This window comes from Nicotiana tomentosiformis, chromosome 4, assembly GCF_000390325.3.
Source record: "Nicotiana tomentosiformis chromosome 4, ASM39032v3, whole genome shotgun sequence".
NCBI lineage: Eukaryota > Viridiplantae > Streptophyta > Magnoliopsida > Solanales > Solanaceae > Nicotiana > Nicotiana tomentosiformis.
Window position 1 is genome coordinate 112390136 of NC_090815.1, and position 72089 is coordinate 112462224.

The 72089-nt window shown below is 38.3% G+C and overlaps 2 protein-coding genes and 1 long non-coding RNA gene across 3 annotated transcripts; all 3 read left to right on the forward strand.

Moving 5' to 3' along the window:
• The first annotated feature begins 2729 nt into the window (after window positions 1-2729).
• On the forward strand, window positions 2730-4762 carry LOC104084946 (uncharacterized). The gene is made up of 2 exons (XR_683722.4): window positions 2730-3165; window positions 4128-4762. It is a non-coding gene; the product is annotated as an uncharacterized lncRNA (long non-coding RNA).
• A 5467-nt stretch (window positions 4763-10229) lies between these two features.
• Window positions 10230-10751, forward strand: LOC138910360 (uncharacterized). Its single transcript, XM_070201592.1, has one exon. The coding sequence runs from the start codon at window positions 10230-10232 to the stop codon at window positions 10749-10751; it is 522 nt and encodes a 173-aa protein (XP_070057693.1).
• A 12727-nt stretch (window positions 10752-23478) lies between these two features.
• On the forward strand, window positions 23479-27098 carry LOC104084952 (transcription factor RAX3-like). The gene is made up of 3 exons (XM_070200161.1): window positions 23479-23831; window positions 23906-24035; window positions 26228-27098. Exons 1-3 carry the CDS (start codon window positions 23696-23698, stop codon window positions 26913-26915), a joined length of 954 nt encoding a protein of 317 aa, XP_070056262.1. The 5' UTR covers window positions 23479-23695; the 3' UTR covers window positions 26916-27098.
• Window positions 27099-72089: the final 44991 nt, after the last annotated feature.

Sequence of the window (72089 nt, forward strand, 5' to 3'; positions counted from 1 at the left end):
CTTAGAACTTTAAATTAAACTACAATCTTCATATTAGCAAATAGATTTTCTTACAACAAAATCTAAGGTAATATATTACAAACACATGGCAAATATTTTATCAACATGAATTAATCCTTGATAATATAAATCTATATTATATTAAAAGCACGAAGGCGATTAACGAAATGTCGTTCGCCTTTTTTACCCTTTTAAAGTAGAGTTTATATTGTACAAAATAGTCATTTGATTATTTCTTTAAATATTTAAGAATAGTCATTTAATTAACTCCCTACTATTTAGGAATAGCCATTAATTATTTTTCTAAAATTTTAAAATTCGATTTTAATTTCCCTTTAGTTCTAGAATTTCAAACTAGGAAAGTCTCGTAGGAGTTTTTTTGGGTCATATGGTAGGACTACTAATCGTCACCTTCTACTCCAATATAGTTAGGAGTATTAAATTTATCTTTTTATGTTTACGAAGAGTATTAAATTTTATACCATGAACAATTTACACTAGAAAAGTTTCTATTTAAACTTTCCTTCTTTGACATATAAATTAATTACTAATATATTTGATTTTAGAATTAATATATTGGATTTTTTGTTATTTGAACTATGTAACATGATTATTATTCTTTTTATGTTACTAAACTTCCTAAATCTTTTAAGTCTTATTAGGTAAAAAAATACATAGGGCATCTTTGAAAAACTCATGAGGCATCCTGCTACAATAATATGAATTTACGTGGATTTCATATTTAAAAACTCTTTAGTAAAAATGTCGTCCGTTCTATCCTTTAAAAATAGATTTCATATTAGACAAAATTATCATTTGATTTACTTTTCTAATATTTAGAACATGAAATAAATTAGAATTTTTACTCATTAAATATTTTTCTTGTTTGAACTAAGTAGAAATCCTTATATTTAGAACTTTAAACAAAAAAAATTATACCTTCTATAAATATTAAACTTAAATTATGACTAAATATACCAAAATTTTATGCCGTGAGTTGTCTCTAATTGCACAATTTTTAATCTCAAAATAAATCGTTTCATTGTGCTAATTTTTAGGTGAACAATAATATTAAATTAAAAAGGTATTAAATATATTAGAGAAACAGGGAACATTTTACTTTGTTCTTTATCCCGATTCAACAACTCCCTTTTAAATTCTATGAGTAGTCATGTGAGATTGCACTGGCTATTCGTTTTATTCTTTGATCATTATTTTGCTTAAATATAAATATTACTATAGATTTAAAAATATAATTAAAAAAATAGTTACAAAATTATCTAATAATAAAGAGAGAGAGAGAGAGAAAGAGAGACACAAAAAGAGAGAGAGAGAGAGAGAGAGAGAGAGAGAGAGAGAGAGAGAGAGAATAATTGGAATAATTCAATAACACAAACGCTTCGGCAAACATAAAGTGCAAAATTTTAATATTTTACCGCTTGAAAACAGAATTTGTTGTGGATAAAAGTATAATTATTATTAAATATCTAAATTTTGATTTGAGCTAATATTAAGAATTTGCATCCTCAAAAAATAAGTATTTTTTAATGCTGAGAATAAATGATTAAGTGTTTGGATTAACTAATTAAAAAAATATTTGAATGAATTAATTAGCAAAATAATCCAATTTCATTCTTTTTCCAAATTTGTCTTATAAGTAAAATAATTTTTCAAGTTGACATAAATATTAAAATACATAAATTTGTTTTCATAAAATACTATCAGCGATGAAAGAAACCAAAAGATAGAGCAAAATCCGCTATAATATAATACTAAAAACTAAATTAGCTAAAATGTAAACTTAAATAAATAAGAATGAAATAATATAAAATCAAATGTATCATAAAGAGATGTCAGGCGAGATACAACTTAACATACTTATATTTAATATTATAAATATATGTATAATTACAAATATTGTACATATAATTTAATTAATTCATCATCTTGCATATTCAGAAGATATTGAATTCAGTTATTGTGTAAATGTAACAATATTATTTTCATAATTTAAACAAACGTTACATTTATTTTAACGTCAATATATATATATATATATATATATATATATATATATGAGACACTATACACACGTGCAACGCACGTACACTTAAAGCTAGTAATAATATTACTTGTGAGCACGTAATTTTTGCCCTATGTTAATACTCCTAAAATAGTCCAAAATAATTTTAATTATTTTTATGGAATTTTGGGAGTCTCTTCTCTATTTTATTTTGGGTTTTTTTGGCATTTAGTTGCAACTCTCTTAATTAGAAATATATTTAAATGATGAAAAAGACAAAAAATATTTTATCTTTCATCTTTTACATTTTTAGACTTTACTTGCATTTTTAGCATCTAATTGCATAAAATTGCACCCCTAAAACACAAAATCACAAAAATGCTTTAATTATTTTTACCTTTATGTTTTTAGGTTTAATTGATTAGTTAAATGGTTAATTTTTGGCCAAGTAATTTAAAAGGGCTGATTGTGTAAAATAGGAGCAATTAGAGTAATATATATGTAAAAGTGGCCATTTGAACAAATACAAAAGCAAAGGAGAAGAGGTCCGCCCATGCTATGGCTGAACTTTAGACGGCCCGGTTACTTTAATCCACGCCCGCCCCAGTCCACTGCTTTACCCGGTCCAGTTTCCCTTTGAGGCTAGAGTATTGAAACGACGTTGTATGTAGTTAAAACTACGTCGTTCCCCCCCGGTTAAACGACCCCCATCCCCTTCTCTCTCTATCCGCCACCCAACTCCGCCGTCCGGGAATCGCCTTCCGGTGGCAGAACACCTCCAAACAGACTCAAAATATCACCCCACACACGCTCATTTCTCACCTCACTCTGATTTGGAGAACCCACTCACTCTCACGCTCAGAGGGAGGCTGAAATTAACTCTCTCACACTCATTCAAAAGGAAACGTTTCAGATCGAGATCAGAAGAGGAGAGCCTCAGATGCACGAAATTTGTTTGAAAAAAAAAAGAGACTTCGAAGAGTTTTTTTTTTGAGTTCAGTTGATTTAGTTATACAATAGCTGGGTTTTCAAAGTTGAATCAAGCTTTCGAAGGGCTATTTTATTGCTGATTACTTGATGGGATTGCAGCTGTACTTCTTCCTCTTTCATCATTGTATTTCTCTCTGTTTTTGTTCCCTAAGGTACGGTTCGATTCTCTTAGAGTTATCCAGATTTGAATCAATGAAATAAATGACATGATTATAATTGTTCGTTGTTTTATGCGAAGTTGAAAATGCTGTCGTGATGTTCTGAATTATGTCCTATAAGCATGTGGAATTTGTCCCTCAAATCTCAATTCATGAAACATGAAGTAGCTTTCGATTATGTGTTTGATTGAAATAAGTGTATTGGATTTGAAGTTGATTTGCAGCTTTTGAAATTCAAACGAGAGCTCTTCAGCAAAATAGCTTCAAACAGATGTATTTGGGTTGTAGATTAGCTAAACTAATGCTCTAACCCTCCTTAGAGGAAGGACTCGTTAATGTTTCCTTCAAATCAGTGATTTAATGGTTCATATCCTGTTACATGAATTTATTTTCCATTTGAAGAACCTGTGTAACGACCCGACCGGTCGTTTTGCTTTCTAGATTCTCGTTCCCCTAAATAAGACCCCGTATATGCTTTTACTGTTTCATGACTTGCGGGAATGGTTAGTTCGGGTTTGGAAGGGTTCGGGTTGAAATCAGAACACTTAGTTCCTTAATATTGGCTTTAAAGGGTAATTTTGACTTGGGTCAGCATTTCTAGTAAATGACCTCGGAATCGGGATTCGACGGTCCCAATAGGTTAGTGTGATGATTTTGGACTTGAGCGTATATTCGAATCGGTTTTTGGATGACCTGGGTTTTAAAGTTCTTTAAATTTGGTTTGAAGTAGGTTTTGGTGTCATCGACGTATGTTTGGGATTCCGAGCCCGAGAATAGTTCCATATAATGATTCAACATTTGCACGCAAAATTTGGTGTCATTCCGAGTAGTTTAAGTATGATTCGGCGCCTTCGTAGCGAATTAGAAGAACTTGAAGTTCATAAGTTGATTCGATTTGGTTTGGAGTATGATTCTTAGTTTTGGTGTTGTTTTTCGTATTTCGTGAGATCGAGCAGGTCCGTTTTATGATTTCAAACTCGTTGGTATGTTTGAACGAGGCCTCGGGAGCCCCGGATGCCATTCAGACGATGCGCATAACTCGTTTGGACTTGGAGAGATGGCTGAAACAGCAGAGCTTCTGGTGCAATTGCAATTGCGAGGAGCGAGCTCGCAGGTGCGAGCGTGTGGCCGCAAAAGCGGTTTTGGGCGAGTTGGCTGTGGCTCGCAGAAGCGGCCTCGCTTCTGCGAGGGAAGGGCCGCAAGTGCGAAGAGGGCCGGCCAGGCCTGGTCCGCGATATATTCTGATTGTATGGCAGCAATAAAGCGGTATCAAATACAAGGAAGATGGATATCTATATTCTGGAAACATCTCTTCAGATTGAATATATCTTCCTTGTCATTTTAATCTCACTAATTGATGTGATTATATTTTTCAAATAATCGAGTCTGTGTATCTTAATCTTCACCTTACACTTTAAGCTGAAAAAGTACTAACTTTATTAAGCTGCCATGTGCTGATGTTTGAACTTTGAAAGAACCACTTTATCTTTCCTTTGTAGGTAGACAAGGAAACCGAAAGAGTCCTACTCTTGTACTGTAGCCAGCTATTGTCTATCCAGAAAGATTAATTCTCCATAATGTTCTACTGGAACAAGAGGGTGGTAATTGAATAAGTTCTCGTAGTTGTGACCATCATGTAGCTATGAACTTTTGCAACAAACTTTACATTTGTGAGAGACAGTTTAAGAACAAGAATTGAAGCAGTTAATTTAGCGTCTCTCCAGTTACAGAAGTAAAGATTTGCTATCACTGCTACTTAACATTGATGCTTGACAGAAAAATAGTATAGTAGAAAGTTTTCAAGTAACTGTACGGGGATGCTATTCTTGGTCCCCTAGTGAAAGCTATTAGATGATCTATACAAAAGTGATGTTTTATACTTCAATGCTAAGAGGGGGTGATTTGTGTGGTGTCCAATTTTCGCGTGCACTGTTTATAGAAGGACCTGATTCTTCTATGTGTTCCTTATACTACTGTTGCGGAAATAGTAAATGCGAAAAGTAAAGAACACAAGTATTTTTACATGGAAAACACCGGACTCAAAAGGTGAAAAACCAAGACCTACTACTCAGTAGGATTTTTTCCAACACTTCATTAAATCACTGAGCTAAAATAATATTTATAAAACTCTTTGTAAACATAAGGATTACTTCTAATCCCATTGTAGCAACCAGCCTCTAATTGTTGCGACAACTTCAAGTTAACTTTAACTTGAATACTCAGAGTACCTAATATAATTGCCTCTAGATAAAGCTGAAAGGTACAATTTGAAAACACCTACTACAATGAAACTAGAATAAAAGACAGACACTTGGAACTAATTCTTCTATCTGGTTCATGTAACTTCATGTTTGCACACTTGAATCACACAAGAATTGTTTGCAAAATGCCTTGCTATTTTTCTCTCAACTCAAGTTTAACTTTAGCGTTTGTACGTACCTGTAGAATGAGAACATCCTGCAATTTATAGAGTTAGTAGAATAAGAAAAAACTAGAGTTCTAATGCTATACTCTTCCATGGTGGAAGAGTTCTAGTTATCTTCAACTTCTAACTCCTCTATTATCTTGAATAAAGTTCTATTCGAGTAAGGAGTCCTCCTTATCATTTATGCAAACTTTTCGATCAGAAGATATAAGATATAACAACTTAAACTTATCTCCTTCACGTGCATCCCTTATGCTTGAATCTATCCGTGTCTGTGTACACTGTGTATGCATCTGGTTCATGTTTGAGTTCCTTTGTCATTACTAAACTGCTCGAGAAACTCACGAAACGAGTCGAAGCCAACGACAAGAGGGTGGTACCATCGAGTGATAAAAGGGCTTGATTCAAAAAAATTCATACAAAAGCCTTTTCCATCGAGTGCGGCACCGAAGCCAATCCCCAAAAAGTTCCGTATGCCCGAAATTCTCAAATACAACGGTACGACCGATCCTAACGAACATGTCACCTCTTACATGTATGCCATAAAAGGCAACGATTTGGAAGATGACGAGATTGAATCCGTTCTATTGAAAAAGTTCGGGGAGACCCTCTCGAAAGGAGCTATGATTTGGTACCACAATCTACCACCAAATTCCATAGATTCTTTTGCCATGTTGGCAGATTCGTTCGTAAAAGCACATGCTGGTGCCATAAAGGTCGCAACGAGAAAATCAGACCTCTTCAAAGTAAAGCAAAGGCAGGGAGAAATGCTGAGGGAATTCGTATCCCGATTTCAAATGGAACGCATGGAATTACCCCCGGTCATCGACGACTGGGCCGTACAAGCTTTCACCCAAGGATTGAACGAGCTAAGTTCGACAGCATCACATCGGCTGAAGCAAAATTTGATTGAGTACCCGGCGGTAACTTGGGCAGATGTACATAACCGATATCAATCGAAAATTAGGGTCGAGGACGATCAGTCGGGGACCCCGTACGGACCTGTTCATCAGAACAGGACAGTTATTAATCAAAAGCAGATCGACAGAGAACAAAGGTCAAATAGAGACCGATATCGACCATACATCACCGATCGGGTAAACAATGGTTCAACACGCAACGCAGTTCAGAACAGTCAAAGAATTGATCAGGGACAAAATTCTCGGGGCCTTATGAGTAAGAGCGGCTTCGACAAACATGCCGAACCTATAGAAGCACCTCGATTATCAGAGTATAACTTCAGCGTTGGCGCATCCGCTCTCGTATCGGCCATCGGACGCATCGAAGACACTAAATGGCCCCGACCAATGCAAACCAATCCTGTCCGGAGAAATCCCAATCAAACGTGTGAATACCATGGAACCCATGGCCACAGAACGGAAGATTGCAAGCAACTAAGAGAGGAAATAGGTCGCCTATTTAACAAAGGGCACCTTCGGGAGTTTCTGATTGATAGAGCAAAGAGCCATTTTAGAAGTAGGGATGTCAGCAAGTAGAACGAGCAAGAAGAACCACAACACATTATCCACATAATCATCGGCGGCACCGATACCCCCCGGGGACCGATGCTTAAGCGCACTAAAACATCGATGGTGAGGGAAAAACGATCTCGGACTCAAGAGTACGCACCCATGGGGACTTTGTCCTTTGGTGATAAAGATGCAGAAGGGGTCATCCAACCTCACAATGACGCCCTGGTAATATCCGTACTCGTAAATAAAACTAAGATTAAGCGTCTGTTGATCGATCCAGGTAGCTCGGCCAATATCATCCGATTAAAGGTAGTAGAGCAGCTCGGCCTGCAGGATCGAATCGTGCTTGCAACTCTGGTCCTAAACGGGTTCAATATGGCATGTGAAACCACCAAAGGGGAGATAGCCTTGCCAATAAATGTGGCCGGAACTGTCCAGGAAACAAAGTTTCACGTGATCGAAGGCGATATGAGGTATAACGCCCTTTTCGGAAGGCCATGGATCCAAACATGAGAGCCGTGCCTTCGACCCTACACCAGGTCCTCAAATTTCCGGCGTCGGGAGAAGTCAAAACGGTATACGGAGAGCAGCCAGCCGCAAAAGAAATATTCGCCGTCGATGAGCCAAACCAATGTCCTCACTTTCGCCGATAAAGGGCCCGGGCCCGGAAGGAGAACGGGACACCAAATAGCAATCACAGACAGTGACTGCAACCCAGCCTGACAACCAGAAAGTCGAAGAGAATGAAGACCAAAGGGTCCCTCGATCTTTCGTAACTCCTGATGACTCCGATGCCACAAAATCAACAATCGAGGAGCTAGAACAAGTTGTATTAATCGAGCGCCGACCCGAGCAAAATGTATACTTGGGAACGGGGCTGAGCCCTGAACTCAGGAAGAAACTCGTTCAATTTCTTATCAATATCATCGATTATTTCGCCTGGTCCCATTTAGATATAACAGGGATCCCGCCGGACATAACGACGCATCAGCTAAGTTTGGACCATCGGTTCAGACCGGTGAAGCAAAAAAGAAGACCCCAGTCCGATAGAAAGAACACCTTCATAAAGGACGAGGTAACCAAACTTCTCAAAATAGGGTCCATTCGAGAGGTAAAATACCCCGAATGGTTAGCCAACGTAGTCGTAGTCCCTAAAAAAGGGGATAAACTTAGGATGTGCGTGAACTATAAGGATTTGAACAAAGTATGCCCCAAGGATTCTTTTCCATTGCCCAACATCGATCGCATGATCGATGCCATGGCCGGCCACGAGATCCTCACTTTTCTCGATGCCTATTCCGGGTATAATCAAATACAGATGAACCCGGAGGACCAGGAGAAAACCTCGTTTGTCACCAAATACGGGACGTATTGTTATAATGTGATGCCCTTCGGGCTAAAAAATGCAGGGGCCACTTACCAACGCCTAGTGAATAAAATGTTCGAAGAACAAATAGGAAAATCAATGGAGGTTTATATTGATGACATGTTAGTCAAATCCCTACGCGCAGAGGACCATTTAATTCATTTGCAGGAAACGTTCAAGATTCTGAGGAAATACAAAATGAAGCTCAACCCCGAAAAATGTGCCTTCGGTGTCGGTTCGGGCAAGTTCCTCGGCTTCATAGTATCACATCGGGGAATAGAGATTAACCCCGATAAAATCAAGGCTGTTGAAGACATCACCATCGTAGACAGCATAAAAGTCGTGCAAAGACTAACGGGTCGGATCTCCGCCCTAAGCCGATTCATATCGAGGTCATCCGATCGAAGTCATAAATTTTTTTCTCTACTCAAAAAGAAGAACGATTTTTCGTGGACCCCGGAGTGCCAACAAGCTTTAGAAGGACTAAAATGATATATGTCAAGCGCATCACTGCTTCACACTCCAAAAACCGATGAGAAACTTTGCTTGTACCTAGCAGTGTCGGAAGTCGCCATAAGCGATGTCCTGGTTCGAGAAGAGCAAGGTACGCAATTCCTAGTTTATTATACAAGTCGAATCTTAGGAGAGGCGGAAACTAGATATCCGCTCCTTGAAAAGTTGGCGCTTGCACTAATAAGCGCCTCGAGGAAGTTAAGGCTGTATTTCCAATGTCATCCCATATGCGTATTGTCTACTTACCCGCTTCGTAATATTTTGCACAAACCCGAGTTATCAGGCCGGCTGGCCAAATAGGCCGTCGAACTTAGTGGGTACGATATCGAATATCGACCCCGTACGGCCATCAAGTCTCAAGTCCTAGCAGACTTCGTGGCCGATTTCACACCAGCCCTCATACCCGAAGCCGAAAAAGAACTGTTGAACTCAGGTACATCATCGGGGGTATGGGTCCTTTTTACAGATGGGGCTTCAAACGTAAAAGGGTCCGAGCTGGGCATAGTTTTGAAACCACCCATGGGTGGCATTATTAGACAATCTATTACGAAGCCGTGATTGCATGTCTCGAGCTAGCTAGAAATTTAGGAGCAGAAATCATTGAAGCCGACTGCGATTCCTTGCTGGTGGTGAGTCAAGTAAACAAAACTAACAAAAAAGGGAAAAACAATTGCATCTAGAGAGTCTCGATCCCAGGTGTTGTGCATGGAATTTCAGCACTTCAACCATCGCACCTTTAGTCATTTTGTGACTTGGGGTGCCACTTGTTCCTTATGTAGGTGTTTTTGTGGGAAATACTAGTATGTATATAAAACTTTATCCGAGCGACCGGGTGGCGTACCACCCCCAACTCAATACATAGATCCGCCCCTGGCCACCAGTACCACCAGCTAAGGCCATAAGAGGCTAAGGTCGAGGTATAGGTCGTGGTAGGGGTAGAGGTGCAACTCGTACAACAGCTAGGGCAGCACCTGCAGACCCAGCAGTTGCCCCACCCCCAGAGCAGGTACCAATTGCGGATGAGCCAGTGGGGCCAGCTCAGGCACCAACTGTGCCTATTGTGATTCTAGGACTTTAGGAGGCCTTAGCTCAAATTCTGACCGTGTGCACCAGTCTTGCTCAGGAGGTCTCTGTTCCGGCTGCAGCAGCCACTTCTCAGGCCAGGGGAGGTACACAGACTCCCGCCACCCTTACACCAGAGCAGGTGATATAGGGACTCCAAACACCGGGGGCACTACCAGCCTAGCCGGTGGCAGTTGCTCAGTCCCATGAGGTTCCTGCTATGACTGATGATGAGCAGCGGAGACTAGAGAGGTTTGGGAGGCTCCATCTTCCATCTTTCAGTAGGAAAGAGGCGGAGGATGCCCAGGGTTTCTTGGACAAGTGTCAGAGGACTTTCCGTACAGCAGGAATTCTAGAGACCAGTGGGGTCTCGTTAACTACTTTTCAGTTTTCTAGGGCTGCCTTCAGATGGTGGGAGGCTTATGAGAGGCGCAGGGCGATTGGTGCAGCACCACTTACTTGGCAGGAGTTCGGAGTTATCTTCTTAGAGAAGTTCGTGTCGCACTCTCACAGAGAGGAGCTGTGCCGACAGTTTGAGCAGCTTCATCGGGATGGCATGTCTGTGACGCGGTACGAGATGAGGTTCTCTGAGTTGGCTCATCATGCAGTGTGGCTGGATCCCACTGATAGGGAGAGGATTCAGAGGTTCATCGATGGCCTCACATATCAGTTGCGGTTGCTTATGACTAGGGAGAGGGTATCTGGTGATACTTTTGATGAGGTTGTCGACATTGCTCGATAGATAGAGATGGTCCGCAGTCAGGAGCGGGGTGAGAGGGAGGCTAAGAGGCCTCGTGGATCAGGTGGTTTTAGTGGTGTTCCTTCTAGAGGTCAGCTCTACCACTACAGGGGTCGTCCTTATAGGCATGCTCAGATGGCTCGTCCAGTTCATCGTGGTGCATCATCTGGCTATGGTTCATACAGTACACATCAGGGTCAGTCATCTCTCAGTGCCCTTCCAGCTCAGAGATTGTCCCATGCACCATCAGCTCAGAGTCATTTATGTCGGGTCTTTCTAGCAGTTATCTCGATGCTCGGGGCTCCCTTCAGTCCCCACCGCCATGCACAGGGAGAGGTTGTTTTGAGTGTGGAGACTTGGGTCATATCAAGAGGCATTGTCCCTGCCTTTTGGGAGGTTCAGCTCAGTAGAGGATTCAGCTTACGACTTTAGCACCCGTTACTTCACCACCCGCCCAGCCAGCTCGTGGTAGAGCTCAGTCAGCTAGGGGTTGCCCTAGAGGGGGAGGCCGATTAGGTGGCAGCTAGGCCCGATTCTATGCACTCCCTGGCAGGCCAGATGCTATTGCTTCAGACATAGTGATCACAGGTATTGTCTCAGTATGTCACCGAGATGCTTCTGTATTATTTGACCCTAGTTCCACCTATTCATATGTATCATTGTATTTTGCTCATTATCTGGTTATGCCCCATGAGTCTTTAGCTTCATCTGTTCATATATCTATGTCGGTGGGCGATACTATTATTCTGGACCGTGTGTACATTCGTGTGTGGTGACTATTGGGGGATTGGAGACTAGAGTTGATCTCTTGTTGCTTAGTATGGTCGATTTTGACGTGATATTGGGTATGGATTGGTTGTCTCCATGTCATGCTATTTTGGATTGTCATGCTAAGACCGTGATGTTGGCGATTCCGGGGTTGCCACAGATTGAGTGGAGAGGTTCTCTAGACTATGTTCCCAGTAGAGTGATTTCATATTTGAAGGCCCAACAGATGGTTGGGAAGGGTTGTTTATCTTATTTGGCTTTTGTGAGGAATATTAGTGCTGATACTCCTACTATAGATTCTATTCTGGTGGTGCGGGAGTTTCCGAACGTATTTCCTGTAGACCTGCCGGGCATGCCGCCCGACAGGGATATTGACTTTGGTATTGACTTGGTGCCGGGCACTCAGCTTATTTCTATTCCACCATATCGCATGGCACCAGCTGAGTCGAAGGGATTGAAGGAGCAACTTCAGGAACTCCTTGATAAGGGGTTTATTAGGCCTAGTATGTCGCCTTGGGGTGCACCGGTTCTGTTTGTAAAGAAGAAGGATGGCACTATGAGAATGTGCATTGATTATAGGTAGTTGAACAAAGTCACAATCAAGAACAAATATCCTTTGCCGTGTATTGATGATCTGTTTGACCAGCTTCAGGGAGCGAGGGTGTACTCCAAGATTGATTTGAGGTTTGGGTATCACTAGATGAAGATTCGGGACTTGGATATTCTAAAGACAACATTCAGGACCCGTTATGGTCATTATGAGTTCCTTGTTATGTCTTTTGGGCTGACCAACGCCCCAACAATGTTTATGCATATGATGAATAGTGTGTTTCAGCCTTATCTCGACTAGTTTGTTATAGTGTTCATTGATGATATCCTGGTGTACTATCATAGCCAGGAAGAGCATACCCAGTATTTGAGGATTGTGTTGCAGCGGTTGAGGGAGGAGAAGCTTTATGCCAAGTTCTCCAAGTGTGAGTTTTGGCTCAGCTCAGTGGCATTCTTGGGGCACGTGGTGTCCAGTGAGGGTATTCAGGTTGATCCGAAGAAGATAGAGGCGGTCCAGAGTTGGCCTAGAGCATCCTCATCTACGGAGATTCAGATCTTTCTTGTCTTGGCTGGTTATTATCGTCGCTTTGTGGAGGGTTTGTCGTCTATTGCATCTCCCTTGACCTAATTGACCCAAAAGGGTGCTCCTTTCAGGTGGTCGGATGAGTGTGAGGAGAGCTTTCAGAAGTTCAAGACTGCCTTGACCACAATTCCAGTTCTAGTTTTGCCATCAGCTTCAAGCTCTTATACAATGTATTGTGATGCTTATCGGATCGGCATTCGGTGTGTTGATGCAGGAGGGGTTGAGTGATTGCTTATGCTTCATGCCAGTTGAAACCTCATGAGAAGAACTACCCTGTTCATGATTTGGAGTCAGCCGCCATCGTTCATGCATTGAAGATTTGGAGGCATTACCTCAACGGTGTGTCTTGTGAGGTGTTTACGGATCATCAGAGCCTCCAGCACTTGTTCAAACAGATAGATCTAAATTTGAGGCAGCGGAGATGGTTGGAGCTGCTAAAGGACTATGATATCACCATTCTGTATCATCACGGGAAGGCCAATGTAGCGGACGATGCCTTGAGAAGAAAGGCAGTGAGTATGGGTAGCGTTGCATTTATTCTCATTGGTGAGAGACCTCTTGCAGTTGCTGTTCAGGCCTTGGCCAACCGGTTTGTGAGATTGGATATTTCGCAGCCCAGTTGCATCCTAGCTTGTGTGGTTTCTCGGTCTTCCTTATTTGATCGCATCAGAGAGCATCAAATGTGGATGGGCTACGTGAGTTGATTCTTGAGGAGGCCCACAGTTCACGGTATTCCATCCAGCTAGGTGCCGCGAAGATGTATCAGGACTTAAGGCAGCACTATTGGTGGAGAAGAATGAAGAAGGATATAGTAGAATTTGTAGCTCAGTGCCTTAATTGTCAGCAAGTGAAGTATGAGCATCAGAGACCGAGTGGATTGCTTCAGAGGTTAGAGATTCCAGAGTGGAACTGGGAGCGGATCACCATGTATTTCGTAGTTGGGTTCCCACGGACTTCGAGGAAGTTCGATGCTATTTGGGTGATTGTGGATCGGTTGACCAAGTTTGCACACTCCATTCCAGTTGGTACTACCTATTCCTCGGAGCGGTTGGCTGAGATTTACATCCGAGAGATTGTCCGCCTTCACGGTGTGCCAGTGTCCATCATTTCAGATCGAGACACGCAGTTTACATCACAGTTTTGGAGAGCAGTATAGCGAGAGTTGGGCATTCAGGTTGAGTTGAGCACATCATTTCACCCTCAGATGGACGGACAGTCCGAGCGCACTATTTAGATATTGGAGGACATGCTACGCGCTTATGTCATTGATTTTGGGGGTTCTTGTGACCAGTTTCTGCCACTTGCGGAGTTTGCCTACAACAACAGTTACCAGTCGAGCATTCATATGGCTCCGTATGAGGCTTTGTATGGGAGGCGGTGTAGATCTCTGGTGGGTTGGTTTGAGTCGGGTGAGGCTAGGCTATTGGGTACTACTGACTTGGTTCAGGATGCTTTGGACAAGGTTAAATTGATTTAGGAGCGACTTCGCACAGTACAGTCTAGACAGAAGAGTTATGCCGATAGCAAGGTCTGTGATGTGTCTTACATGGTTGGGGAGAAGGTTCTGCTGAAGGTTTCACCCATGAAGGGTGTTATGAGATTCGGGAAGAAGGGCAAGTTGAGCCCTCGGTTCATTGGGCCTTTTGAGGTACTTCAGAGGATTGGGGAGGTGGCTTACAAGCTTGCCTTGCCACCTAGTTTGTTGAGTGTGCATCCAGTATTTCATGTTTCGATTCTGCGGAAGTACATCGGCGATCTGTCTCATGTTTTGGATTTCAGCACGGCTCAGTTGGATGGTGATTTGACTTATGGTGTGGAGCGGGTGGCCATTTTGGATCGGTAAGCTTGAAAGTTAAAGTGAAAGGATATAGCTTCAGTGAAGGTGCAGTGGAAAGGTCAGCCCGTTGAGGATGCTACTTGGGAAAACGAGTGGGAGATGTGGAGCAGATACCCACGCCTATTTGACACTCCAAGTATGTTTCTAGACCCGTTCGAGGACGAACGTTTGTTTAAGAGGGGGAGGATGTAACGACCCGACCGATCTTTTTGAGAGTGGTAGGCTTGTTCCCCCATTTACTGCTTCTTTTGTGCTCTACAGTGTTACATGACTTACCGGTTTGGTCGGTTCGGGTCCGGAGAGATTTCGGAGTGAATTGAGACACTTAGTCTCTTAATGGAAAGCTTAAGTTGGAAAAGTTGACCGGAAGTTATCTTATGTATAAACGACCCCGGATTTGAGTTTTGATGATTCCATTAGCTTTGTTGAGTGATTCCGGACATAGGAGCGTGTCTGAATTGTGATTTGGAGGTCCGTAGTAGAATTAGGCTTGAAATGGTGAAAGTTGGAAGTTTGGAAAGTTTGACCGGGAGTGGACTTTTTGATATCGGGGTCGAATTCCGATTTTGAAAGTTGGAGTAGGTCTTGGTGTCATTTTGTGACTTGTGTGCAAAATTTGAGGTCAATCGGACGTGATTTGACAACTTTCGACGTCGTTTGTAGAATTTGGAAACTTCAAAGTTCATTAGGCTTGAATCTATGTGCGATTTGTGTTTTTGATGTTGTTTGAGGGGATTTGATGGTCGCCTAAGTTTGTATGATGTTTTAAGACGTGTTGGTATGTTTGGTTGAGGTCCCGGGGGCTTTGGGTTGATTTCGGGTGGTTAACGGACCAAGGTGTGAAGTTGAAGAATTACTGAAGATTTGCAATTGCTTGTGTAATCGCACATGCGGATTGGGAACCGCAGATGCGAGCCCGCAGAAGCATGAAGGGAGCCGCAGAAGAAGGCCAGGAAGGAATTGGAAGAGGTCGCAGGTGCAAGGTCTTTTCCGCACCTGCGAGGCCGCAGATGCGGCGAAGAGGGCGCAAAAGCGGAGTGTGAAGGAGTTGAGGGGTGTAGGTTGTTTCCGCAGAAGCGGATCATGGGCCGCAGAAGCGCCTCCGCAGGTGCGAGACCTGGAGCGCAGGTGCGAGCCCAGGTGAGTTAAGTGACTTCCGCAGGTGCGGAGTTTTCACTGCAAAAGCGGGACCGCAGAAGCAAATTTTGGGACCGCAGGTGCGTTGTGACTAGGCAGAACATATAAACATAAGGGTTCGCGATTTTCTTCATTTTCAAACATTTTGAGCTTGGACTAAGGCGATTTTTGAGAGGGTTTTCGAGGGGATTCTTGAGGTAAGTCCCTTGTGCTTGTTTTTGATAAATAATCTTGTATCCCCATCAATTTTCCCACCTAATTTGGGGTTTTTTGAGGTGTAATTTGAGAGTTTGGGGTTAGGGATTTGGAGAGTTGATTTTGGGGATTTGAATGACCAATTGGTGTCAGATTTTGATGAATTTGATATGACTAGACTCGTGAGTGGATGGGCTTTCGAATTTTGTAGATTTTGTTGGATTCCGAGACGTGGGCCCGGGGACAGTTTTAAACTAATTTCGGATTTTGAGTTATAACTTAGTAATTTCTTGTAGGATTGATTGATTTAGCCCGTATTGATTGTATTGTACTGTTTGTAGCTAGATTCGGGTCATTTGGAGGCCGATTTGCGTGGCAAAGGCGTATTGGAGTGGGGATTTGCTCGGATTGAGGTAAGTAACACTTCTAAACTTGGTTCTGAGAGTTCGAAACCCCGAATTATGTGTTATGTTATTGGTATTGAGGTGACGCACATACCAAGTAACGGGCGTGCGGGCGTGCACCGTGAGAATTGTGACCTGATCGATTCCATGGCACTGTATAGTGGTTCTATCTTGTTGATATCCGTGTTTTCATCATGTGATAAAGTAATTGAGTTGTCACTCATGCTAGATATCATGTTTAGGCTTTATGCCGGTACTGTTGGGGCCCATAGTGGCCGTTTCTTGCTATTGTCTTACTGATTTCATTGGTATTTCATACTCAGTCATATTCATTCATTTCATATCATATCTCAGTCTCTGTAATTATTTATTGATACATCATATCATTATTTTCGAGCTAGTATCATGACATTGTTAGCCCGTGAAAGAGAGACCGGAGAGATTGATGACTAAGTGAGGCCGAGGGCCTGATTATGAGTGACATTAATGGGATCGGGCTGCACGCCGCAGCGGTTATACTGATTTATGATAGCGCTTGGGGTGAAGGAGCCCCTCCGGAGTCTGCACACACCCCTAGTGAGCGCGGTTGATTATATTGAGGGATGGATCTTCCCTGGATATGGATCTTGTCCGAAGCATTATATACCTAGAGATGGATCTTCTCCACGGGCTAGATTGGCCCTACTCAGTACTGGACTAATGGTCAGTGATGTATATATTTCGGGATGGATCTTCCCTGGGTCGTATGGGCCATGTACAATACCGAGTGATTGAGCAGTTGAGAGTGTGAGCACATAATGCTGTCAGCATGGTGTATCACATACAACATGTGCATTGGCATGTAGAAGTAGAGGAGTTATATTCTTCATATCATTCAGATTTACTCTATTTTTTTACTGTTGAATTTTCTATTGAATTTGAAATCATGCCTACTTTTCTACACTGTTATTTTTATATTGAAATGTGTCGGTTGAGTTCGTCATTACCTTTCAGTCCAAAGTTTGGATTTGTTACTTATTGAGTTGGTTGTACTCATGCTACACTCTGCATCTCATGTGCAGATCCAGGTGCTTCCGGTTACAGCGGCTGCTGAGTGAGGAGTCGAGATCTCGGAGACTATCGAGGTAGCTGCATGGCATTTGCAGGCCTTGACTCTCCTTCATTATCTTTATTTGTATTTCAGTTCTTATTCCTTAGACATTTTAGTAGGCTGTATCCTGGTACAAATGCTCATATACTCGGTGACACCCTGATTTTGGGATAAATTGTATTGTGTTGCGGATTTATTTCTGTTTCAAAAAGGATTTTCTTTAATATAAATTGCTTCCGTATATATGTTCAAAGTTTTTGTTTGGTTGAACTGGTTGATGAGTTGGCTTGCCTAGTTCCACGATAGGCGCCATCACGACGGTTGGTTTTGGGTCATGACACTATCAAAGCCTACTCTGATACTGACTGTGTTGCATGTGCTGAGTCAAGAAGGTTTGTTTCTGGCTTCTATATTACCCTTGGTGATTCCTCTATCTCTTGAAAGAGCAAGAAACAACCCACTGTTTCATTGTCTTCTGCTGAGGCAGAATACAGGGCTCTTAGAAAGGTGATTGCAGAAATTTCATGGTTGGTCAGGGTACTTGGTGATCTTGGTTTATCTATTTCTGCCCCCTGTTCCTATATTTTGTGATAGTCTAGCTTCTCTCCATATTGCCAAGAATCCACTCTTCCATGAACGGACCAACCATATCGAAATTGATTGTCACTATGTGCGTGAGAGTCTCAATTTTGGGTTGATTTCTCTGCATTTTGTGCCCAACTTGCTGATATTATGACCAAGTCTCTTTCTGGGCCTCTTCATCACTCTTTACTTGGCAAGTTTGGTGTGTTCTCACCCCAAGCTTGAGGGGGGTGTTGACATATATATACACAACCCAAGTCTTCTCCGCAACAGGCCAGCCCAATGAGTGATTTCTTTAGCCTTGTAACATTACTACTACAATTTTGCTTTAGTAGAATAGAACATTTCATTTGTATAGCCACTTCATGTTACTATAAATACTTAGGACCTATCTAGAAAGAGACAGAACATTCATTTTAATAAAGGTTCAGATATTTTCTCTCGTTTTCTTTGTCTCTCGGAACATTAGGGTATTTCCACCATGGAAATTCCTTCTTAGCTTCCGCAAATTTCACGATTAACATACTATACTATTTATTTATTTCTTCTTAGTTTTTTTTGTCGAACAATATAAATGTTGTGTAAACTTTCCCCCATAAATGCATCATTCCCATCACGATTTGGCGCCAGATATTTCTTAATCTTGCATCTACTTCTACGATTTACTAATATTTTAAATACAACACTAAGTATTTAATATACATAAAAGATAGAACCACAGAAAAATCTCTAATTAGTGGCGAGTTGAACTTGAGACAAGGACACATACGATTGGAAAACGAAAATTCATATATTGGTGCTCGGAACATACTTCGATAATAACCAGTTATACTTGTAAATTGGTCACAACGTTCAAATTGAAACATTCATGAAATTATACAACCTTTTCGTACTTAGCCTAGTCTGTTAGAAATTGTTTCTGTGAGACAGTCATTGAAATAGTACTGGTCACATAAAATTTTATAGAATACAAACAGCTAATAAACGATGAAAATTTAATTGACATACTATCCAATTGGGTACAGCAGGACTTGATAATTACTTGTGACTTGTGAGTGAAAAGTCAGCCCAATGGTCTTCTTGTCTCATTTATAACCTTCGTCTTATTTAATGTAATTATTGTCCTTTTATTCGTGTTGGAAACGTTTGTGTATGTTGGAACTGATTTCAACTTGACTTATGTATATCTTGTATATTTGGGTTGAACACAGTTCATCAAAATTACTATTTGTAGTTTGCTTTTCCTTATAGTACGTACCTTAAACTGTTTGGCTCTCTGATTCAATGACAAAGTTAGGAATTTTACAAAGAATGTTTAATGTTTAATATATATTTATAAAAAATAATTTTTTGACCTATACGAAGGATGTTCTGTTGAACACCCTTCACTCTATGTGGCTACTCCACTGTACTGATCCATAGTCCAAATTTAATTTTAATCATTCTTTTATATCATAATTAATGAGTTTCTATGTGAGCGTTCACAAAAGAAAAAGAGTACTAAACACTGCTAAAAGTAGCTAACATTAGTTGCAGAATCGCTAGCAACGCAAGGTCAGCACCTTCAAGTCCCTAGCTAACATATAATCTTTAACATATTCCCTGTTGAAATGAGAATCGGTTATATAACAATCCCACCAATACTAAGGGTTTCATGAACAATTAGGGCCATGAAGTTTATACTCTTTAGTTTTAAAATTTGAAAAATAAAAGAAAGAAAAAGGAGACTTGTTTACCCGTTAAACGGTACAGTTGAATTTGTAACGTGCTTTATATACACGTGAACTAATTTGATCCAAGAATATAAAGTAAGTAAGAACATAAATAAGATTATTAAAATAACTTGAATAAAATACAAGCTTGGTTGTGGACTTAGTTTCTCCGAAAGCGAAAGCAATAATAAGAACAATATCAAAAATAAGAGAGAGAGAATAAGGGCAGAATTTAGCTTTTGTGTACATATGATTTTTTCATTTTCTACTGTGGATACAAATTCTCCTATTTATAGCTCTATTCAGGAACACAAGATTCCCAAATCAAGCTCGTCTTTAATGGGAATAAAGCATCTCCTGATCAGAGACGGAGCCAGGATTTGAAGTTTATGGGTTCGGAATATTAGTCTGTTTAAGTTACTGGGTTCTAAATTGATAATTTGTTCATATTTAATGAATTTCTTAACACAAATACATAGTTTGGACCAAAGCTACTGAGTTCGGCTGAACCCGTGTCTCGGATGTTAGCTCCGCCCCTGCTCCTGATGGCTGCGTATATAATGGTTGAACATTAATACAGAGATTCTTGTAACGGCTGCTCATTGAATGCTATCTTTTCCAACCGATCGATATCTTCCTTTCAAATCTTCGTTTTCGATTCCAATGCCTTCATAACTTATTTAACACCAGTCATATGTTTATATCCGATGCCAACTATTTGCTGATTCATACCTTATTTGTCTTTATTTCCACCTGTCAATTTTACCTGAAAGAAGACTGATACTCACCTTTGTAATTTTATTCAGTCTAATAAACTGGTAGAGTTTGCCTGACTCGCATTTCGAGGTTTATTTCTTAAACCATGTGGAAGAAATAACACTTCAATATCGTCTTTGTATAGAGGTCATAGTTTTCAGTCTGAATTCTTTGCAAATCATGGTGGGCAGGAAGCAAGTAAGAAAATTAGGAACAAGTGTAGCCGCCAGACAATGAAATGCCTCAGCAGATCTGTCGCGCATTAGCCTTTGCGTATCATTATTGTAGAGAAGCTATTTTTCAACACTGTCTTTGTAAAATAACTATTTGTTCGACTAATTAGGATTTGTGCCAGATAGACTTGCAATGGAGTCAAAGACTCCCTGCCACGAAATTCTTCATTCTCAAAGTTTGAAGCTAAAACTTCTAATTATTATGAGTGAAGGGATATATCCCGATCATTGTACCACACCCATTAATGGTCATTATTGACATTTTAAAAACATTAGCCATATGGGAAAAAGTATGAGATTGTTATTAGGGCAAATAAATGGGAAGGAGTAATAAGGTCAAGTATGTAAGTCCAACGATGTGACAGTGAGGACTACCTCCCAACGGCCAAGTTCTTTGCACCTTTGCGATGTATCCATCTTTGGTGGGGCCTTATCTCCCCTTTTTCGTGATTATATTGTTTTTCTTTTTTTTTTTTCTTTCATTGTTCTCATTAGGGGTGTACATAGATCGGGTAGGTTCAGATTTTTTAATTATCAAACCAAACTAATTATATCGGGTTATTAAATCTAAATATCAAACCAAACCAATAAAAGTCGGGTTTTTTAATCTCGATTTTTCTCGGGTTTTTCGGCCTTTCGGATTTTTTCGGTTTTGTTTTCATAAAGTCTTCGTAGCACAAAACGTAAAATTTATGTTCCAAATATTTCTTTAATCCTAGTATGACAAAACTATATAATTTATTTTTCAATAAAACAATATAAACATGATATGAGTCATGGCATTGTACTAAAATATTCAACAATAAAGATAATAAAATTGCATAAAATAAATATTATTAATAAGCTATAATGAAAATAAACATAATTTAAAATTACGACTAATAAGTGCTATTATTTACTTGACTAACCACTAAAAGAAAAATAAGTTATAAACTTTATCTAAACCATGAAAAAACTAAAAACAAATATCCAACACTATTTTTATTCATAGTACAATTGAATTAGATGTTTTATTAGCATTAGTATTGAATTGATTTTGGTTTAGGATTTATTTGAGTTACTAACATTTATGGACTATAAAACTTATTGGAGCATTTAAAAATTATAAGCCCAACCTTGAAATAATACGTTAAAAGATAAAACTATGAAAATGCTTAAGAAATATTTATAAACTAACTATAATAAATATTTTTATGTATTAAATATATTTAAAACTTCTATACATATAATGTCGAGTTGGTTTGATTTCGGTTTGACTTTTTTTTAATTAAAACCAAACCAAACTAAATATGGTCGGGTTTTTTTTTGCAACATCAAACCAAATCAAACCAAACCATAATCGTGTTTGTTTTCTTGGTTTGACTCGGATTATCAAGTTGGTGTGATTTATCGGTTTCATTTGTACACCCCTAGTTCTCATCCAATAAAGGACATAAAATGATCTTTTTAATCGTTTTATTTTACTAATTAAATGCTAAAATTAATACGAAGCTCCTAATTGTGATTGAGTTATCGTCCCCCATGCTTCTTTCCTTTCTAACTATAATTCTCTGACCCAATATTGTCACGTCCCAAATATAGAGCTACTTTTCCTTTAGCCTTTACCTGCGTCTACTCCCTCAGTTCACGTTTCGTTGTTCACAATTGACGTTGTACTTCCTTTAAAAAAATAATAAATAAAATATAATTTTTATTGTAGTACTTATATAATGATAGCATTTCAAGAAGTCTCGGGAAATAATTTGGGGAATAAATAGTTAATAATAAGAGTAAAATAAGAAAAATAAATTTATTTTTTCTTGATTTGCTAAAATAGACAAGTAAAAGTGAAAATATATTTTTAGTATAGTAGACAAGTAAAAGTGAACGTGTAAGATTGCAAATTGTGCGAGGTTGTTTATGAAGACAAAATCGGACAACTCTTGGCCAATTTCGGCACCTTAAACGTTTACATGTCTCTCTTTAATTTGTCAATACATAGTCTCTAAGATTTAACTACTTATAAACTTGAAATAGGATGAATAAAAATTGGAAACCGTTCGGTAATTAAAGGAGTCAACAGATCACTTTATATTAACGTAGCCGATATCTTTGCTTCTCGATCTATACTCAAATACCATATTTCCAAATTCCATTGTGTTCGCATTTCTAATTTTGGTGGTCGTTTGGTCACCTACCGAAACGGAAAATATTTCCTTGTGCTTTGCTTCTAGAATTTTCTAAGTGTTGCACAGAATCAGACATCAAATTGACTTTGTGCTCATAACCCTAGCGGATATATGCACTTTTAACAAAGTTGTAATTACATGATTACTCAATCATTGCATCCTAACAATTTCAATCTTTTCAGCTTCATGAAGCTTAATAAACAAAAAGAAAAAGGAAAACATAAAATGAGGTGTGAAGTATTCTCTATACAAGATTTGTATATGGTATGCGACTCTCTATAGGTATATAAACGTTAAGGATACAGAGTTATCAAACCAAAATGTGAAAGTAAATAATAGAAGCATTCAAAATTAAACCTAGAGTAAATCTAGGACTTTGCATATAAATTGCAAGATAAATATACGTGCCGAGCCTAGGTAAACTTATAAACAAAATTAAAATATAACTTTATTTTCCTTGATTTTTGAAGTTGGCAAAGTTATACTCTACGTATTAGCTACATAATTTGTTTACTTTGCCAAGACTTGTAACATTATGTGTCAATGATTTTCAAATGGACGGTCAATAAGATTTATTGGACATATATTTCCAATTTCTTTAGGTACAGACCACGTACACTTCAAAATGATTTTAATAAAAAAGTCCTAGCGTATATTTAATGGTTCGGCGATGAGAAAGACAAGAAGAAAGAACCCTTGTTTTCTCTACTGGCATTCATCTTCTAGCCATACCCCTACTTTTCTGACTGCTCCTTAAAACATGTTTATCCTCTCTCATTTATTATATTAATCTTTGTTATTCCTTTTCCCCTCTCTCTCTCTCTCTCTCTCTCTCTCTAAACACAAAAGTAAACTACACTCAAGAAAGTAATAGAAGAAGAGGAATTAGCTTAATTAAAACCAACTTAGTTGCTAGTGAAAGAAAATCAAGAAATGGGAAGAGCTCCTTGCTGTGACAAAAACAACGTTAAGAGAGGGCCATGGTCGCCTGAAGAAGATTCTAAGTTGAAGTCATATATTGAACAGAATGGGACAGGTGGCAACTGGATTGCTTTGCCTCCAAAAATTGGTAAGGAAAATCCCAAATTAATTTAGCACCCATATTCTTAAGCATCTCATGTTTTTGTTTTTTTCTATATTTAGGCCTAAATAGATGTGGAAAGAGCTGTAGGCTTAGATGGTTAAATTATCTGCGTCCAAATATTAAGCATGGAGGGTTCTCAGAAGAAGAAGATAGAATCATTTGCAGCCTCTACATAAGTATTGGAAGCAGGTAATATATAGCCAGCTCTTAGTTTCTTTCATTATGTTCTCTTCCCTCCATGTTTTTGGTTAACCACTCCCTTTTACTAGCAACACTAGCTGGTAGGTCATATCATAATCTAAGTAAAGCTGAAGCTAGGAATCTTAATAAGGAGATTCAAAAAGTACAGGAACATGAGTTCAATAATATCAAACTCTTGCTCAACCTTATGAACTCTTAAATTTTTCAAAATGCAAAGGGCAAGGTCCAAATATGCCCTTATACTATACGAAATTGAACACATTTGCCATTCGTTAATACTTTAGCTCAAATATGCACTTACCGTCACATAGTTGGTCCATATATGCCCTTAGAGTTACACAGTTGACCCATATATGCCCTTTTCGAAACGGAATTCACCCAAACTAATTAGCTCTTTCGTTAATTATATTAAAGTATATTACAAACACTATTTTCTTTTTTATTAGTACTTTTTTTCTTTACCTTTCTCTTTTCTTTCTTCTTTTTTCTTTTCTTCTCTTTTTTTTTCCTTTTTCTTTCTCCCTTATCCGTTTCCTCCATTACTGATGTCTTCTCCATTTTCGTCACCAATTTCACTTGACAAAACTTATGAATTCCAATTACTAAGAAAATTCTCCCATAAGGTAATCAAGTTCAAATTTCACTGGCCCTCTAAATAAACGAAATTAAATTGTCCAAAAATTATGGTTTAAACTTTAAAATAATAAAAATATCTCAACCTTTAACAATACTCAAAAGACCAAAATATTTAAATTATTTTTACAAAGATAATTTAATAATTAAAAGCCTAGAGTTCAAGTTGTAGTATTATAAATTTGAGTTGTTAGTCTTTTTCATCTTTTTTCAGCTAGACATTTTTTATTTTTTTTTATTAACTATGTAAATTAGGGGTATACATGGAATGAGTTGGTTCGGTTTTGACCAATTACATCGGTTTTAATTGTTTGGTTTTGTTGGATTTTTCGGATTTTTTGTAACATAAATATTATTTCAATCTTACTTTGTTAAATTTTTTAGAATTAAATATATGTTCAGTAAAAATTAAAAAATTGACAAACATATGATCTATAAAAATATTATTATGGGAGAATTTTCTTAGTAATTGGAATTCATGAGTTTTGTCAAGTGAAATTGGTGACGAAAATGGAGAGAACATCAGTAATGGAGGAAATCAGACAAGGGAGAAAGAAAAAGAAAAAAAAAAGAGAAGAAAAGAAAAAAGAAGAAAGAAAAGAGAAAGGTAAAGAAAAAAAACTACTAATAAAAAGAAAATAGTATTTGTAATACACTTTAATACAATTAACGAAAGAGCTAATTAGTTTAGGTGGATTCCTTTTTGAAAAGGGCATATATGGGCCAACTGTGTAACTCTAAGGGCATATATGGACCAACTATGTGACGGTAAAGGCATATTTGAGCTAAATTATTAATGAAGGGCAAATGTGCTCAGTTTCGTATAGTACAAGGGCATATTTGGACCTTTTCCGTTCAAAAAATGGTGTCTAAATTTTTTTTAGGAACCTCCAAAATCAAATCCGAACATACATACAAGTCCAAAATCATTATATGAACCTACTTTTTTTTTTTTGGTTCCCGAAGGTCCATCCACATGATGGAGGAGTTTAGGCAAGATTCCTAACCTGTATATTTACCAAAAATAATAATTACACGGAAAAGGACATAGACCTTATATGAACCTACTGGAAGCACAGAAATTCAATTCCGAGTCCGTTTACTCAAATGTTAAATCTTGGTTATCTCTTCCCGAAGGTCCATCCACATGATGGAGGAGTTTAGGCAAGACTCCTAACTTGTATATTTACTAAAAATAATAATTACACGGAGAAGGACATAGACCTTATATAAACCTATTGGAAGCACAGAAATTCGATTCCGAGTCCGTTTACTCAAATTTTAAATCTTGGTTATCTCTTCCAATTTAAAGCTTCCATTATTTGAATATGTGACCGAAAACAACATTTGAATAATTGTTGCACCAAACTGAAATCTTCCCTTTATGTCAAGGAAATTCAAAAAAAATTTATATAATTTTTTTTTAATCTTGTTTGCACTGTATAATATTTTCTGGTGAAGGAGATTCAATTGAACCCCATTCATTACCTGTAGCTCTGCTAATGAATCTAAGTATTAAATTCTAAATTTTATGAGGAATATATCAGGTGGTCAATAATTGCAGCACAACTCCCTGAAAGAACAGATAATGATATAAAGAACTACTGGAACACTAGGCTGAAGAAGAAGCTATTTGGAAAGCAGCGCCAAAAGCAAGGATCAAGAAAAGGAAAAGAAATCAACTCCAATATGGTAATTTCCAATAACAATAACAACAACCAATTCCCATGTTGGCCTGAGCTTCCCATCTTGCAGCCAATACCATACTCTAATGATGAACCAAGATTTAATGACCATTCTTCCATAAGAAAACTGTTGATAAAACTTGGAGGTAAATTTTCAGACGAAGATCAACCGATAAATGAAGCAACAAATCCTCAATATCCTATGGATAATTCATTATTGATGCAGCCGATATATCAGAATATTCCTATCAATATGATCTCTTCTGCTCCAATAGATAATGTCTTGGGAAATGCTCAATACAACATGGATAGGGCAGCTAGCAGTTTTACAGCTGAGCTTGAGCATATGATTCAAAATAATCAACAAAAATTGGACGGTCTTGAATTTTTATATGAGGATTATATGCTTATTGATAAATCTGCGTCTACTTCTGGAGGAAACTTGGACTGGGAATCGATGAATCCTTTTGTACTTCCTCTTCCTCCTATAAATGATGAAGGTTTTCAACAAGGTGTTATATTTCAAGAGAATAATACTATGGCACAATAATACTATATATGGTACATTTTTATTTGACATTGTAATTAATGATCTGTAGTTATGGGAGAGGGCCAGATGATTTATTTTCGTCGGAGAACCCTAATAAACTTGTTTATTACTACATCTTTGCATCTCTCTGATTTTGTTTTCGAGGACTAATAATAGCCACTGGCATGTCCAACTTTTTGATTATCTTTTACATTCAACTTTATTGTCTGATCTTGCGGAATTTTGAGTTTGAATGCTCATATATTAATCTTAATCCTGGAGGCTTTTTTGGTACTTGATTTCTTGAATTTGTTTCTTCTTCAGATTGGTGTTGCACAGTTATATACATATAATACACACAGACTCACACACACTTAATTGGTACTAGCCATGGAAAATTTATATTTGCCTTTGTTTATGAATGCTCAGAGGATATCAGTCACATATTCCCTGGTAAGCCTAAATATTCCTTGTGTACCAAGTTCCTGTCTCATTGGTCATAACTTGCTGGTTTTTAGCGAGCAAGGTATTTTGCAAGTGCATATATTTAATGCCATCTTCAACAAGGGCGGAGCTAGTGTGTAGCCTACAGGTTTGGCCGAACCCATTAATTTTGGTTCAAACCCTGTATTTGATTTAAAAAAATCTAGTGAATATGTATAAATTATTAGTTTTGAACTTTAAAATCCATAAGCTTCAAATATTATCAGCTCGGCCCCTGATCTTCAATGTCGGAAACGCGATCTCAAAATCAAGATTGGTGAAAAGTAAATTCGCGTCATATCATGTACAACTAGTGAAATGATCGAGCCTATCTTGAATTAATAAGTAAATGTATTGATGACTGGTTAATAAATTGAAACAGTTAGAAAATCTAGATTTTTGTTTTAACATTTTTTATACTAATAGTAAGTGATCAGCACGCTTTCCATTTCTTTGAGGTTCTCTCAATAATATAATGGGATTGCAGCACTAATGTTAATGATCCTAGGTCTATAAAAATGGCTGATGTCGTGTTTTCTGTGAGGTTTATATTGCCTATGACATTATTTCTTGTATGGCCATTAGTAAGCAGACCCCCAAATTGAAACCCTAGGAGCATAGGTTGATATGATGTAATATTATTTTAAGTTGAAGAGCATGGATTCCAGAAAACGAAAAGAAAGGTATCCTATGTGTTTAACGGACATTCTACATTCTATTACTAATTAATATGATTCCACCCTTAAGAGTTCTGTTGACTGATTCATCTTTTTCAGAATAATTTGCAATGTACATATAGAGTTATCGCCTACATTTTAACATCAGACCTACAACAAATGTAGCCACAATATTTCCAATATCGCTAATTAGCTTTACGTCGAGATAAAAGGGCAGCTCGGTGCACAAGGCATTCCGCGTTCATGCAGGATTCGGGGAATGATCGCACTCCAAAGGGTGTGATATAGACAACCTAACCTAATAGTGATTGCTTCCACGACTCGAACCCATGAATTATAATTCATACGGAAACAACTTTACCGTTGCTCCAAGACTCCCCTTCAACTTCAAATCGAGATGTTGGTGAGTAATTCTTATCAATAGAATTAGCTCATCATAGGGTATGGATCACGTAGATTTTCGATTCACAATAATTTCACCCTAAAGAGTGCCGAATTCTTTTAAAAACTCGCGAAAATGAAAGAAAGTTTTGAAGAACTAAAGGTAATATAAGTTTCTGTTATAGTTTGTATGTTTCATCTTATTAATCACTTATTTTCTTTTGCTTGTACAGAGAAATTCACTTTTCTATGCTTAAACGATTTTAATGTTATTCACTACCATAATGTGGATCTATATACAGTATGTTCTTAATTATTTCCCTCATTTTCATGAATATTTTAGTGAAATTAGAAATGCTATTATCATAGGATATGTACAAGTTTCTTTTTCCTACTATGGTAGTGCTACAAATGGTCGATGCATGAATAGCTATAGATAATGAGTATGACAAATTTACTGTGGAGACATGTAGAAGTTTGAAATTTTACTTGGATTGTCAATTCGCGGGCTTAGAGCCAATAGAACTAATGTTCCTTCGTCACCCTCTAGCGTACGGTAAGTCAGTCAGTCGTCATCTTATCTTGCACGAGCATTCAGTCGAAAATTTAACTCCAGCTAGCATAATTTTATACGGGAAGTAACATAAATTGTAAGTTATTTTTTCAATTCCAGAAAGAATAAATTAATTTTAGTTTGAGTTGAGGATGAGACAATAGCTTGACAAGAAGTAATACGAATTCATGGACATGTAAGTTTTGCTCTAAAATAACATCTAGAAGAATGTTTTTCTTCAAAACATCAAAAAGAATGATAGAAGATTCACCAAAATAAAGTATATAGCGGAAACTCATAAAAGAAGAAATAAATTTAAAAAGAATAAAATGAAGTAACTCATGGAGTAAGAAAATATTTGTGAAGTATCAAAGTCCCGCTATAATTGTTTATATGATCGTCAGTGTGATTTTAGTAGTTGCATAATATTAACAATAAATTGTAGCCCTTAGAACTTCTTATAATGAGTTGGCAAGATATCCAAACCCCTAAACCGAATTAATAATTATCAAATTTAAGAACTTTTAAAAAATATAATTTATAGCAAATATATCTTTTGAATATTATTTACGTATATATTTTTAAAAATTTATTTCTTATGAAATGAACGTGTAACGCGCGTGCCCAAGAACTAGTATATCCCTGGACTTACAAACACAAAGTTACGCATGCCCAAGAACTAGTATATCCCTGGACTTACAAACACAAAAGAAAGTTGATTACAGTTGCTATATATACTTTTGACTTTGATATTTAATCTTTAGCTTATGACTTTTGTTCCTCAACACTTTGTTTGGTAAGCTAAGGTCGTGGTTTGTTAAAACTCCGTTGACATAACAACTAAACGGAATTAGGTGTTTCTTTGAGCCACTTTGCATTATCTCATTGCTTTGTTTGAAACTAATTTTATTGCCTTCCTTTTTGACTGTCCATAAGTTGCCCGGATGAAAGTGGATGAAAGTGTTGGGATATATACTATTAACCATGGATTTTGGTTTGGATGTAGTATTTATTATGGAACAATTATTTATTAAATTTTAATAAAGTTTTAAATAGATCGTATATTCGTTTGTGTCCTTCACTTATATAGTAGATGATTTAGTGTATGGAGTTTAGCTTATATACGGAAGATTAAATCATCGGTTCTTATAAGCATAAAGATCATGTTCACAATCTTATGATAGAATTGGTCCATCAGGAATGATTGTAGCACAAGATTAAATATAATTTATCTTGATTATGAAAATAATTTAATTCCTACTTCTTGTGCTAGTACATTTTGTATGTATTGAACGGATCAAGTAGAGATAAGTATTTTATACTCACTTAATAAAATAAAGTCTCTAGCCATTATATGTACTTATACTCTTAATTTTGATATAATTATTATTAGCTGTGTATATTATTATTGTTTTGATTTATTAAAAGGCGAGATCTTTTTTGTAAAGCCCCGGAAAACTTTTGCTAAGTATTATGTTCTCTCTCAAGCTCTAATTTGGAAACAAAGGTGTGTGAAAAGATATGAAGGTATAAAATACATAAATCTTATGTTTATAAGGTTGAATGGAAGGTTATAAGAGGAGAGGAGTAAATTGGAACACATTGGATATGTTTAAGGGATGAACAAGACCTTAGCCGCACATGACCTAAGTTTCAATGAGAATATCTATCAATATATAATGAATTAAGATTTGATCTATATATCAAAAGAAAGCTCTTGAAGTCTAGTTTCTAATACTTCAAACTGTTTGTCATTTCAATGTTCCTATAAAAAGTTATAGGTATTTTACTGAAAACTATCTTGTCAGAAAATGGGCCGCGTTTTGGGCGCCCAGGAGGGTGCCAGGCGCGAATCAAAATGCCAAAGTAAGAAGTAAAATTTTTGGGGTGTTTTAGGTAGCGCTGGGCATGGACCGTGACGCAAAAGGCGTGAAATTGAAATAAAAGGGACGGGGAGAGAGAAAATAGCCTCATTCTTTAAAGATTAAACCTCCCCTCTCATCCTCAAGTCATCCAAGAGTTCTCATACTACTTAAAGTGAGTTTTCAATGCGATTAACATTAGAATACTACTTTCAAACATTAATTCTAACAATATTCCATATCAAAAGTGCTAGATTCTAAACAAGAACTTAAGAACAAGGTCTCTCCACTAACCTAGGGTTTCACGATTCAAGGTAAGTTTCGTAATCGCTTTCAATCACTATTGTTAAAGAGGTTTATGGTTGATATTTGCTCCTATAAACTACTACAAGAACTTAGATTAATGAAGAACCCTAGAAGGAGAGAATCAAATCTAGGGTTTCTATATTTTAAAAATCTTGGAACTTCTAGTATTGATCTTTAAATTAACTATGTATAGATTTGTTTGGTGAGTTGAACCCATTGGATTGGAGTAAACGAAGGTATTCAAAAGTAGGTAATCAAGGTGAGTAGAGACAATGCTTTTACTAAAGTTGTCTTCTCACAAAGATCATGCCATAAGTTATTGTTAGACAGTATAGGGTGTTAATGTGGGCTCTGAATGGAACGAGTGGACTCACATTATCCATTAGAATTGTAGAAAAGATCTTAGATAATTATCATGGTTAGTAACTCAAGAATAGATGTTCCATAAATCATGTCTCATGCATCCATGACTTGCATATATTTCTTTAATGTATAAACTATTAAAACTTCTTTTACATAATTTTATGGAACTGTTTTGATGAGAATTATGTAGATATATCATTGTTTTAAATTTTGTGATACAATAATCACTCAGAAGAATATTTTGGGAATTTTCTTAAATTTCTGAGAAGGGTTCATAGCCTTTAGTGGTTTATGTTATCCCGAAACTACTCATGCCAGAGTAGGAGATTAGTGTACTGTTGGTTCAGGCACTATGATAGAAGTGTCCTGGTAAGGCACAAGAACGCGAGTATGCTAGAACCTTGAACTGTGAGGCACTACAGGAATAGGGTCCAGGCGATCAGGTTGGGATCGTCCACCGTACCGATCATATGGTGACATTTTCAGAATTAGAATCAGAGAGAATGCCAGAATCAATGGAACTCCTCAGCAAAGAAAACAAAACAAAACAAAATGCCTTGGAAAATTTACAAGGATTGTTTCAAGAAAGTTTATATATCTATCTATTTGAATTTTATTTTTTTTTCAAAAAAGAAGAGAAAAGAAAAGAAGAGAATTTTTATGAATGACATCAAAAAGAACTTTATACTAGATATATGAGTTGTTTGTTTCAACTCTTCATCAAAAGCTTTTAGAATTTTCTTATATCATGCATATATACTTCTTTCAGAGTCTTGTTTCAGCTTTAGTGGGAGGATTGCTTTACTTACTGAGTACCACCGTGGTGTACTGGCGTTCTCTCCATGGAAACCTACATTGACCTATGTCAATGTAGGCACAAATTTTGTAGGTAAGCAGGTTACGAGCTAGGATATTCTCCTCCCATTACCAGAAGATTTGATGAGCTCCATTTTAGTTCGTGGAGTTCATTGATTCCAGAATTTTTTCTTGTTATTTCAGTATTTCTTAGAGGCTTCATAGACAGAGTCAGAACAGAGTCATGATTTTCCACTTTGTATTACATTTGTTTTTCAATGTATTCAAGATAATATAATAAATTTCTTTTCATAATATTATTTCATTTGAAGATTCAGAAAAGTATTTACTTTAAATCATATCGAATTGTGTTGAGATGCATTGCATAACAGATGGTGGAAGGATTTTTTATTGACCAAACCAGTGGGGTCACCTGCTCTTACTTGGGACAAGTGCTCTCAGATATTTCTTGAGAAGTTCCTTCCTGTCACATTGAGAGAGGAGTATCATCGGCAGTTCGAGCATCTCCAGCAGGGCATTATGACTGTTACTCAGTATGAGACCCGTTTTGTGGATTTGGCCAGTCATGTTATTCTTCTGCTTCCTACTGAGAGAGAGAGAGATGGTGAGGAGGTTTATTGAGGGACTTGCTCAGCCTATCAAGTTGCAGATGGCTAAGCAGACCAGGAGTGAGATTTCTTTTCAGACGGCTGCTAATGTTGCCAGGCGAGTCGAGATGGTTCTTACACAGGGGGGAGGTAAGGGGTCTGACAAGAGGCCTCGTCATTCCGGTGGATTTTTCAGCGCCTCTTCTAGAGGCAGGGGTACTTTTGGTAGGGGCTGTCCTCCCAGGCCGTTTCATTCAGCACTCCAGGCATCCCACAATGCTTCAAGTGGACGTGGCCCTCATATGCCTTATTCCGATAAGCTAGGCTACAGTGCACCACAAACTCCTATTAGTGCACCTCCGCTCTAGAGTTTTCAGGTTGGTTACTCAGGTCGACCGGGTTAGTTTCAGGGTCATCAGTCACAGCAGCCGAGGTCCTGTTATACTTATGGTGATTCGAGGTACATTGCTAGATTTTTCCCTCGTGCATCAAGCAGTTCACAACATCAGGGTTCTTGTGCCATGCTCCGGGCTTCGGATGCTTCACCGCCCACTCAGCCAGCTAGAGGTAGGGGTCAGGCAGCCAGAGGTGGTGGTCAGGCCGTTAGAGGTGGAGGTCAGGACGCTAGAGGTGGTCAGGCCGTTAGAGATATAATCTAGAGTGGTGGGGCCCAGCCCCGATGTTATACATTTCCAGCCAGGCTCGAGGCTGAGTCATCTGACATTGTTATCACAGGTACCGTTTCAATTTGCAATAGAGATGATTCAGTTCTATGTTGTGCCTTGTGATTCTTTGAGTGCTCCTGTGTATGTGTCCACACCTGTAGGAGATACTATCGTTGTAGATTGCGTTTATCGTTCGTGTGTGGTCACATAGGGAATCTTAAGACTAGCGTAGATCTTCTACTTCTCGATATGGTAGATTTCAATGTTATCTTGGATATGGATTGGTTATCACCTTATCATGCTATATTGGATTTTCACGCTAAGACAGTGACCTTAGCCTTGCCGGGGTTGCCTCGATTAGAGTGAAGAGGGACTCCTGGACATTCTACCAGCAGGGTTATCTCTTATATGAAGGCTCGGTGTATGGTCTACAAGGGGTGTCTAGCTTATTTGGCATATGTTCGTGATTCTAGTGCAGAGGTTCCTACCATGGATTCAGTACCAGTTGTCCGTGAGTTTCCAGATGTGTTTCCTGCAGAGCTGCCAGGGACGCCACCCGACAGGGATATTAATTTTTGTATTGATTTGGCTCCGGGCACTCATCCCATTTCTATTCCTCCATACCATATGGCCCTGCCAGAGTTGAAAGAATTGAAGGAGCTGTTGCAGGATTTGCTTGATAAGGGCTTCATTAGACCTAGTGTCTCACCCTGGGGTGCGCCTGTGTTGTTCGTGAAGAAGAAAGATGGATCGATGAGGATGTGCATAGATTATCGGTAGTTGAACAAAGTCACCATCAAGAACAAGTATCCATTACCGAGGATTGATGACTTATTTGATCAGCTTCAGGGCGACAAGGTATTTTCTAAGATTGATTTGAGGTCGGGCTACCATGAGACAACTTTTTGGACTCGGTACGGGCATTGTGAGTTTCTAGTAATATCCTTTGGGTTGACAAACGCCCCAGCAACATTTATGGATCCGATGAACCGAGTGTTCAAGCCTTATTTGGACTCTTTGTGATTATTCTTATTGATGATATCTTGATCTACTCCCGCAGTCAAGAGGAGCACGAGAATGATCTTCGGATTGTACTTCAGACTCTGAGAGACAGCCAGTATATGCTAAGTTTTCAAAGTGCGAGTTTTCATTGGATTCAGTCGCTTTCTTGGGGCACGTTGTATCAGCAGAGGGCATTCAGGTAGACCCTAAGAAGATAAAGGTAGTTCAGAACTGGCCTAGACCCACTTCAGCCACGGAGATCCGGAGTTTCTTGGGATTGGCGAGTTATTACCATCGGTTTGTGGAGGGGTTCTCATCTATAACATCCCCGTTGACCAGGTTGACCCAGAAGGGTGTCCCGTTCATATGGTCAGGAGAGTGTGAGGCGAGCTTTCAGAAGCTCAAGACTGCTTTGACTACAACGCCGGTGTTAGTGTTGCCCACAGGTTCAAGATCTTATACGGTATATTGTGATGTATCCCATGTTGGGCTCAGTGCAGTATTGATGCAGGATGGCAGGGTGATTGAATATGCGTCGCGACAGTTGAAGGTTCATGAGAAAAATTACCCTATCCATGACTTAGAGTTGGCAGCCATTGTTCATGCGCTGAAGATTTGGAGGCACTATCTTTACGTCGTGTCATGTGAGATTTTCACGGATCATCGGAGCCTACAGTATTTGTTCAAGCAAAAGGATCTCAATTTGAGATAGAGGAGGTGGTTGGAGCTATTGAAAGACTATGATATCACCATCTTGTATCATTCCGGGAAAGCCAATGTGGTGGCCGACGCCTTGAGTAGAAAGGCAGCCAGTATGGGCAGCCTTGCGTATATTCTAGTCAATGAGAGACTGCTTGCATCAGATGTTCAGGCTTTGGCCAATCAGTTTGTGAGGCTGGATATTTTGGAGCTCAGCCGTGTCCTAGCTTGTACAATTGCTCGGTCTTCCTTGTTTGAGCGCATCAAGGAGCGGCAGTATGACGACCCTTATTTGCTTGTCCTTAAGGACATAGTGCGGCACAGTGGTGACAAGCAGGTTACTATTGGAGATGATGTAGTTTTGAGGATGTAGGGTCGTGTATGTGTGCCTAATGTGGATGGACTTCGTGATTTGATTCTTGAGAAGGCCCACAATTCTCGGTATTCTATTCATCTGGGCGCTGCCAAGATTTATCAAAACTTATGGCAGTATTATTGGTGGAGGAGAATGAAGAAGGACATAGTTGTATATGTAGCTCGGTGTCTAAATTATCAGCAGGTAAAGTGTGAGCATCAAAGACCTGGTGGTTTGCTTCAGAAGTTAGAGATTCCTGAGTGGAAGTAGGAGCGTATCAGTATGGATTTCGTTGTTGGACTCCCACAAACTCAAAGGAAGTTCGATGCAGCTTGGATCATTGTGGACAGGCTGACCAAGTCAGCGCACTTCATTCCTTTGGCAGTTACCTATTCTTCAGTTGGCAGAGATTTACATCCGCAAGATCGTCCGTCTTCATGGTGTGCCTGTGTCTATCATTTCTGATCGAGGTCGTAGTTCACCTCGCACTTTTGGAGGGCAGTACAGCATGAGTTGGGCACGTAGGTGGAGCTGAGAATAACATTTCATCCTCAGACGGACGGACAGTCCGGGCGCACTGTTCAGATATTGGAGGATATGCTCCGCACTTGTTTTATAGACTTCAGAGGTTCTTGGGATCAGTTCTTGCCGCTCGTGGAGTTTTCTTACAACAACAGCTACCAGGCGAGCATTCATATGGCTCCCTATGAGGCATTATACGGTAGGCGGTGCCGATCGCCAGTTGGATGGTTTAAGCCAGGGGAGGCTCGGTTGTTGTGTACAGATTTAGTACAGGATGCCTTGGATAAGGTCAAGATTATTCAGGATCAACTTCGCACAGCTCAGTCCAGGCAGAAGAGTTATGCCGACCATAGAGTTCGTGATGTTGCATTCATGGTCGGAGAGAGAGTGTTGCTCCGGATATCACCCATGAAGGGTATGATGAGGTTCGGAAAGAAGGGCAAGTTGAGCCCTAGGTATATCGGGCCTTTTGAGATTCTTGAGAGAGTGGGAGAGGTGGCTTACCAGCATGTGTTACCACCGGATTTATCAGCAGTTCATCCGGTGTTCCATGTGTCCATGCTCCGTAAGTATCACGACGATCCGTCCAATGTGTTAGATTTCAAATTTGTCCAGTTGGACAAGGATTTGACTTACGAGGAGGAGTCGGTGGCTATTCTAGCCCGAAAGGTTCGTTAGTTGAGGTGGAAGAGTTATCCTTCAGTCTGAGTATAGTAGAGAGGTCAGCCCATCAATGAAGCTACTTGGGAGTTCGAGTCGGATATGCGGAGTAGATATCCCCACCTTTTCACCAGCCCAGATACTTTTCTATATCCGTTCGAGAACGAACGGTTATTTTAGAGGTGGAGAATGTGATGACCCAATAGGTCATCTTATGTTTTAGAAACTAATTATGCGCTTTGAAGCCTTAAATACCTCATTTTAGCCTTTCTCAATTTGCGTGCGCAATCCGAGTATTTTTTCGGAAAGCTTTCATGTTAAAAACTGAGAAAATATAAAATTTTTACCTTAAAAATCCATTTGAGTTGACTTCGGTCAACATTTTGAGCAAACGGACCCGAATTTGTATTTTGACGGTCTCGGTGGGTCTGTATTGTGATTGGGGACTTGGGCGTATGCCCTCGAATTCGGAAGTCCCTAACCCGAGTTATCGCACTTTGTTAAAATTTGAAAGTTAAAGGCTTAATGACTTTGAAATATTTGACCAATGTTTGACTTTTTGGATACCGAGCCCGTATTTTGGTTCCGGAATCCAGTATAGATCCAATACTATATTTATGACTTGTCTGTCAAATTTGGTGAGAAACGGAGTTGGTTTGACGTGATTCGGACGTTCGGTTGTGAAATTTGAAGTTCATGAGTTTTCTTAAAAATTTCCTTTGATTTGATGCTAAATTCGTAGTTCTAGGTATTATATTGGCATTTTGATCGCGCAAGCAAGTTTGTATGATTATTTTAGACTTGTATGCATAATTGATTTAGAACCCCGAGGGCTCGGGTGAGTTTCGGATACGCTACAGAATGGATTGGACTTAGAAAATATTGCTGGTGTGTCTCAGTTCTGGTGCAGGCCTCTGATCTCGCATTTGCGAGGTCAGGCCTCGCATTTGCGATATGGCAGCAAACCTGTCATTTTTGCATTTGCAAACATAACCTTCGCATTTGCGGAGAGACCCAGTTGCGTAATTGCGACCAGGTCTTCGCTTTTGCGATAGGGACTTGGGGAGGAGGGGGGTCTACTTCGCATTTACGATCAATAGGTCGCATTTGCGATATGGCCAGTTCGCATTTGCGAATAATTTATCGTATTTGCGATGGAAGCAGAGATGTGAAGATCTTCGCATTTGCGAACCCCAGGTCACAAATGTGACATCTGAAACTAATCAAAATGGGACTTAGACGGGATTTTTGTTCATTCTCTCAAATTTTCAAACTTAGAAACCCTAGAGGCAATTTTTCAAAGAACTCTTCTTCCGAAATCATTCATAAGTAATTTTAAACTAGTTTCTTTCAATCTTTCACTTCATTTCCTAAGATTTCAACCTAAAATCTTGTGTTTTCAGGGTTGAAATTAGGGGTTTGGATAGAATTAGGGATTTTTGTAAAATGGGGATTTAGACCTCAAATTGAGGTCGGATTCCAAAACAAATTACATAACTGATTTCGGGGGTGAATGGGTAATCAGGTTTTGGTCCGAATTCTGGAATTGGACCAAGCGGGCCCGGGGTTTGACTTTTGTTGACTTTTTCAATAATGATCTAAATTCAATCCTTTACAATCGCGGGTAGTTCCTAAGGCTTAATTTGAATTGTTTGGTTGGTAATTTGCTAGATTCTATTGGCTCGGAGGCTTGTTTGAGAGGCAAAGTTGTGATTGAGCTTTGAGTGAACTTTTGGAGCAAGGTAAGTGTCGTGGCTAACCTTGACTTGAGGAATTAGGACGTGTGAGGCTGAGAGTAAAAGCACGAAGGGTGATGCCGTGCAGTATCATTGTTCCATTGTAAGGCTGAGAGTAAAAGCATGAAGGGTGATGCCGTGCAATTTTCTTTATTGTGCTTAATTGTTTTCACTGGTTAAAGGCATATTGACTGTGTTGGTTATCATTTCCGCTGTATTTCTCGTATCTTGTATCCCCTTTATCATGTCCCCTCCCAATAGTACATGATTAAATTTTATCTGTTGTTATCTTATACATATATTGTTATTTACACAGGTTTATTATGTGAGTGTCTTGTCATAGCCTCGTCACTACTTCGTCGAGGTTAGGCTCGACACTTACGAGTATATGGAGTCGGTTGTACTCATACTACACTCTGCACTTCTTGTACAGATTTTATTACCGGCCCTAGCTGATTGTGAGACTCGACAGTCCGGACTTGCTTATCGGAGACACAAGGTAGACCTGCTGGCGTCCTCAGACCTTGGAGTCCCTTTCTAGTTTCCTTATTTTACTGTTTCTTTTCATTCAGAACATTTGTATTACGTTCAGACTCTGTTTATAGAAAATTTTAGAAACTCGTGAGTTGTGACTCTAGATCCGTATTATATCAAATATTATGGGCTTTATATTTTTTCACATTTCAGTTTTAGCTTCTATTTAGTTTGATTGATTCTGTTATTGAAATTGACTAAAGTTGGCTTAAAGAATCCTCTAACGTTGTCTTGCCTAGCAAGTGAAATGTTAGGTGCCATCACGATCCCGAAGGTGGAAATTCCGGGTCGTGACAAAAAACCCATCCAAACAGCTCAAATTTCAGGTCAATCGGAGATCATAAAAGTCATGATCTCCAAAACTGCGACCAAATTCGAAAAGTTACGATTTTAAGCATTTTTAAGAATTTAAAATATGAGTTAAATTCTTACCATATATCAATTATGTCAAATCAACATGTGTTACTATGTTTCAGATTTAACATAAATAAACCCGACATAAAGAATGACTTTTCATATTCAAATCACATTTTAATCCCGCAAACTGCCAAAAAATCCATCTAAACGATCCTGAACTGCCGAAATACGACATAATTCACTGCACAATAGTGAGTATTTCTTATCAGGTCGTTTTTGATGAATCCACCAAATTTCAAGTCAATTGGAGATGATGATCACCAAAACTAGACCAAATTCGAATAAGTCTTTGTAGGCGAATTTAAGATTCAACCAATATGATTTATATTATTTTCATATATCATATTAAGTTAAATCATCAGGTGTAATCATGTTCCAGATTTAACACAAATAAAATCGATATAAAAAGAATAGTTTTTCATATTTAAAGCTTATTTAATCCAATAAACTGCTTAAACCCCCATCTAAAAGACCTCGAAACACCAGAAAACAACGTGATTCATTGCATAACAGTGAATGTTTCTCACCAAGTCATTTTTAATGGATCTACTAAATTTCAGGTCAACCGGAGTTTGTCAAATTCATGACCTCCAAATCTATGACCAAATTCAGAGATTAACCGTTTTAGGCATTCTCATGGATTAAAATAAATATGATCATGCTTTCTATTATACTTATAATTATTCCATGAGCACATGACATTGATTATGTCCTTTTTTTGCGTAAGATATACAAAATTTCCTCTTACATCAAATTGTCCTCCCGTTTTATACACTTGAGAATCCAAGGTATTATTTTTTACCGTTTTGATCCTTAATATCTCTTCTCATGAATAAAGTTAGTGCTACTAGTATCTAATGGTAAATACCTTTTTAGTCGATAAAAACTCCGCCACTAGCATACATTGATCCAAGACAACTTACACATGATACATTGAGTATATTTGTTCATGACTCAAATAAATAGAACATTTTTGTGGATCCTATTTATTAATTATAACTCTCAATCCATGTGTTTATATAATCATACATGTATAAAGCTATTAAGAGTTTTTAATAATTTCAAATAAATAAATCATCTTAGTGATAACCATTTATTAATCATAAATTCTCAATCCATGTATTATATCATCGCACATGTATAAAACTTTAAGAGTTTTCAATGATACTCAATAAATAAATTACCTCCGTAATACCTATTTATTTATCATAAATTCTTAATTATACATTATTATATTCGCATGAGAGGAAAATATGCTCATATAATGGATACCTTTCAGTTATGCATATTCGTATAATCACTGAAACTAGGAAAAAGTCACCCTTCTTAGTGGCTACGGAAGAGAAGCATAAACATATGAATTACTTGTCCTACAGTACTTCCCATGGAAGTAAATTTCCTCATTATTCGATTTCTCAAAAGGCTCTGTTTCAATGTTAGAACCCAAAAACACGAGGAATCTGTTATAGGAATCTTTTATCTAGCCACGTAAACAAGGACATAAAGTATACATTCTTGAAGGAATTAGCAGAAGACAAGAATGTTAAACATAGATATAATTACTCAGGATTTTCTTTTCCATATCTCTCTTATTTTTCTTGTGACTTTCTTCTAGTTATGTGGTCCAGTCACAAAAATAAGGAATCTTTTCTACTAGTTACATATGCATATCTATATGAATATAGTTACATATGCATATCTATATGAATATATAATCTGTTATCTACTTAGATGCAAGTAGGCTCTGATACCAATTGATGGAAAACATATATAAACAGCGGAAACAAATAGTCAGGATCACTTGCATGTAATATAGACAACACATAATCACAGATTTTAATCAAATATAAAAGCGATACTTATCTCTTGAAGCGTGACCATGATCGCGAAAAGACCTTCAAGCATGAGCAAAAACCATCCACGAGCAGGGGGCGCAAAGGTGTTCACCCGAACCCCCTTGCTGAAAAATTACACTGTGTATATAAGGCAAAATCTGATTTTTACCTCTATATATTATGTTTTGAATCCCCTTCACACAACCCAAAAGCATGGCTTAGTGGTCAAGGGGGTTCAAAATCATTATGAGGTCTTTGATTCCATTCCCACTAGCTACAATCTCTTTAATTTTTTTAACTTATTCTTTTTTGAACCCTCTTAGCAGAAGTGCTGCCTCCGCCACTGTCCACGAGATCATCCTCCAGTTCCACGGTCTTCTGCTGTGTGACTCGAATAATGCCCGAAATTAGCGAAACTCGTGTGGGCGAGTTTTTCCTAGGAAAATCGGGTACTAAAAGCCATGGCATCTTATGGAATAAGACCCCTTTATATAGCCACAGGTTTTAGGGTTTAAAATATTTTCCTAAACATGTTGGGTCGTTACACTTTTCTACCAAGAAATAGAATTCTATTTAATTCCTAAATATTCGTACACAACAGGGACCACAATATTTAATTAATGAGGCTTCCTATTATGGACTTAATTCGAAATATACAAATTAATACTACCATAATAAATTATGAATTATTCCACTAAAAATTCGTAATTGCACTCCTCAATTCAATTTCGAAATTCTTCTATTAAACCTTATTTAACTTCCCATGTTAAGATTCAGATACTAATCAAATAAATTAAATTATTGACAATTTAATTCATTGATTATTTCCTTTAGACTTCGCTTAACTTATTTCATGTGACGGATACAAAATCCACTTGCAGGGTTTACACATGAAAACTTATAAGCTTTCATAAAGGTGTATCATCAATCTCTAGCCCGAGACATGAATTCCATCAACTAACTATTACTTTGCCAATGTATATCATTAATGTCCAATTTATCAGGCATATTGACCCACGAAAGTGTCACGACTCGATTTTTAACCAAGTCGTAACCGACACTCGGTGCCTTAACTTGACCGAGCGAAACATCTTGTCTTCTTTATTCTGTTCTATTTCTGTTATGTAATGCATCTTAGCACAATTCGATATGATTTAAAGTAAATATTTTTTTAAAATCTTCAAATGAAATAATATTCTGAAAAGAAATTCATTATATTATATTGTATACATTGAAAAAGAAATGTAATGCAAAGTGAAAACCCATGACTCTGTTCTGACTCTGTCTATGAAGCCTCTAAGAAATACTGAAATAATAAGACAAAATTCTGAAATCAACGAACTCCACGAACTAAAATGGAGCTCACCAAATCTTCTGAAAATGGGAGGAGAATATCCTAGCTCGTAACCTTCTTACCTGCAAAATTTGTGCCTACATTGACATAGATCAATGTAGGTTCCTATGGAGAGAACGCCAGTACACCGCGGCGGTACTCAATAAGTAAAGCAATCCTCCCACTAAAGCTGAAACGATACTCTGAAAGAAGTATACATGCATGATATAAGAAAATTCTAAAAGATTTTGATGAAGAGTTGAAACAAACAACTCATATATCTAGTATAAAGTTCTTCTTGTCGTCATTCATAAAAATTCTCTTTTTTTTTCTCTTCTTCTCTGAAAAAAATAATAGAAAAATTCAAATAGATAGATGTAACGACCCGACCGGTCGTTCTGAGATCCAGCGCGTCATTCGGCGATTTGACGCCTTGAGTAGCTTCACTTCAGGTATTATGACTTGTGCGCGTGGTCGAAATTGAATTTCAAAAAGTTCGGAGTTAATTTGGGAAGAAAATTCTAATTTCGGAAGCCTTAAGTTGGAAGGATTGACTAAAGTATAATTTTTGAGTAAACGACCTCGGAATTGGGATTTGAAGATTCCATCAGGTTTGTATGATAATTTTGGACTTGGGCGTATATCCGGAGCGGGTTTTGGATGACCCGGGAGAATTTCGACACCTATTATGAAAGTTGGCATTTTAAAAGAATTTCATAGGTTTGTACTGAAGTGGATTTCAATGTTATCAATGTCCATTTGAGATTCCGAGTCTGGAAATAGTTTCGTATGGTGATTCTGGTATTGGGAGTGCGTTCGGAGGTGAATTTGGAGGTCCGTAGGTCATTTTGAGGTGATTTGGCGAAAGTTGGAATTTGAAGGTTTTGGAAAGTTTGACCAGGAGAGGACTTTTTGATATCGGGGTCAGATTCTGATTTCGGAAGTTGAAGTAGGTCCGTAATGTTAATTATGACTTGTGTTCATAATTTGAGGTCAATCAAACGCGATTTCATAGGTTTCAGCATCGATTGTCGAAGTTTAGAATTTCAAAGTTCATTAAGTTTGAATTGGAGGGTGATTCATAGTTTCGATGTTGTTGGACGTGATTTGAGGCCTCGACTAAGATCGTAATGTGGTTTGGGACGTGTTGGTATATTTGGCTGAGGTCCCGAGGGCCTTGGGAGGATTACGGATGGTTAACTGATCAATTTTTGGACTAAAGGAATGATGAGGCAGCTGGTATCTGGTGTAACCGCACCTGCGAGGTTTTGGCCGCAGGTGCGGAGCCGCAAAAGCAGCCATGAGGGGCGCAAGTGAGATTCTAGTGGGGCAGTGCTGAGACCGCATATGCGGTTATCTCGCCGCAGAAGCGAGACCGCACATGCGGAAGGGAAGGCGCAGAAGCGGAAGCAATGGCTTGGGGGCATCTCCGCAGAAGCGGAATAATTGCCGCACCTGCTGAACCGCAGAAGCGGTCAAGTGACCGCAGGTGCGAGAATTCGAGCTGGGCGGTGAGGTTTCCTTTAAAACGGGATTTGGCCCATGTTTCTCCCATTTTTCACTTGGTTGGGTGATTTTGGAGAGTTTCAAGTGGGGGTTTTCATCATCTATGCCAAGGCAAGTTATTCCCATCCATTGTAAGTTAAATACATGGTTTGTATAAGGATTTAAACATGGAAATTAGTAGAAATTATGAGGTTTTTGGTAGAAAACCTAGAAATTATATTTTTGGATTTTGACCACGAATTTGGGCATGAAATTGAGAATAAATTATATATTTGAGCTCGTAATGCTATGGGTAGTGTTTATCTTCAAAAAGTTTGGAATCCGGGCACGTGAGCACGAGGGTGCTTTTTATCGACTTTTCGAGCGGAGTTGAAAATGTTTATAAATTGAATTATAATGAGTATTAGAGTATATATTTATGAAATTTCACATTTATTGAATAGTTTTGGAGCGATGGGCGTCGATTTGAGTTGCTTGAAAGGCTTGGGAGGCGGCTATGGAACTTCAGAGCCAGGTAAGTCTTCTTTCTATCCTTGTAAGAGGGAATTAACCCCATAGGTGAATCAAATCATTATTTGCTTCTATTTGTGGGGGCTACGTACGCATGAAGTGACGAGAATCCGTGCGTAGATACTATCATGCTTATGTTCGGGTAGTTTAGGACCCATATCATGTTATATTTGCGATGTTGTGCCCGACTTGTTAATTTAATTGTTTAAAATATTTAGAAACTCGATAAAGGAATTATAAAAAGGTTAAACTTCATTTACTTGACCGTTAAATGGGAATTTAAAATTCTTGGAATATTTGCCGCTTAATAAATCTTGAATTGGCTGTTTAATGTGTTTTCTCTTTCATAGAGCGGGCCGAATGACTCGGTAGTAGATGTATCTATGGTTCGCGCCGTTCGACCCTCGGCAATGCACAATTTAAATATTTATGTTGTAGCGGGCCGTACGACCTCGGCATGATTTGCGCATGATTGAATTGTTTGCTTTGGAATTTATGATAATTGATATTGCTTCATTGGCCTGAGATACAAAATAATAAACGATGAAAAATAAATTTGGAAATTTTTTATTAACAAAAAAATTGTTTACTTATTTCATGATATTGAGCTTACAGCCTTCCTACGTAATCCATGCTTAATTATATCATTGATATTTTATTTATAGCCCATAGTAAGTGTCGAAGTCGATCCCTCGTCACTACTTCTTCGAGGTTAGGCGGGATACTTACTGGGTACGCATTGATTTATGTACTCATACTACACTTGCTGTACATTTTTGTGCAGGTGCATATATGTCTAGTGGCCGTGTGGGCGCAGAGGCGCGGTTATTGCAGGGACTTAGGTGAGCTGCATTCCACGTTACGAGTCCGCAGTTAGCAGAGTCTCCTTTAGAGTATTTATATTTTTCCTGTCCGAATTTGTATTCCGGACAGATGTTGTATTTTATTTTATATTCTTAGTTGAGACTCATGCACATGTGACACCAGGTTTTAGGTTGGTTATAGGTTGTCCTGTATTGAAATTGTTAAAAATATTATTATTTATTTTGTAAATTCCATCTTTTACCATTTAATTGAAGGAAATATGATTTCAAAAATATTAAAATGAGAACCAAATTAAGTATTTATTTTTGGCTTGCCTCACAGCGGTGTCCGGCGCCATCACGACCTTTAATGGATTTTGGGTCGTGACAACATGGTATCAGAGCACTAGGTTCACTTAGGTCTCACGAGTCATGAACGAGTCTAGTAGAGTCTTGTGGATCGGTACGGAGACGTCTGTACTTATCTTCGAGAGGCTACTGGGCTGATAGGATCACTTCCCTTCTTGATTCCTCATCGTGCGATTTGATTCCTTTGAGGCTTATGCCTTCATTTCCTTCCTATTCAATCTTATGCGACGAGAAGCGCTTGTTATAAATTTGGAATCGGGGAATTTTAATGGCACTACTGATGTAGAGCAGGATATTTCTCCCTATGTATTCGATTGGGCTAATGTCGTCGCCTCGTGGAAGGATGTTCTGTCATCTCAGCTCAGTAGCTGTATTTCTGATGGTTTTGGAGCTATGCACCAATTGCTATGATGTTCATGAGTTGTTATCACACAATATTAAGGTAATGGTAGGATACTTGTCTACGTGTAATGGCAGTGAATGAATTGAAGGGAGTTTGTTTTTCTCAATGCGTGATTCATAGGTTTAGTGTTTTATTTCCGGTGGAGGAAAGGCAATCGGACTAAGAATGTTCAAGTTTGTGTTGATGGAATAACAAGACTTGGTATTTTCGAGCGTGGTAGAATTTTAATCTGTTATATGGTGTCATCATCCTTGTTGAATGCATTAAGTTCGCTGATGTTATGGTCTTCTCCAATTCATCTTCGGGGCAGGGTATTGTGAAACGGTGTCGGAGAAGCAGCTGTCAGAGATCGTGGAGTGTAGTGGTTTAGGATCGAATCGGTGTTCCTGGTATTGATGGATCGAGAAGGATGATCTTCGGAGAGGTTTAAAGTTGGTAGCAATCTATTAGTTCAAGTGCTACAGAGACAGATTTTTGATTTAAGGCAACAGCTGGGCAGCGGAGAATGAGGAAAGAAATGTGGGAGGTGTCTTGTCGCGGTTAAGTTTCTAGAAGGCCAAGTGTGAGAAGCAGAAGTCGAGTTGATTAAAGGAGAGGGTTTGACCAAAGTGAGAGAGTGGCATAGTAGCATGTGGGTTCTGTGGTAGGATAGCCACACACATTGGGGGAAGTTAGAGTGATTTTGGATTCATGGTGGGTAGTGACCGGGTCTATGGGCTTAATTTGGAATATTGGCTACTATACGGAGAAGGGTTGGATACGACGGAAATAAGTTGCATGGTATGAAGAAGGATACAACATGACTTTGGATTGGAATGTATTGTTGCACCTTTAGTTGATGTCCATGAGGAGTGAATGGACTTGTACAGCCGGTGAACGAGCACAGGCTCAGGATGGTTTATTTATTTCGTGGTAATTGTACTCGGTGCAGTGTTGTTGGAAGATGAAAATATGGAATTTCCACAGGTGGGTTATTTTCGGCGAGCAGGTTAACTATTACGTGGTGTTGATGAAGCTTATACGAAGAATTTTACTGGCTATCCGGTAAGAGGTCGAACATATAAATATGGCTAGTGATTTAGAGCGTTCATGAAATGGTTAACATAAGGATTTAGAGGAATTTGGCGGGTCAATTGTGCGAGGTCATGTCAGTGAGGAAGAAGGAATCTTGGTAGGCTCCATGGTTATGTAATGGTAGCTTCAAGCTTAAGTGGGAGAGCCCCACCACCTATGATTGGATTGCATGGTTGTCTACTTGTGAGGTTTCTGGTTATCGGCATATTGGTGGGTTGTTACGACTAAGGAAAGAGAACATCAGTGGTGATTTGAGCAAAGAATTTGATGAATGTGTGCTACAATTGGCCTTATCGATTCATGTTTAGGTTTTGGGAAGACTCAGAGTTTATGCTTCGTGTAGATGTAATGTACAAGGAAAGTGAGTCAGCCGAGTGCTTCTTTGAGAAGGTGTTCATGTGCTAGCAGGGCCTTGGAGTTTGATCATAATTGGGAACAAGTCATAGTGGGTGACTCTCAATAATGGTTCTAGTGGGTTTAAAGATTCAAAGTGCAGTGCCTAAGAATTTCGAGCCAGTAGTATGGTTAAGTACTAAGGTTTTGCAGTGGATTATAAAAAGTGGCTTGGAGTGTTCTACATTATCTTCGGTCTACGATGTGGCATTGGAGGAATGGGAGAAAATAACTTCGGATTCATAGAGGGATTTTCAGAATAGGTGTACCAGTTGAAGATGTGAATATGCACATAAGGAGGGTAGGAGATGGTTCATGGGATTTGGAGACAACGTGGTCTTGTGAAATAAGGTCACTCAGGATGAGTGCGGAATTGGGTTCGTTATGTTTTAAATGGAGCTATTATTATTCCCAAGGCAAATCTGGAGTAAATTAGAAGAAGTGGCTCGGTTGGTAATGGTTCAATCAGCACGGTTATAGCAGTGACCAGCTTCTCCAGCGTGAAGTTATACATGTAGTTTGTGGTTATACACTTGGTCTTGAGCGCCACCACAACTTGGTTGATTTGGGAGGTATTCAATTCGTATGGCTTTGTTGTGTAAAGGGATTTACGGAAGAGTTATGGCAGTTTAGATTACGACATGAGGTTGTATTTTCTGCGGTTTGGCAATTTAGTTGCGTGTTGCATTGGTTCTTCTGAAATGAGCTAAGTAAAAGGTTTCTATATGATGAAGTGTTTATCCTATTAGTGGATCATGGGTTATTATGAAAATTTTGGTACTCTCACGTATTGGCATGTTAGGTGCAGTGAGCGGCATGTGGAATTGGAAGATGAGGATCAAGGTTGCGGTTCGGTATTGACAAGAATGCCACGAGCTCGGATGATCAGGGAAGAATTCAGGTGGTTAGAATCAGCTGGTATTGTCGTTAGCGTCACCTGAGATCGGTGTCCTGTGTAAGAGGCTGTGTGTACCGATTTGTGACTTTTTGATTTGCTTAACAACATTAGTGTGGCCGGTGGTATAGATGTGCAGACTTGTCACCTGGTGCGGAAGGTCATGGGAGCGTATCCCACGGGAAGATTGTATAAGTGTGACATGTAGTCACCTGATTGATTAAAGATTTAAAACCAAGTATGAAGATTGTGGTACTATCGCTAATGTGGGTATTTATGCCTGAAGGGTGCTCGGTTCATTTGGTTGCGGACTATGGAAGTTTGTTTCGGATTTGACGGTTGTTCTTGTGTGTCGAGGGAAAGAGGGTTATTGTGGATCCTTGAAATGTTATTAGCTCGGTGCGGTACGATCAGAATCAGCTTGAGGTCTGTGGATGGATCTAAATGTCAATGTGGGCTCTATATCAGGCCGGATGTGTTCATTACAGCATTGCGTTGTTTTCGAAGGGATCTTCGGGCCTTGGATGATATTTCTGTTGTCGGCCTTTCCGTGTAGTCTCTATTGTGCCATGTGGGTTGTGAGGCAATTTGTTTATTTGCACTCGTATTGAGATCCCGTATAGTTTGTGATGTTATATGAGCAGGATGGCTCCCGAGATGTGGGTCATTTATTACACCTTAGTCGTGCTCGAGTTTTGTAGTGTATGGCGCTATCTGTCTCCCCAGGGATCGTATTGTGCACTTGGCGTGCTTGTGGTTGACATTCAGGTATTTCGTAGGTATAAGCGTTTTGGTTTGATGGGTACTTCGCTATTTATTGTCATGTGTGGATCGGGTGGCACGCCGCCACGGGTATACGGTTGGATCATGTGGCACGCCACCACAGGTATGTTGTTTGGATTGGGTGGCACACCGCCACGGGTATCATGGTTAGATCGGGTGGTACGCCGCAATAGTGTGATGTTGAGTATAGTTCCCTGTACCTATTTTTGTGTGTTTTGCTTCTCATTTTCTGAGGAAGGTTCATAACATTTTTTCAGTTGTTTAATTAGTCACGTGGGTTGAGCAGTTCTTTCCGGAGTTCATTTTTCCTTATGTATCACATGCAAGTTTGTGGATTGTTGGCACATGGTGGCATCATATGAGACCTTTGGTAGTGTTTGTGGTGGCTTATTGCCGGAACAGCTTATGCTGGGTGAGACAAGATTATTGGACATGGGATCAGTGCGATCGGATTATATGAGGCATATTAAAAAGTGAATATCGTTATTTGGTTCATAATGGGGTAATGGTCCTTGTCAGGAGGAGGGACTCAATGATTTGTCGACTCAGAAGTTGGTTATGAATTTCTACACATCCCTTCTGTTGTGGCAGTATTGCGAGAGTTGAAATGGGGCTTATATGCTTCGTGAGGTGCGTGCGAGCATCAGATTCGTGGGATTTCGACTATCATTGTTAGAGGATGTTATTATGGTCATGTGAGTTACACGGTGCATGGTATGAATTCAGTAAAGGTATGCAACCATGTATTGGTGCATTGTGTAGTGATGGATACGGTGTTTGTATGTTGGAAACAGACCTGGTAGAGGATATCAGATGTTAGAATTTGGCTCTAAGGCTAATTTGACTAAATAAAAAGGAGAATCTTCAGATTTTCTCGAGCTAATATGCTTAACTGGGTTGTGGTAGCACGGGTAGGTGCACGAGGTATTAAAAAATAATTTCGGACAATTCTGGAGCAGTTCTTAACACATTCGAGGACGATCGTATGTTTAAGTGGGAGAGAATGTAACGACCTGACCGGTCGTTTTGAGATCCAGCGTGTCGTTCGACGGTTTGAGGACTTGAGTAGCTTCACTTCAGGTATTATGACTTGTACGCGTGGTCGGAATTGAATTTCGGGAAGTTCAGAGTTGATTTGGGAAGAAAATTCTAATTTCGGAAGTCTTAAATTGGAAAGATTGACTAAAGTATGATTTTTGTGTAAGCGACCTCGGAATCGGGATTTGAACGTTCCAACAGGTTCGTATGATGATTTTGGACTTGGGCGTATGTCCGGAGCGGGTTTTGGATGACTCGGGAGCATTTCGGTGCCTATTATGGAAGTTGGCATTTTGGAAGAATTTCATAGATTTGAGATGAAGTGCATTTCAATATTATCAATGTTTATTTGGGATTCGGAGTCTAAGATTAGCTATGTATGGTGATTCTGGTATTGGGAGCGCGTCCGGATGTGGATTTGGAGGTCCGTAGGTCATTTTGAGGTCATTTGGCAAAAGTTGGAATTTGAAGGTTTTGGGAAGTTTGACCGAGAGTGGACTTTTTTGATATCGGGGTCGGATTCCGATTCTGGAAGTTGGAGTAGGTCCGTAATGTCAATTATGACTTGTGTGAAAAATTTGAGGTCAATCGGACATAATTTTATAGGTTTCGGCATCGATTGTAGAAGTTTGGAATTTCAAAGTTCATTAAGTTTGAATTGGAGGGTGATTCGTAATTTCGATGTTGTTGGGCATGATTTGAGGCCTCGACTAAGATCGTAATGTGATTTGGGACGTGTTGATATATTTGGTTGAGGTCCCGAGGGCCTCGGGTGGATTTCCGGATGGTTAATGGATCAATGTTTGGACTAAAGGAATGATGAGGCAGCTCGTATCTGGTGTAACCGCACTTGCGAGGTTTTGGCCGTAGGTGCGGAGCCGTAGCAGCGGCCATGAGGGGTGCAAGTGCGATTTTAGTTGGGCAGTGCTGAGACCGCAGATGCGATTATCTCGCCGCAGAAGCGAGACCGCAGCTGCAGAAGGGAAGGCACAGAGGCGGAAGCAGTAGCTAGGGGGAATCTCCGCAGAAGCGGAATAATTACTGCACCTGCAGAACCGCAGAAGCGGTCAAGTGACCGCAGGTGCGAGAATTCGAGCTGGGCAGTGAGGTTTCCTTTAAAACGGGATTTGGCCCATTTTTCTCCCATTTTTCACTTTGTTGGGCAATTTTGGAGAGTTTCAAGTGGGGGGTTTTCATCATCTATGCCAAGGTAGGTTATTCCTATCCATTGTAAGTTAAATACATGGGTTGTATAAGGATTTAAGCCTGAAAATTAGTAGAAATTATGGGGGGTTTTGGTAGAAAACCTAGAAATTATATTTTTTGATTTTGACCACGAATTTGGGCATGAAATTGAGAATAAATTATATATTTGAACTCGTAATGCTATGGGTAGTGTTTATCTTTGAAAGTTTTCAGAATCCGGGCACGTGGACCCGAGAGTGATTTTTATCGACTTTTCGAGCGGAGTTGGAAATTGTTGTAAATTGAATTATAATGAGTATTAGAGTATATATTTATGGATTTGCACATTTATTGAATAGTTTTGGAGCGTTGGGCGTCAATTTGAGATGTTTGAAAGGCTTGGGAGGCGGCTATGGAACTTCGGAGCGAGGTAAGTCTCCTTTCTAAGGGAATTAACCCCATAGGTGAATCAAATCATTATGTTCTTCTATTTGTGGGGGCTACATACGCACGAGGTGACGAGAGTCCGTGCGTAGCTGCTATCATGATTATGTCCGGGTAGTCTAGGACCCATATCATGTTGTGCTTGCGATGTTGTGCCCTACTTGTTAAATTAATTGTTTAAAACATTTAAAAACTCAATAAAGGAATTATAAAAAGATTAAACTTCATTTACTTGACCGTTAAATGGGAATTTGAAATTCTTGGAATATTTGCCCCTTAATAAATCTTGAATTGGTTGTTTAATGTGTTTTCTCTTTCGTGGAGCGGGCCGAACGCCTCGGTAGCAGATAGATGCAGCTATAGTTCGCGCCTTTCAACCTTCGGCACTACATAGTTTAAATATTTATGTTGGAGCGGGCCGTACTACCTCGGCATGATTTGCGCATGATTGAATTGCTTGCTTTGGAATTTATGATAATTGTTATTGCTTCATTGGCCAGAGATACAAAATGATAAATGATGAAAAATAAATTTGGAAATTTCTTATTAATAAAAGAATTATTTATTTATTTCATGATATTGAGCTTACAGCCGTCCTACGTAATACATGCTTAATTATATCATTGATATTTTATTTATAGCCCATAGTAAGTGTCGAAGTCGACCCTTCTCCACTACTTCTTCGAGGTTAGGCGGGATACTTACTGGGTACGCATTGATTTATGTACTCATACTACACCTGCTGCACATTTTTGTGCAGGTGCATATATGTCTAGTGGCCGTGTGGGCGCAGAGGCGCGATTATTGCGGGGATTTAGGTAAGCTGCATTCCACGTTACGAGTCCGCAACCAGCAGAGTCTCCTTCAGAGTATTTATATTTCTCATGTCCGAATTTGTATTTCGGACATATGTTGTATTTTATTTTATATTCCTAGTTGAGGCTCATGCACTTGTGACACCGGATTTTGGGGTAGTTATGGGTTGTCCTGTATTGAAATTGTTAAAAACATTATTATTTATTTTATAAATTCTATCTTTTACCATTTAATTTAAGAAAATATGATTTCAGAAGTATTAAAATGAGAACCGAATTAAGTATTTATTTTTGGCTTGCCTGACAGCGGTGTACGACGCCATCACGACCTTTAATGGATTTTGGGTCGTAACAATAGATATATAAACTTTCTTGAAACAATCCTTATAAATTTTCCAAGGCATTTTGCTTTCTGTTCTTTTCTTTTATTTGCTAGGGAGTTCCATTGATTCTGACATTCTTTCCGATTCTAATTCTGAAAATGTCACCATATGATCGGTATGGTGGACGATCCCAGCCCGATCACCTGGCTCTCATTCCTGTGGTGCCTCATAGTTCAAGATTCTAGCATGCTCGCGTTCTTGTACCTTTCCAAGGCGCTTCTATCATAGTGCCCGAACTAACGGTACACTAATCTCCTATTCTGCACAAGTAGTTTCGGGGTAACATAAACCACTAAAGGCTATGAACCCTTCTCAGAGATCTAAGGAAACTCCCAAAATATTCAAAAGACTGATTCTTGTATCACAAAATTTAAAACAATGATATATCTACATAATTCTCATCAAAACAGTTCCATAAAATTATGTAAAAGAAATTTTAATAGTTTATACATTAAAGAAATATATGCAAGTCATGGATGCATGAGACATGATTTATGGAATATCTATTCTTGAGTTACTTACCATGATAATCATCTAAGATTTTTTCTATAATTTTAATGAATAATGTGAGTCCACTCGCTCCATTCAGAGCCCATATTAACACCCTATACAGTCTAACAATAACTTATGGCATAATCTTTGTGAGAATAAAACTTTAGTAAAAGTATTATCTCTACTCACCTTGATTCCTTGCTTTTGAATACCTTCATTTGCTCCAATTCAATGGGTTCAACTCACCAAACAAATCTATACATAGTTAATTTAAAGATCAATACTAGAAGTTTCAAGATTTCCAAAATATAGAAACTCTAGATTTGATTCTTCTCTCCTTCTAGGGTTCATCATTAATCTAAGTTCTTGTGGTAGTTTATAGGAGAAAATATCAACCATAAACCTCTTTAACAATAGTGGTTGAAAGAGGTTATGAAACTTACCTTGAATCGTGAAATCCTAGGTTAGTGGAGAGACCTTGTTCTTGAGTTCTTGTTTAGAATCTAGTGATTTTGAGATGGAATATTGTTAGAATTGATGTTTGGAAGTAGTATTCTAATGTTAATCGCATTGAAAACTCACCTTAAGTAGTATGAGAACTCTTGGATGACTTGAGGATGAGAGGGGAGGTTTGATCTTTAAAGAATGAGGCTATTTTCTCTCTTTCCGTCCCTTTTATTTCAATTTCATGCCTTTGGCGTCACGGTCCCCGCCCAGCGCCACCCAAAATGCTCGAAAAATTTTACTTTTGAGTTTGGCATTTTGATTCGCGCCTGGCGCCCTCCTTGGCGCCCAAAACGCGGCCCATTTTCTGATAGGACAATTTTTAGTAAAACGCCTATAACTTTGTATAGGAACATCGAAATGACAAGTGGTTTAAAGTGTTGGAAACTAGACTTCAGGGGCTTTCTTTTGATATATATATATATATATATCAAACCTCAATTTATTATATATTGATATATATTCTCATTAAAACTTAGGTCATGTGCTGCTAAGGTCATGTCATCCCTTAAACATCTCCAATGTGTTCCAATTTACTCCTCTCCTCTTATAACCATCTATGCAATCTTATAAACATAAGATTTATGTATTTTATATCTTCATATCTTTTCACACAACTTTTTTTCCAACTTAGAGCTTGAGAGAGAACATTATACTTAGCAAAAGTTTTTCGGGTTTTTACAATCTCCCCCTCTTATATGACATTCGTCCTCGAATGTCGAATGAGTCACTTAAAGTTAAAACCCCTACCATTAGCTCTCTGTCTATTTTGCATACTTTACCTAAAATGCAAAATTTGGCCAACACTTTAAATTTCTTATAACTTCTATAATGCCACATTTGGAACTAGAGCAACCACAACATTTTCAACATGTCAAATCTCAATCATTTATAGCCCATACGGCTATCCAACTACAACCCAAAATCCAGGTCACTCGTGATCACACATAGCTATCAAAACTTATATATATATATAGGTAAGAAAACTTTTCAAAACTTGAAACAGTTACATGCCTCTTCCTCAAATAAATAATGGTACTTTTTCTTCAAGTCCTCTTCGGCTTCCGCCTTTCTCTAGTCAATAATTTCTTGAGGATAACATAGAGCCTGAATTTATGTATAAAGATCTTTTATGACCTTGAAGAGAAATTATATAGTATTAAAACAAATATAAGTTCCCTTATATATCGTATGAAGCTACCATAAAAATATAATTTCACAATAACCTTCCTCGTTTGTGATTAAACCTCTATGCTCGAATTAGCCACTCTTATTATTCTGGTTTGCGACATGATCGTACTCACTATTTCACTTCTCTTCTAATCCTTTCATCATGAAAATACATATATAGGTTGGGAAATGCACCCTCTATTGTAGGTCTGCTCATAAAAATCATAAAGTTACATCGAAAACATGACTCATATTTAGGCACTTCTTTCTTGATTTTTCTTTCTGAAAAAAAACGTTTAAGGGGATTGAGACATCACCTCCCTTTTCTCCTCAGAGTAGATGCACTTTCCCTATAGATCCCACATTTATAATATACCATATTTTTCGCAACCTCAATCTCAGGACGCCATTCTTCCACATAGGACTTTTTGCTGACCTTTAATCATGTTATATCTAGCATTCCTTTTATCCATTTGGGTTCTTAGGATACCACTTATCTTATCAGGTTTGCTATATCAATTTGAAAACTCGGTCCTCTGCCCACTTGATTTTTACAAATAGAACTACTTCTGAACCTGTGACAATATCTAACTTTGTGAGTTACCTGTTCTATGGATATGCTATTATCCACCTCCATATGGCTTGTGACAAGTGGTGAAACATAAACTCTAAAACATCTATGTATGTTCTTCATCGTCTCATCTTTTCTGATTTCTTGAAATTACCCAAAACATAGTGGTGCACTTCTACTATCATTGGAATTACTGTAATTTAACGTTCGTCATGCCTCACTTATTGGCACCATTCTCAAGTTTATAACTTAATACTCTATATGATAGGCACATGTGAGGGATGCGGCATCGCATAGCTTAGGCGCACTAACATACTCTGCTTTAGATTTTGCATCAAAAATTTTATATACTTGTATGCATCCTCACATAACTCTTTAACGAATAATAATCTAATGCTATTGTAGCCTCTCAGGATATTAACAATTAAAAAACTCCACCCATTATTCTTGATCTATATGTGCGCTCATGATATCCTTTTTTTGTGGCATTCCTCATATGGCTTTCTGTCACGACCCAAAATCCAACTAGTCGTGATGGTACCTAATTCAACCTGATAGGTAAGCTAAATACTAACTATCCAATTCTAATAAAATTAATAAGGCAATTAATTAAAAGAAAATAGATAAAACCAATACATTTTTCCAAGAACTGGTAGTACAAATCATGAGCTTCTAAGAATAGAATTTACTAAGTTGATATGAAGTAAATACATCTTCTATTTGAAAAGTACATATACAAAAAGTTTTTATAATCTAAGGCTACCATGAACAAGAGGCAGTTACAACTGGAACGCAGATACATCTTCAAATCCCGCTCCCATCGAACACAGCAACATCAGCAGCTAACATCTGTACTCAAGGTGTAGAAGTGTAGTATCAGTACAACCGACCTCATGTACTGAGTAAGTGACAAACCTAACCTTAGGTTGAAAGTAGTGACGAGCTTTTACCAAGGTCGGGTCCAAAACCAATAGTCCACAACAGTCCATAACCACGTAAAGCAAATAATACAAGAAGTAACTTAGAGATAAAATATTCAACTAAATCATGATTTCAAAAATGATAATTCTTCCCTTCAAGTACATCAGTGAAAACCCAAATCATTTACCGAAGTTGCCAAAAATATGAATAAGTTTGAAAAATAATAATTTTCCCAAAATCCTTTCAATAATAAATGAGATGTTTCATTTTCTTTCCAAATAACCTGTGTAACAAACAAATACATCACTATGCCCATCTGTCAACATGTGTGAGAAATCATGCATGATGTGATACTGTACAACATGAGAAAAATACATCTCTATACCTGCATGTCATATGTGCATCTCAATGCGATACAACTTAGTGATAAAATTAAATGCATACTCTCAGAGTATCATTTCACTCAGTCCTCCCAGTCACTCAGTCCTCACAGTCACTCAGTCCTCCTAATCACTCAGTCCTCCCAATCACTTAGTCCTCCCAATCGCTCGGCACTCGCACTCGGCACTCACACTCAGTAGGTACATGTGCTCACTAGAGGTGTGTAAAGACTCCGGAGGGGCTCCTTCAACCCAAGCGCTATAATCTGCATGGACAACTCACATGCTGCACGGACAACTCACACGCTATAGTATCAATACTTGTATTCGCACTGACAACTCACGTGCTGCATAGACAACTCACGTTCTATGGTATAATATCTGGATTCGCACGGACAACTCACGTGCTATAATAAGCCAATTTGGCCTGCTGCGGCGTGCAGCCCGATCCCATAATTATCCTCATAATCAGGCCCTCGGCCTCACCTAGTCATCAATCTCTTCAGTCTCTCGGGCTCACAATGTCATGAAAATAGCCCAAAAATGATGATATGCTGTATCAATAAATAACAACAGAGACTGAGATATGATATGCAATGAAACGAATATGACTGATATGAATTTTCAATTTAAAACAAATAATTCACAGCAATACGACCTCTGTGGGTACTACTAATACTGGCACATAGCCTCAACATGATTTTCAGTATGATTCTCAGCTCAAATTCCTTTAACATATGACAATACAAGGAAAATGCCAAGATTAGTTTACTATAAAATTTCATGGAAACAATTATGTCACAATTTCCATAGTGCACGCCCACACGCTCGTCATCTAGCATGTGCGTCACCTCCCAATAATTCACATAATATATGTATTCAGGGTTCATACCCTCAGCTCCAAGATTAGAAGAGTTACTTACCTTAACAGATGAACCCAATGTTGAGCAAGCTAATCAATACTCAGGAAATCCCATTCCGCGCGTATCCACCTCTGAATGCCTTCTTGTTTCCTCAATTTAATGCTAACGATCCAAAACTTAAATTCACCCCTTAATGATACTACAACGATCTACTATACTAAGCAACTTTAATCTATAATATCAACATCCAATAGGACCAACATTAGTAACCAATTCCGTAGTTTAGGCCATTTAGACAATTTACCAAATACCTAGTGGGCATACATTTATACATTTCTTAACCATAGAAGTAGTTCTTCCAACTACCATCATCTACCAACAATTCATCCCACCATCATTCTTTAACAATTTATAATCCTAACATTACATGTGTGACCAACCATTCTCACCCAACCAACAAAATTCCATCAAATAGTTACCTTTCAATCTCTACAATGGTTATGTATTTAAATCGGGAACTTATGGCTTCCAATCACCATGCCATAAGTTTTAACACATTTTTCATACATAAATAATCACCATAGATTAGTTAGAGATGGTAACATATTTTTATAGTGAAACTCTTGATAATCCCAAATTGTAGTGCTCTTGACCAATTTGGGGATTTAATTGGAAATCTATGGATCTTCAAGATTAATCCTTATTAATACAAGTGTTTAGGAGTAGTAAACAATTCAAAATTACTCCAAAAATATTAGCTTGGTTCATGGAAGGGAGGTGTTGGACGGATTCCCCTTGATATGCAAGCCCTAGCTCAAAGAAATGACTTAGCTCTCTCTCTCTACCAGCCTTGGGGGGTATTTAATGGATTCCTCCGTGCGCAGCCGCGTACCTGGGCAAGTGGCCATTCATCCGGCCGCGCACCTGAGGCAGAAAGTCTCAAATATGCGCAGCCGCGCATCTGGGCGCGTATATGACACATGTCCAGTAAAATGGCCATAGCTTTCTGTATACATATCCAAATGATGAACGGTTTAATGCGTTGGAAACTACACTCAAAGAGCTTTAATATAATGGGTTATACACCATTTAAATATTCATATCTTGATATTTATGCTCATTTGAAGTTAGACCTTGTGCAAACTCACTTGAAACGTTATCCCATCATATACTTTTCAACTTGACTTCGCCTTATGGCTCTTCTTAGACCATAAACCATTCTTAATGCACCTCGTACATATATTATCATGATCAACTGATATCATTCAAATTATATGTCTTGTTCATACCCTAATTGATATAATTAGCACCCGTCAATCTTCTTAATGGTCTTAAAACACTTGAAAATATTTTCGGGGTATTACATTCTCCCCCACTTAAGAACATTCGTCCTCGAATGTTTTAAAAGACATTATTAGGCACAATATTATCCTCTTTTCACCTTAACCATCATCTTTAATCGTTCTTGGCTTCATATAGATCTTAGATATTCTTCCACCATTTCAACTTCCTTAAGGCCCCAAAATTTGGCTAACTCCCAAATTTTTCAGAAATTTTGGCAGAGTATCCTCTGCAATTGGGCCTAACCACCTGCCAGAGAATCACCAAAACCAGTCCTAACAATATATACATGAACCAACAACACAAAATAACATTAAAACAATGGCAATCGTGGCCTCACGAGCAATATACTACCAAAAAGGAACACCTTTAACATCAGCTATACAGTTGATACATAATTCATAGAAGGTAACTCTTAGCATTTTCGTAGAACAAAACTTTATAAATGCATGGCTATTCAAACAAATGAGGGTACTTCTTCTTCATTTCTTCCTCGGCTTCCCAAGTAGCCTCTTCAACCTGTTGGTTTTGCCATAGCACTTTCACAGAGGCAATTTCTTTATTTCTCAACTTTCGGACTTGCCGATCAATATTAGAAACTGGAATCTCTTCATAAGTCAATTCCTCATTAACCTCAATAGTCTCAACCGGAACAATGAGTGTCGGATCTCCAACTTCTTTCTTCAACATAGACACATGAAACACCGAATACATGGAGGACAATAATAGGAAAACATCCTACTCATAGTTTGACCTATTTCCTTCAAGATTTCATAAGGCCTAATGTGACTACACATACTTTAACTTTCTTAACAATTCACCCAATATATTCATAGAGAAAATCTTGAAAATAACCCGTTCACTTTCTTCAACTTTAAATCTCTATGCCGAACACCCGAACTAAACCTTTGGCGACCTCTAACAATTGCTCTAAGATGTTCTAGTATGAAAAATGACCAGACAATTTTCTATCCAATATATATTTGATCACAGGGTGATTCTTCTTCTTTGACATGTTTGAGCCTTCAAATCACTATTTCACCTTATCGCATGCATACCCGAGGTGATCCCACGTCACCCTATCCCATATAGGCCTGACGACACCACATAATTGAAAATTACTAATTTAGAATTAGCCCATAAGCCTTGGAATCCAATTTCCAACATCCAAAAGCTTCTTTTCAAGACCCGAATTTTACATCTACATACTGTATAAATTTGAGCAAGCTGTAACCTTAACCTCAGATATAATCACACAACATACTATACAACTTGCATATTCACAGCACCATTCCCGATCATAGTAACTACTCAAAACCAACCAAGTACTAGTATTAAACTCCACTTTTCATAAAATCTCGTTCCAAATCCTTTGTACACTGCCGATGTTATTCTTCCAAATATACCGTAATCAAATTTGATAGTACTCATTCTAGGTCCAATGACCTCATCTCATTAAACCTAACCACTTTATTGACATTCAACCCCAATATTTCCAACCAACTCCTCAAATTTCGTAAAAAGAATAATCGTAGGTGTATGTGCTCAATTCCTCAAATACCCTGCTCAATAATATTATAGCATGAAGAGGAAGGAAAGATAATTAAAATCAGATAAACGATCGAGAAATTCGCGAATTCCACACTCTATATGATATAGTCTCAGGCCTCCAGTCCAAATATACCATATGGGAGCATTTAAATAGGTATACAGGTATATGATGAGTAGGCTAATATTCTTATGTTCCCGGACTAATATAAATGTCATGCTAAAGTGTAGGCATGTACAAAGTGTGCTATTATACCTCAAACAAAAAAATCTTTCATCACTAAGGCATTTATCAAGTTCATTCAGGGATTCTAACTCCTATGTAGCCTCAATCACGGCTCAAATAGCTGACGCAGTGTTACAGATATTAGAAACATCACAGCTTAAAGCTCAACAATCGATTCCAGGCATATTATAGCCCAAACGCAATCTGAGCATGGATAAATAGCCCTCTAAAAAGTCCTCAATGACTTAACCATAACTCGTACTATTATCTAGTTAACTTGGCCACACCTTCATAGTCCATGACCCCGAAACAATTTGCATTTGAGAACTTCCAATCCCCAAATTCATAGAACATGTGAACCACCGTAACTGATCACAACTCTAGCACTCGAATGACTAAAACATCCTTCATGCACGATCATCCCACTAGGAATACTTCCATAATTCTCTCGTGCCACATAACAATAATTTGAATACCAGCAGTCTATCAACCAAGTGAGTTCTGCAATACCAATAAAACATTTGTAAGTCAAATCACAATGTGCCTTCTGAAATGTGCACCATTCTCAGGATTTACCGAGCAGTTATAACATTTATCTAAGTGTCTAAACTGACCATGTTGTCTAAAATTCATGACCTTCCATTCAAGACTGAACTGCCACCTTGTAAATGTAAGACTTAATCCCGCACAACACACCACATATATCATGCCATCATGTGAAAGGCATGAGAATCTCATTATCAACTCTGAGTCACCAGTAAATTACATACCCGATTAGTTAGAAACCTTCCATTTGCTCCCTTCCAGGAGGAAATCACAATACACAACATGTTCCTCACACAGGTAGAAACTATCTAGTTCAAACCATCAAGAACACTTTGAAATCTATTCGCACATAACCAAGCTATCAGAATTGAATCTTTCTAACTCAACCATGCCACGATTGTCACCAAATCCAAGTGTATTGCCACGAAACACTCATAAGGCCTCATTATAAGACATCCTAACTTAGAACCGCACCGCCCTAAGGCCCATAAGTTGTTGTGTTCCTTCTTAAGCACCCCATAAGTACCACCACCGAGACACCCACTCTGAAGAGACCTTATGTAAACTTAAAATTGTTCTTTTACCTTTCTTATACTGGAATGTAGAATCCATAGTCATACAGAATTACCGCAAGTCCCGACATATATGTAAATAACCGGTTCTAGCGACATACCAATCCAAAAAAATTTTAATTACCACTTATACATTTTTTTAATCTATTAGCATCTTCTCGATAGTCACCCACTTTGCTCAAATCTAAATTGCACCGCCCAAATGGGTTGAAAGACACGTGCCCCATTAGTACAACAACACTCAAAGAGATAATCCTGCCTTAACATCACTGATCAAATTCAAACTCCATGCGCACTACACTATTCACAAATAACAACTCACTCTCCCCGTAATTTTCATATACGCATAAAGCGCAATATATTCCGTATTTAGAAATTTCAGTACTCGAGTCATCCTCGATCTCAACCTCTACAAGTCATAATTAATCCACAAGTATGCCGCAGACCAAACTAAAATTTAACATATAACCATTAATTGAATTGTCAAATGCAGGCTCCCCCACTTGGCTCAAAGCCATAGATCCAAACATTTAATAATTCACAATACCCATATTCAATTACTACCATAATACCATAGTGAGATTTAACTAAATTCTTCCCCAAGATCATGCATCACAACCTATATGGTACCTCAAATCGTCTACTAAGATCGCCTTTATTCTCGTGACGGTCAGGTCAACTTTCTTGACCAATTCAAATTCAAATCCTAATACATATGTCCCGCTGGCAGAAAAGAAACTCTTTATTCACATCATAAGGAACACACCTATGTAGATTACTCCGCAGGAGATAACCCACCTGCTTATCCTCAAATTGGTATCTTGTTATACCCTTTCACAATTACAATTACTATGAAAACACTTAATCTTTCTGAGTCCAAACTCATTAACCAGATATGAGAATTTAATTTGTCCCAAAATTTAACAACGTGAAAGATCCTTTAAAATATTCATACTCGAGACTGTACGTCACATCAAAACAAAAATAAAGCACCTCCCTTTTCTCCTCAGAGTAGATGTACTTTCCCTATAAATCCCACATTTATAATATGCCATATTTTTCGCAACCTCAATCTCAGGACGCCATTCTTCCACATAAGACTTTTTGCTGACCTTTAATCATTTTATACCTAGTATTCGTTTTATCCATTTGGGTTCTTAGGATACCACTTATCTTATCAGATTCGCTATATCAATTTGAAAACTCGGCCCTCTGCCCACTTGATTGTTACAAATAGAATTACTTCTGAACCTGTGACAATATCTAACTTTGTGAGTTACTTGTTTTATGGATATGCTATTATCTACCTCCGTATGGCTTGTGACAAGTGATGACACATAAACTCTAGAACATCCATGTATGTTCATCTTCTCATCTTTTCTGATTTCTTGAAATTACCCAAAACATAATGGTGCTCTTCTACCATTATTGGGATTACTGTAATTTAACGTCTGTCATGCCTCACTTATTGGCACCATTCTCAAGTTTATAACTTAATCCTCTGTACGATAGGAACATGTGAGGGATGCGGTGTTGTATAGCTTAGGTGCACTAACATACTCTGCTTTAGATTTTGCACCAAAAATTTTATGTACTTGTATGCATCCTCACATAACTCTTTAACGAATAATACTCTAATGTTATTGTAGCCTCTCAGGATATTAACATTTAAAGAACTCCACCCATTGTTCTTGATCTATATGTGCGCTCATGATATCCTTTTTTTGGTGGCATACCTCATATGGCTCTCTGTCACGACCCAAAATCCAACTAGTCGTGATAGAACCTAACTCAATCCGCTAGGTAAGCCAAATACCGACTATCCAATTCCAATAAAATTAATAAGGCAATTAATTAAAAGAAAATTAATAAAACCAATACATTTCCCCAAGAACTGGTAGTACAAATCATGAGCTTCTAAGAATAGAATTTACAAAGTTGATATGAAGTAAATACATCTTCTGTTTGAAAAGTACATAAACAAAGTTTTTATAATCTAAGGCTACCATGAACAAGACGCAGCTACAACCGGAACACAGATACATCTTCAAATCCCGCTCCCATCGAATACAGTAACCTTAGCAGCCAACATCTGCAAGCAAGGTGCAGAAGTGTAGTATCAGTACAACCTACCCCATGTACTGAGTAAGTAACAAACCTAACCTTAGGTTGAAAGTAGTGACGAGCTTTTACCAAGGTCGGTTCCAAAACCAATAGTCCACAACAGTCCATAGCCACGTAAAGCAAATAATACAAGAAGTAACTCAGAGATAAAATGCTCAGCTAAATCATGATTTCAAAAATGATAATTCTTCCCTTCAAGTACATTAGTGAAAACTAAAATCGTTTACCGAAGTTGCCAAAAATATGAATAAGTTTGAAAAACAATAATTTTTCCAAATTCCTTTCAATAATAAATGAGATGTTTCATTTTCTTTCCAAATAACCTGTGTAAAATAAATGCATCACTATGCTCATCTGTCAACATGTGTGAGAAATCATGAATGATGTAATATTGTACAACATGAGAAAAATACATCTATATACCTGTATGTCATGTGTGCATGTCAATGCGATGCAACTCAGTGATAAAATCATATGCATACTCTCAGAGTATCATTTCACTTAGTCCTCCCAATCACTCAGTCCTCATAGTCACTCAGTACTCCCAATCACTCAGTCCTCCCAATCGCTCGGCAGTCGCACTCGGCACTCGTACTCAGTAGGTACCTCTCTCACTGGGGGTGTGTACAGACTCCGGAGGGGCTCCTTCAGTCCAAGCGCTATAATCTGCCTTGACAACTCACGTGCTGACAGACAACTTACGTGCTATAGTATCAATATTTGGATCCGCACAGATAACTCACGTGCTTCACAGACAACTCACGTGCTATGGTATAATATCTGGATCAGCACGGACAACTCACGTGCTATAATAAGCCAATCTGGTCTGCTGCGGCATGTAGCTTGATCCCATAATTTTCCTCACAATCTGGCCCTCGGCCTCACTCAGTCATCAATCTCTCCTGTCTCTCGGGCTCACAATGTCATGAAAATAGCCCGAAAATGATGATATGATGTATCAATAAATAACAACAGAGACTGAGATATGATATTCAATGAAACGAATATGACTGATATGAATTTTCAATTAAAAACAAATAATTCACTGCAATACAGCCTTTGTGGGTCCCAATAATACTGGCACATAGCCTCAACATGATTTTCAGTATGATTCTCAGCTCAAATTCCTTTAACATATGACAATGCAAGGAAAATGCCAAGATTAGTTTACTATAAAATTTCACGAAAACAATTATGTCACAATTTCCATAGTGCACGCCCACTCGCCCGTCACCTAGCATGTGCGTCACCGCCCAACAATTCACATAATACATGTATTCAGGGTTCATACCCTCAGCTCCAACATTAAAAGAGTTACTTACCTCAGCAAGACGAACCCAACATTGAGCAAGCTAATCAATACTCAGTAAATCCCCTTCCGTGTGTATCCACATCTGAATGCCTTCTTGTCTCCTCAATTCGATGCCAACGATCCGAAACTGAAATTTACCCCTTAATGATACTACAACGATCTACTATACTAAGCAACTTCAATCTACAATATCAACATCCAATGGAACCAACATTAGTAACCAATTCCATAGTTTAGGTCATTTAGACAACTTACCAAACACCTAGTGGGCATACATTTATACATTTCTTAACCATAGAAGTAGTTCTTCCAACTACCATCATCTACCAACAATTCATCCCACTATCATTCTTTAACAACTTATAATCCTAACATCACATGTGTGACCAACCATTCTCACCCAACCAACAAAATTCCATCAAATAATCACCTTTCAATCTCTACAATAGTTATGTATTTAAATCGGGAACTTATGGCTTCCAATCACCATGCCATAAGTTTTAACACATTTTTCATACATAAATAATCGCCATAGATTAGTTAGAGATGGTAGACATACCTCTTATAGTGAAACTCTTGAGAATCCCAAATTATAATGTTCTTGACAAATTTGAGGATTTAAATGGAAATCTATGGATCTTCAAGATTAATCCTTATTAATACAAGTGTTTAGGAATAGTAATCAACTCAAAATTACTCCAACAATATTACCTTGGTTCATGGGAGGGAGGTGTTGGACGGATTCCCCTTGATATGCAAGCCCTAGCTCAAATAAATGACTTAGCCCTCTCTCTACCTGGCCTTGGGGGTTATTTAATGGGTTCCTACGTGCGCGGCCGCGCATCTGAGGCAGAAAGTCTCAAATATGAGCGGCCGCGCATCTGGGTGCGTATATGACACAGGTCCATTAAAATGGCCATAACCTTCTGTATATATATATATATATATATATATATATATATATATATATATATATATATATCTCCAAATGACAAACGGTTTGATGCTTTGGAAACTAAACTCAAAGAGATTTAATTTCATAGGTTATACACCATATAACTCTTCATATCTTGAGAGTTATGCTCGTTTGAAATTAGATCTTGTGCAAACTCACTTGAAACTTTATCCCATCATATAATTTTTAACTTGACTTAGCCTTAGGGCTCTTCTTAGAACATAAACCATTCTTAATACACCTCATACATATATTATCATGATCAATTGATATCTTTCAAATTATCAGTCTTGTTCATACCCAATTGATATAATTAGCACCCATCAATCTTCTTAATAGTCTTAAAATACTTAGAAATATTTTCGGTGTATTACACTCTCTTAGTCCCTTGATACACTCTAATCTACTACAACTTCCATGGTGCCTTAATATTACTTTTTGTATTTAACCTGCATGATACAAGCACCTTTAATATCTGTGTACATACTTGGACCTGCCATTTACTGCGATGATGGTATTCATAATTTTGGCTTTGACTCTTAAGAGAAGATGTAACTTCATTCCCTAGTATGAGTCTATGGTCCTGACACCATAAACATTGCAATTATATGGACTTACTATCTATTTGTTTCTCATATGGATGAGGTTTTTTCTTGTTGGGCCAATCTCATACTGATTTTTTTTTCTTATCACGATTCACCTTTGAAAGGGTTGGGCTTGTTCTTTACCTTTCTTTGTGCTTCATAGGCTTCTTCCTTAATTGCAGATGTTTCACTTCAGTAACCTAGTAATCAATCAATATTCTTGTAAGGAGATATGTTGTTTCTTGCATCCATCTTCTTGGACTAAAGTATCCTCAATTTACTTTGATACTTACCTCGTATATAGATTTTTCGAGTACTAACCATTGGTCTAGATTTATCCTAGTATCGTCAACATCTCTTTAAATGTGCCTCCAGGCACATTTAATCCTTCTATAATATTCAAGATTTCCTTGATTTAATACTTTATATATGAACCTCGTCTCTATTCATTACTGCATCTCTTAATATTCCACTAGTTAGTCATGATCTCATATAGTGGCTTATTTTCTTCTAGTTATCTATCTCTTTAGGATATACTTTCTTATTTCATCGTCTCTCGTGTAATACCTAACACCTGACCACTTATTTGACCAATTGTGTCACTCATCCTGGGCCCTCTTGGTTCTTATTGTATCCGAACTTTACGGTACTACAAAACTACTAATCTTATGTCTAAACATCATATACCATCCAATTTATTGCATTAGGGTGCACACTTCACATGCATATCACCTTGATACTATTTCTTAAAATATTCTATTCTATTTTGAGTCACATTTAGCTGAACTTGAGAAAGTGAGTCTCTCTGAGAAAGTCATATGACAACCCTCAAAATCTATGCTGCATTGATACAACTATTTGTGTGCATCATGAGAAATATATACTTTATATAATCTCACTTTCTTTTGATACCATACATTTACGAAATTTCTTGGGGTATTCCGAAACTAAACTTCTAGCTTAGAGGCTAACTTTTAAAATATTTTTCCCTTAGGGCTTGGCTTTTCTGAATCTTTCTGTGATATTATGGCACCTTAGCCAGGCTAAACATCTATCGCATTAAAATACATAAATATCATACATTCTCATTATGTATATGCCTGTATGCTATAAATTCTAGGCTTAGCTCGTTGACATGCGATTATTCTCAAGCTCAGCCTTAAGTCATATTAGGCACTACTGGCGACGTTCAAAATATTATATAGTTGATATTCAAGTCACCTCATAACATATCTCTAAATCTCTCATATCTATGCTAGCTTCAAAACATATGAGTATCACTTTAAGAACCTTATGGCCTTAAGCCAACCCATCACACTTGTATCTTATAGGAAGTATATTGTTCGCTTCATCCATTTTCTATAGCATTCATTCTTGCCATAATGCAAGGGTGACTTTTTGAGTTTTGTGATTTTCCTTTTCCCTTAAGAGAACGCCTCGTAATGTATATTTCCCCTCTCTTCTATCTCCTCTTGTTCTTTGGTACTCATGACCGGACATTGTATCTTCAAAGAGTTTGGTGTTGTCATTCTGCCGTGGTTCGCCTCATGGTGGTAATTTAGCTCAACTTTCAAATTCCGAGGTCATGTGTTTTTGTACTTCTTAAACTCTAGTAGACTATGCATGCACTTCAAAAGATCTATTCATTGTATTACTCATAGGTTCTCATAAAAATAACTAACTACCCGTTTCTTCTTATCATCTTCGTCATCTAAAGGACATTCTTTGATAGGAGCCACAAAGTACTCGCTGCAACTACCATAAGTTTCATCCTAAGAGTATGTACAATTCTTATCTCACCCACGTACATAACTTATTAGCCTCGTTGTTTTGAACAAAATTTGATCTCAACTTATGGACGAAATCCGGATATGTATTTCATCTGCCTAATCTCTTGACATTAATAGTAGCATATGCCATGGCTGACCTCCTTGGTGTATAAGTTAAATTTGGACATAGCTTAGGGATATAGTCTTTTGTCATGTTACTACTAATCTTACTAGCACCAACTCCTCGTGGGTTTCATGACAAGTCTAGCCTTATTGAAGACATCATCACCTCATCTCTTTAGTACAAAGTCTTTGGCACATTTATGATAGCTCTAATTTGTTACAGTCTTGAATCAGGTCATCTCACTCTTACCTCATTCTCCCTTTCGGGGTTACTTTTCTTGGTCAGTTATCGGCTTAGTCTTTTTTTCTCCTTTAAAAGTTGTTAGCACCGTAAACCACCTCACTTGTAGACGGTGATGTCTTGCTAGCTTTTCTTCTTAGAGTCTCTAATCGTATCGGTATATCAATCATTCAGTGAATCGATGAAAATGGAAGTTTGATTCTCACTTTAACCTTTAACGCACGATCTAGAATAAGGAAGAATGCGAAATTTTTCTTAAATGTCTGTAGTCCCTTATTTATAGAAGTGGAGCCCTCATTACGATAAACAAGACTCTATAGACACGGCTTCATAGACCCCTAGGACTTTCTAATCCTGCTGCTCTGATACCAAGTTTGTCACGACCCGATTTCTAACCAAGTCGTAACCGGCACTCGGTGCCTTAACTTGACCGAGCAAACCATCTTGGCTTCTCTATTCTGTTCTATTTCTCTTAGCAAAACCCGTCATCTGAAACACAGCAAAATTGACCCCATTGGTCTCAACTATCCCCATGTTCCGCAGAACCTCATGGCATCGGCCAAGATAATTATGCGGGTCCTCAGAAGGTGCACCACTGAAGTGAACTGGAAAGATCTTGGTAAACTTTTCCAATCACAATAATCCCATAGATAATCAACACCGTCTAACTCCCCGGCAACGGCGCCAAAAAGTAATCGTGGCCAAACCTACACCACTATATAGTAGCAAAGAATGGTCGATGCAGTTTTACCCGATGAGGTCGGGATCAATTTCCACAGGGAGTTAATTTGGTTTGGAGTCAGGTATCTAACTAATCTAGATATGCGTGTTATTTCTAATTGCACTTCAAAACATTGTTGTGATTGATTCTATTCTAATTTTTATACTATTGTATGCCAAGTGTAAGCTAAGTACAATATTTTTGGTGAATGCTTTCAAGTGTTAAAAGGTACTAGGGTAGTGACTTCCGCCTAGGTGAGTATCTAATAGATGTCAAGAATTTAGGACAAGCTTGTTATGATTGGGGTCGTGATATAACCTTCATACGTAAGTGCTCACTCTATACCTCTCGGTAGGTTGAGTGGCTTTGCCTGATTGGGCTTTCTCAAGCCCAAATGGGTGTTCACACAATCCAAATAAAACTGGCTCAAGTCGGGTATTACTATCTCTAGGTTTAACCCTTTAATCGGGGCTATCAATCTCTTGAGTTCACCCTAATTCCTTGTTAGCCTAATTTTCCTAGACTTAGTCTCTCTTTCTCAAGAAGAGTCTAAGTCATAAAGGCATGGATTAGTGTTTGCAACCACTAATTCTACAATTTTAGCATGAATTAGGCTAAATATCACTAACCCATAAGCAATTAAGCCCTAAAATTCAAGACCCATTAAATACCCACACGAGGATTGGGTCACCACCCTAGCTATGGGGTCTAGCTACTCATGAATACAGCAAAAATCAAAGGTGAAGATGAAATATAAGCCATAATATTAAAGTACAAGATGAAAATCTAAAGTTTGAAGGTAAATCTATTATAAAATTGCCCAAAAGGGGAAGAACCAGCCGTTCACGTGATCTGCAATACAAAACGTGACCTAAAAATGTCAAAAAGATCTATTTATACACAGCTAAAATTTCCAAAAAAAAATGCCCTTGCGGAGGATTCGCGGACGTGTAATTCTGACCACATCCGCGCTTGAGCTATCGCGGCCACATAATAATAAGCGCGGTCCACGTTTCTTCAATACTGGGCTTGGACTAGACTAAGTTTCACGGACAACGTAAATACATTCGCGTCCGCGTTAGCTTCAATCGCGGTCGCGTATTATGTTCGCGGACCGTGATCTTCAGTTAGGTTTCACTTGCCAAGTCTCTGAACCTTTTATCATGCTTCCAGTGGAATTTCCACCGGGTCCGCGTCTGATAACTTCATAGCCGCGTAATGTAGATGCGGGCAGCAGTGGTGTTTTCTCTGGATTGCAGTTTCTCTGAACCTCTATCTCGCCGACCGTGGAATATTATCCGATGGTGTTTTCGTTCAGACTCTATTTGTAGAAAATCTTAGAAGCTTGTGAGTTGTGACTCCAGATCCGTATTGTATCAAATATTATGGGCTTTATGTTATTCCGCATTTCAGTTTTAACTTCTATTTAGCTTGATTGATTCTATTATTGAAATTGACTAAAGTTGGGTTAAAGAATCCTCTAATGTTGGCTTGCCTAGCAAGTGAAATATTAGGCGCCATCACGGTCCCGAAGGTGGGAATTTCGGGTCATGACAAGTTGGTATAGGAGCACTAGGTTGCCTAGGTCTCACAATTCACGAGCAGGCTTAGTAGAGTCTGGAGGATCGGTACGGAGACGTCTGTACTTATCTTCCAGAGGCTATGAAGTTTAGGAGCAGATTTTACTTCTATTCTTCTCTGTCGTGTGATTGTTTTCTCTCATTACTAATTAAACTCTTCTACTCTTATTCTCTCGCAGATGGCGAGAACACATACCGCATCTTCAACTGTGCAGCAGCCAGAGCCCCCAGTGGCAGCTCCTACGAGGGGTAGAGGTCGAGGTCG

Excerpts from the sequence above, each read along its gene's own strand:
- LOC138910360 (XM_070201592.1), top strand. The coding sequence starts at position 10,230 with ATGACTGATGATGAGCAGCGGAGACTAGAGAGGTTTGGGAGGCTCCAT.
- LOC104084952 (XM_070200161.1), top strand. The coding sequence starts at position 23,696 with ATGGGAAGAGCTCCTTGCTGTGACAAAAACAACGTTAAGAGAGGGCCA. Across the intron at positions 23,832-23,905 it reads TGCTTTGCCTCCAAAAATTG|GCCTAAATAGATGTGGAAAG; the intron begins GTAAGGAAAATC and ends TTCTATATTTAG. Across the intron at positions 24,036-26,227 it reads TACATAAGTATTGGAAGCAG|GTGGTCAATAATTGCAGCAC; the intron begins GTAATATATAGC and ends GGAATATATCAG.